This window comes from Balaenoptera musculus, chromosome 15, assembly GCF_009873245.2.
Source record: "Balaenoptera musculus isolate JJ_BM4_2016_0621 chromosome 15, mBalMus1.pri.v3, whole genome shotgun sequence".
NCBI lineage: Eukaryota > Metazoa > Chordata > Mammalia > Artiodactyla > Balaenopteridae > Balaenoptera > Balaenoptera musculus.
In genome coordinates this window covers 86,806,964-86,875,922 of record NC_045799.1, presented here as the reverse complement: position 1 = coordinate 86,875,922, position 68,959 = coordinate 86,806,964, and the positions used below count along the sequence as shown (strand labels likewise).

The following is a 68,959-nucleotide window of genomic DNA, read 5'->3' as shown; positions in this document are numbered from 1 at the left end:
GTCACCCTAGCACAGGGTGTCACAGCAGGCCTGTGCCTGCCACCGCGCACTGTGTGTTAGCGGCCCCCGTCAGCGCTCCCCGTTCCTGCATGTAGGGGCATCTAGAGGGCCTGCTTCCTTTCGTGTTTCTGCCTTGGAACCAGAGACTTGGGGGCGCAGTCTTTGAGGAAGTGGGGTCTCCACTTAGTTGAAAGTCTCTGTGTCTCTCTGGTGGTCTGGGCCATGGGGTTTGCGTGGCCTCAGTGGTTTTCTCTGTCAATGAGGAGGCACGTTTTTATTTACCTGAAATCTCTGGGGGCAGTGAAGTATCAGCGGTGCAAGGACATTCACGCTTCTTCTTCTTATTTTTTTTTTTTTAAATATATTTATTTATTTTTGTATGTGTTGGGTCTTAGTTTCTGTGCAAGGGCTTTCTCCAGTTGCGGCGAGCGGGGGCCACTCTTCATCGCGGTGCGCGGGCTTCTCACTGTCGCCGCCTCTCCCGTTGCGGAGCACAGGCTCCAGATGCGCAGGCTCAGTAGTTGTGGCTCATGGGCCCAGTTGCTCCGCGGCATGTGGGATCTTCCCAGACCAGGGCTCGAACTCGTGTCCCCTGCATTGGCAGGCAGACTCTCAACCACTGCGCCACCAGGGAAGCCCTTCTTATTATTTTTATGTTTACATTCTTGGGCAAAACGATGGCTTATAATTAAAAGTAAAACTGGGAATTAATTCTCAGTAAAATGCAAAAGTAAAGGTACTCTTCACAGATACGAACTCATGGATTGTTCGTTACAGCACTTTTTAGTGTAACTTTTGCAGTAGAGAGAATTGCCCTAATTCTTCTTTAATCCTCTTATATTTTTTGATTTGGTGCTTTCCCCCTTTAGCCCCTTAATGAATCTTCAGAAATCATGTAGCTGGATCCATCAGCCTAAAGTTTATTTTACTTGCCTTGTGGTTAAGAGTTTGAGTGGGGTTTCAGAGCTTGGGGACTGAATCTCGTGACCCCTGTGCGACGGTGGGTGGTATTATCAGCACCCCTCTCTCTCCTCACTGGCACAGTGTGTCTAGCAAAGCCCCCGAGTTGTTCTGGGGGCGGAGCCCATGGTAGTGAGCGCTCAGTGAGTGCTGGCTGCTACGAGTGTTCTTGGGGTACATGCGCCACCGCTGAGCTTTTACGCAGAGAATGAGGTCTCTTATTCTCTGCTCTCATCATTTCTTAGCCAGTCCTTGTAAGCATTTCATTTTCTTTGTTCTGCAGAGACTTCTCCTGGTCTCCCGGTGGTAACATAATAGCCTTTTGGGTGCCTGAAGATAAGGATATTCCAGCCAGGGTAACCCTGATGCAACTTCCTACCAGACAAGAGATCAGAGTTAGGAATCTATTTAATGTTGTGGATTGCAAGCTACATTGGCAGAAAAATGGAGATTACTTGTGTGTTAAAGTAGATAGGACTCCAAAAGGTACCCAGGTAAGTGGATGCCAGTGGGCAGGGGGCAGGGGTCATTCCTTCTACAGCTCAGTTCTGTTCAGGGGGTGTTAATGGATTTTTTGGTTCAAACTCATGACTTATTTTCACACCCACCTGACACCGAAAGTTAGCTGGTGTGTCATAACTAGAGGTGTTGTCGTATTCCAGCTGAGGAGTGTAATGTTTTTCTATAAAACTTTGAGTGGGTGATAACCTTCACATAGTTTAGAATTGACGTAGGTTAGCGTTCACAAGAGAACACAGGGAAGTCTCTAGGCACCCACCTTCCTTCTCTGAAGGAGTTAAAATGAGTAGGTTGTTTTCTTTTCCATTTTCTCTTTAAACACAGGGTAGCATGCTTGACAGAGTTCTGCAGCCAGACTTTCTGTTGGTTTGCATCAGTTAATATTTAACTTATCCAAAAAATTGCGTGATTTTTTTCCTTCTAATGGAAATATTTCTCTTCTTTTTACCAAAAGTTGTTTTAACTCTACAGTTACTGGACTTTATTGCATTCACACAGTTGTACAAGTTACCACTGTCTTAATTCCAGAACATTTCCATCACCCCCAAAAGGAACTCCACACCCATGAGCAGTCACCCCCATTCCTGACATCCTCTCATCTGCTGTCTTGCTTCCTGTCTCTCTGGATTTCCCTATTCTGGACATTTCATATGAATGGAGTCATACACTCTGTGGCCTTTTGTATCTGGCTTCCTTCACTGAACATTGGTTCAAGGCTCATCCAGGTTGTGCCGTGTCCCCGTCCCTCATTATATTTGCGGCTGAGCAGTGTTCATTGAATTGTATCATGTTTGTCCATTTAGCTGTTGATGGACACTTGGGTAGTTTCCACCTTTTGGCTGTTGTGAATAACACAGCACCCACTTTTTACGTGAGTGCATCTTGAAACGCGCTGCAGGATGCTCTGCTGTTTTGAAATAGTTGGATCAGTCCTAGTCAGTGGACCTTTATGGCACTACAACTGCAGTGTGTATTCTTGGACCTCTCTGTGCTTGAGATGACCTTTAGGGCAGGTCTTGAATAGAATCTGGGTTGGGGGCGGTGGGATCCATTTGTTCTCCAGAGACTGTACCAGTTTCTACCTCCATCAGCTTTTTTTTTTTTAATAAATTTATTTATTTATTTATTTAGGCTGCGTTGGGTCTTCATTGCTGCGCGCCGGCTTTCTCTAGTTGTGGCGAGCGGGGGCTACTCTTCGTTGCGGTGGCTTCTCGTTGCGGAGCACGGGCTCTAGACACGTGGGCTTCAGTAGTTGCAGCACGCGGGCTCAGTAGTTGTGGCTCACGGGTTCCAGAGCACAGGCTCAGTAGTTGTGGCGCACGGGCTTAGTTGCTCCGCGGCATGTGGGATCTTCCCGGACCAGGGCTCGAACCCGTGTCCCCTGCATTGGCAGGTGGATTCTTAACCACTGCGCCCCAGGGAAGTCCCCCTCCATCAGCTTTTGAGAGTTACTGTTTCATCATTTTAATCACTACAGATAGTCATATGTCTTTACCAGGTGTATGTGTTTAATCTTTCATTAAATTGTCCTTCTGTCTTCCTCATGCTTTCAGTTTCCAGAATGTTACCCCTTTCCTTTTCTTTTTTTTACACAGGGTGTTGTCACAAATTTTGAAATTTTCCGAATGAGAGAAAAACAGGTGCCTGTCGATGTGGTCGAAATGAAAGGCAAGTCCCATTGTCGTTGTCCTGTGGTTGAGTTCACCTGTGTGCTGTCACACGTACCCTTAAAGCTTCTGTGTGAATTCATGGCCCAGGCAGAATGGCCGAGACTCGGAACCCTAACTCACAGTGAACAGCGTCTGGCTCTAAGTTACAAAACATGCGTGTGTTTAGGGTGTTCTTTGTCCTTTCCAGCTTCAGTCTCGTAGCTTTTCCAGTTGCCAAGTGAAGCGATGCCTCCTGTTTTTCCACACCACGCGATCTGCTTATATAGCAGAGGAGCAGGGGTTCTCACCATTTTCCACACTTGGGAGAGAGTGTGAAAGGCAGGTTTTCATCACATGCCCAGTGACGGCAGCCGAAGGACTCGTGCTCTTACGTGTGAAAGTTCTCAGTTTAATAGAGGTGTTTTGTTTTTTTGGTGGGTTTCTTTGGACTCATGGAAACTTCAGGTGCTGTGTTTCTGTCTTTAGGTGGAAAATTTAGCCTGTATTTTCTGTTTTGCTGGGGAGAGGAGGAGGGGAAGGGGGTGAAGTGGCCGTGCTGCCTGGGTAGAGAGGCGCGTGAGCCCTTGTGTCCAGGGCCGCGGCGAGGAGGGTGAGGAGGGTTCGTCCACAGGCTGCACGGCACCTGGCCTGCCCCTCCCCGCCCCTGCGGCAGGACGTGGTGGGGGGTACGCAGGGTGGTGTCCCCGCTGGCCGGGGCGGCTCCACGCAGGGGCAGCGCGCTGCCTTTGTTTCTGTGCTGCTCTCTGGTCCTTTGAATGAATTTAAGAATTTGGGGCATTTCTCTGGTTGAATAACTTTAACTGGTCAGGAATGTTCTGTTCCTAAGTGACCAAAAGGAGCTCACCCTTCTTCCCCATCTTAGAAACCATCATAGCCTTCGCCTGGGAGCCGAACGGGAGTAAGTTTGCCGTGCTGCATGGGGAAGCTCCTCGGATATCGGTGTCTTTCTACCACGTGAAGAACAATGGCAAGATCGAGCTCATCAGTAAGTAGGCGGCTTGCGCCCAGACTCTCAGGACAGAGCTCGGTCGTCGCTCCGCGGAGAGCGCTCGGCGGGACAGGCACAGAGGGTCACGTGGGCTGGTGGCAGTGGTGATGGCCCCAGAGGGAGTTTGTCGCAAAGGACGGGCCTTCTCTGCGCTCCTGCGGGGGCCCTTGAACCTCACTGTTCCGAAGTCCTGTCCTGTCCTCTCGTGGCTGCAGCTGCCCGCTCTGGGCTTGGGGTCACGTGCCCGCCCTCGGTCTGCTCCGCCTGGAAGCCTCTGCCCTCCCTCAGGACAGGCTCCCCGCCCAGCCCAGGTGCCACCGGGCTCCCGCCGCTTGCTCTCCTGTCCTGCGGCCTCAGGGCCAAGCACGAGGCGGGTCCGCGTTTGTTGCGTCAGCATTTCTCTTTGTGAGGACTGAGGTGGGAGACCTCTTGCACCCACCTCAGGGGTGAGGCGCCCTCAGGCTCTGCTCGCCCCACGCTCCCCGAACCTCACACGGCTCCTTGCTGCAAAGGCAGGGGGGTCGTCCCAGTACCTGACAGGGACTCCTGTGCCCTGGGAAGAGCTTTTCCTGAGATATTTCTGTAAGAAATCAGGTTCACCTCCTGAAGTTTAGCAGTATTTGTGGTAGAATCATTTCGTGGTGTTACCAATTGGCTATCACAAAATTGACTGTGTTATTGATTCCCTTCCTTATGAAAGGAAGTAGGGGCAGCTGAAGACTTCATGGTTTCTCGTTACCAAGTAGGTTATAAAAGAGCAAGTACGCAAGCGCCTCTGCCTTTCGAGCGCCCCGCTCCCCTACCCTCCCGGGAAGGGTCCCTGTCGGGGTCGTCGCACGCATTTCCCGGCCTCCTCGTGGTGGGGACTGTAGAGCATGTCTGCCAGCGGCGTTCTCTTTCCTTTGTCTCGGTCCGAGAATCCTGCCGCCCCCGGTCAGGGTGATGCTGCCTTCACCAGTCTATCCCCCCTCCACGCTCTGCTCCCCCCTCTCGAGTGAAGAGACCCCCGGGGCGAGGACCTGCCTCTAGCCTTCAGGAAGGGAGTGGTTTGGAGAGATGACGGAGTTAAATAGTTTCTATTAGTTAAAAAGGTGTGTGAGTCACTAGAAGAGAGGATTTTTAGGCTTTTCGGGGTCGCACATCTCTCTGAGAATCTGATGAAAACTGTGGATTCCTCACCCTGGTGTTGAGTCCCTGTAGTAACACTAACCGTAAGCGGAGTCTTTTGTCCAGTTACGTTGTCAAGTACATTGTTTTGAACGTACGATGTTATTTAAAATAGTATTGCAGCTTCAGAATCTCCCCCTGCCCCCTCTTATTTTTTTTTTTAACTGGGTCATAATTTGAGGTGTACTTAAGGTGATTTTCTGACCTTGCTTTCACAGGTAGCAAACAGGTGTGGTACCTCCGTAGAGTCGTGGTGTGTACACCCGTGGGGGGCAGTGAGAGCCCCACTGCTGGTCCTTCCGTCTCTGCTGCAGGCTGACCTCTGACACTTTCTTTCCTTTCAGAGATGTTTGATAAACAGCAGGCCAACACCATCTTCTGGAGCCCCCAAGGACAGTTCGTCGTGCTGGCTGGTCTGCGGAGGTGGGTTTCCGTCTGATGCTGCGGGCTTTGGCTGTGGGCTGTGCAGAGACCCTGGCCCCCGGGCCCGCGCCCTGGCTCTGCGCAGATGTGGTGGACAGGTTCTCCCGCAGAAGGGTCGGCCCGGTTTGGGCGAAGCGTTGTGTGGCGTCTCCGTCCTGCTCCCGCGACGCAGGCCAAGACCAGGCAGATTAAAACAGCCTGCCCGCAGGCGCTTTCACCGCGGGCCTGGAGGACAGGTCTGCGTGGTTATGCAGGACCTCTTGCTGGCGATCCCGTTACCGTGTTGTAAGATCCGTGTCTCCTTGTAGGCAGGATGTTTAGTCAGGCCGTGAGCCCATCTTGTCCTCTGGTTGGTGTGACCACGAGGACCTGGGCGTTACCCTCCCTCGCTCCCCCTTAGTTGCTGTTCAGCAGGACGTGTGCAGTGCCCGCCTCTGAGCCAGCAGGACACCCCCGTCTCACCATAGGTGCTTCTTGCTGTGGCTTTGGAGGCTTGGCCTCAGATGGCCTTCCCTCTGAGAATAATCACAGCAGACACTACGGTGCTCGTGTGCCCTGTACGTCTTCAGTCACAACATCCTTACGAGGTCCTCGCTGTGATTATTTCCACGTCGGTGATGAGGTGGTGGTTGGGGGACCCCGGGCTCCCGAGTCTGGCCTGTACCCTCACCCTGGAGTCGGGGGCGGGCACACACACGGCTCCTGGAGAAGGCCCACCGTGCTGTCTGTTCCCCAGTATGAACGGCGCCTTGGCCTTCGTTGACACTTCGGACTGTACGGTCATGAATATCGCGGAGCACTACATGGCCTCCGACGTCGAGTGGGATCCGACCGGGCGCTATGTCATCACGTCCGTGTCCTGGTGGAGCCACAAGGTACGGGGGCCCGGGGAGCCTCGGTGCCACGTGGACCGGGCCGTGGGGGGCCCTCTTCGCCGTGGGGGAGTGCACCGAGTGTGGCATCGCATCACCTCCCCTCCTGCGTCTCTTCCCAGCGGGCGATGCGGTTGACCTGCTTGCTGAGCTCCCGGGCCCGGCCCAGGCCACCCAGAATCCCTCTCTCCAGAGCCCCCAGGGCAGCCAGCCTCCTCCACGAACAGGGCGGCGTTGCTTCATCTCTCTTCCTAAGTTAGAGCGCGTCTTAGTCGCTCCAGTCGGAGCCCGGGCCGCCCGCGTCTGCCGCCGCAGCCAGAGGGCTTGTAGAGTGGGAATCAGGTGGCACCGCTTCCCAACTCGGTTAGCACCCACCCACTGCGCTGCAGGGCTAAACCAGGCTGCTCAGTGGAGGGTGGGTCTCTTCTGCTTTGCACTTGTTTTCCCAGCACAGTATTTCCCTCTTGAGCGGTTCCTGGTTCGGACCGTCAGTACTTGGTCTCCCAGCCCGTTAGGTCCTCTGTGCAGCGGCCTCTGACGGCACAGCCTTTGGCTGTGCGCGTTTCCCGAGCCGAGGCCGCGCTGACCCCGAGCGCCCGTGCTCGCTCCCGCCTCGTGGCCTTTGCGTGCGTCCCCCCCTGCAGTGTCGTTCACGTGGGTGCTGTGCTTCCTGCCATTCAGGTGGCGTCAAGCGCGCGTCCGCAGAGGCTCCCCTCCCCACCTGCTCCCTGCGTCCTCTCACCCCGCTGTGTGTGTTCATGGTGCTCAACGATACACGCTCACCTTAGCCGTTGTTACGAGTTCCTTGTCCCCTTTTCCCGCTGGCATGGAACTTTGCAAGGACAAGGGCCTTTTCTCCTGTTCTGAGCTGTGTTCCCAGCATCGGAAACTGCTCAGCCTTCAGTCAGGATTTGCTATCTGAATTGGGCTGTGTGAAAACTTTTGCCGTTTCTGTTTTTAACTTCTTGAAAAGATCATCATCTCTGTCTTTAGCAAAAGATTTGCGGGTGTGTCAGCGGAAGTAGAAACAGGATTCTGTGATCGAAGGAGCAGGTGTGCACCGCCAGTGAGCAGGCTTCTCGGCCTGGGGCCTCCCTGGAAGGGCATGGAACTGTGTCTGCGCACAGGCACTTTGCTGGGGAGAGGGCCCATTTCCTCTGGGCTCTCAGGAGAGGTCCATAGCCTGAGGAATTTGTGGGGCTCAGAATTTGTGTCCGTACAAATCACGCTCTGTAGTGTCTTGTTCACAAGCTCAGTATTCTCACACTGGTGGTAAAACTTGCTGAGGACCCTACTTTGTCCTTATTGACTGTTTTTATTGATTGAGGTATGGACAGTTGAACCAGCTCATGCCTGTTTACAGACCCACTAGGGCAGTTCTGTTTAATGAAGTGATGAAGTTTTAGGAACGTGGGCTTTGCAGATGTCACTGGAAACAGTGTCTTGAGTAATAATCCTTGCGTTCGGAGCAGGATATGTTGACCATGCCCGTGTCTAGTTTATTCAGAGGTCACCTCAGTGAGGCCTACCCTGACTTTGCAATCCTTTTAGACGGCTGACCACGCGGTGTTAACTGCCCCCCGAGTGCTGGTCTGCAACGGGAGTTCACCAGAGCATAGATTGTGGCACTGCTTCCTTTATCCAGCTGAACCGTGTTTGGTGACATGGTTCATTTCTGCTCTGGCACACGTGCTTTGTTAGCCCTGTTCCTAGCTGCTGCACACGCTGCACTCTCCAGTCAGGTACATGATTCTAGGTGTCTCCCAAATACCAACGACGTTCTTTGGCAGATTATTGGCTCTCGAACAGCTGTTGAACGAGATGGTTAATTTTGTCACTCTGTCCACACTGCGGGCTCCAGGGCCTCTGCCTCCTGGTGTAACCTGGTGCGGGACAGCTCAGTGGGGCCTCTGCTCTCTTCCAGGTGGACAATGCCTATTGGCTGTGGACGTTCCAGGGCCGCCTCCTGCAGAAGAACAGCAAGGACCGCTTCTGCCAGCTGCTGTGGAGGCCTCGGCCCCCCACCCTCCTGAGCCAGGATCAGGTCAAGGTCTGGTCGTCGTCATCAGGTGTAGGGACGTGGGAGCAACTGACGCTGAAAGAAGCAGCTGCTTCTTCCTGTTACCGTTAGGCTGATGATGAGTGAGGAGTAGAAGCGGGACATTTATGGGGGACCCTGTGAAGAGACGCAAAACAATTCAAGAACCAAAAGGAAAAGAGTAGTTTCAGAGCGGAAACTTAGATTTTCAGGTTAAGGCCACGTCGGTACCGTTCCAGGGAGTTTGCACAAACTGTGGGGGGGGATGAAAAAGATGGCAGGGGCGACTAAAAAGTTCTGATGGGATTTACGTAGTTATGGAGAAACACGCTGATGGTATCAGGACGGAGCTGAGGGAGCGTGTAAATCCCAGGGAAGAAGGCAGGCCTCTGGCGTGCAGACGCTGCGTTTGAGCGCTCTCGGAGGCTGTGCTTTGCTCATCATTGAGGAAGTCGTTCCATGTTGGCAGCTCTGAGGGTTACATTTGTGGTTCTTGCTTCGAATGTGTAAATCCTGAGTGACTTGTCTTTGTTTCAGCAAATTAAAAAGGATCTGAAGAAATACTCCAAGATCTTTGAACAGAAGGATCGTTTGAGCCAATCCAAAGCCTCAAAGGTTAGCCTTGTCCCCAGGCCTGAGGGAGGTGCCAAGGACCGTCCTCTCATGGCAGAGAAGGCCAGCGCCAGGCCATGGGGACAGACTGGCGGGGGTGGCTCTGTGCCACTGGGGCCCGACTGTGGCCCTCGGGTGGCTGGCTTTTCAGACACGGAAGGCGGGTGGTACAGGCCACGTTAGAGGCAGAAGGCGGCGAGCAAAGAAAGGTCCCACCTTTCCTGCCCCAAGAGTCTCTGTAGAGTCCTTACGTCATCCCGTCAGGTGGGCCTACTGCTGACCGTGTTTTCATTTTCATCTGGGTTGAGCAGAATTATGACAGTGATGAGAGTTGTTAGTTCTGTAAGTTCTCCGCAACTCTACCCACAGGAATTAGTGGAGAGAAGACGAACCATGATGGAAGATTTCCGAAAATACCGGAAAATGGCTCAAGAACTCTATATGGAGCAGAAAAACGCACGGCTGGAATTGCGAGGAGGTAACTTTGTTAGCCAAAGATACACTCTTCAAAGCGTATAGTTAAAGTGTTTTTCCCTTTTTTCATCTTAATTTCCCAGAGTTTTCAGAAAACATCAAGTGTTGCCTAAAGATTCTTAAAAAGAATCTTTCAAAGAAGATTGTGGCTTGCAGTATCTTAGTTCCCTGCCCAGGGATGGAACCCAGGCCCTGGCAGTGAGAGCACCGAGTCCTGAACACTGGACGCCAGGGAATTCTCTCTTTAAAAGTATCTTAAAGGGAATCTTCAGAAGACTCTAGAAAAGAACTGAGGGTTTCTTGCTGCCTGCAGGTCAAGGCCATAGTCCTTTCTTCGCAGGGGACCTTGCTATGTTCACACTGGCCTCTTGGCGGGTGCGGGACGCGCGCGTGTGTGTGTGTGAGCGTGTTCCACGAGTTTTCACCCCACATCTGCACGCGGTGTGACACGCGCCCCCCGCCGCCCCTGCAGGTGTGGACACGGACGAGCTGGACAGCAACGTGGACGACTGGGAGGAGGAGACCATCGAGTTCTTCGTCACCGAAGAAATTATTCCGCTTGGAAGCCAGGAGTGATCCGAGAGCCCTGCGGTAAGACTGGGGACAGGGCGCACGCAGCGCCCTGTTGACTCTTCCTTCCTGCCCTGTTCTCCCGCACGTCAGAAGGCAGCTCGTGTAAGGGGACGAGTGAAACCCAACTTCCTGTACTCGGGGTTAGCCGCGTCCTTGCCTGTGAGCTGGGAGGGGTCCAGTGCAGACCCTGGGTGTCTGGAGCCTTTCGTCTGAGGGCTCTGGGCCTCAAGCTCCCGTAAAATCCAGCAGGGCTTGGCCATGGGTGAGAGGAGGGCTGGGCAGACACTGGTGGTTGATGCCGGTGGAAGAGGAGGGAGGCTTTGCTGGGAGAAGGCCTCGGGGTGTCCAGCAGAAAGGTGGGTCTCACCAGCCGCAGCACCCGTCCTGGTCTGTCCCTGGTTGGTCAGAGACAGGAGCCTCCAAAATCCCGTCAGGTGCAGCCAGAACGCAGGCTTCAATAACAGAACAGACGTGGCGGCTCTGGACCTCAGAGCGGACGTGTGTGCGGGGAGAGGAGGTCCGGGCTTTCGTGCGCCTCGGGCGTCCGGCCATGCCGCCTCCGTGCAGGGAGAGCAGGGCTGGCGGCTCCCGCGTCCCGGCTGCTGCTGCGCATCTGCAGGCGTCGGGCCGGCGTGGCCCCTCCTGCTTCCGAGGGGCTTGTGCCGTGCGCTCGCCACACGCGCTCGCCTGGGGCCCAGGCCGCTGCTGACCGACCTGATGTAGTTCCCTTGTTGCAGGACAGCGAGCGGACGGTGTCCCCTTGTTGCAGCGTCACCGTGTGTTGTGCTGGAACCGAGGTCATCCTTTTGCGGAAAGCCTGCCCACTCTTGACTTTTCACCTGCGCTTTCTCCCGCCCGGGCTGTGGCCGCGCCTGGGACTCGCCGTCTCCACACGTCGCTGTGCCTTTCAGCCACTGGTACCCAGGGTGGGGGAGGTTTGCCGGCGCTGCTCTCGGTTTTCTCTCGCTGGGTTTCCAATCGCACCGAAGACTGGGCCCTGCCTCACGCGGCCAGCGCCGTCCACAGCCGCGCGGGGTCCCTCCAGGGCTCCCTGGCCGCCAGCAGGGAAGCCGCTTGGGGCGCCAGCGCGTCCCCCGCCATTCAGGTTGTGACAGGTTCTCTCAACAGGCTGAACGTGGAAATAAAAGCAAACCTGTATGAAAAAGCTGTCTTTCTCCTGTCTTTGAACGTAGATAGCGGCCTTGACCTTCATGCTTCTCCCGTCTGCCACAGTAGCAGCCACCGCTGGGCTCAGTGCGTCCAGCGCTGCGCTCGAGAGGCAAGGAGGGGCTGTCAGCCTCCCTCGGGGTTTCCTTCTGCTTTGCAGCTGAGCTTTGAAAAGTGATGCATCAGCCCAAACACAGTTTCTTCTATTTCAATTTTTGTTTCCTGTGCTTGTCAGTTCACCTGATGAGAAAGAACCCTTTAGCCTTTTCCTCAGTTACACAGGTTTGAAGACTTAACATTGACAGTTGTCACTTTAGCCACTAGTATGTGGTCCTGTTTGAATATTTAACTCTTTCCCCCACGGAGGAGGGAGTGAGCAAATCCAGGTAACTCAGCTCGTTTTCACCTGCAGTGTCCTGCTGCCCTCGGTGCCTTGTGAAACGGCAGCTTCTTCCACCTTTGTCTCTTTCTCTCCTGGAACCTGAAGCTTAGTTTAAAAAGCAGCAAAGCACGGAAGAGGTACACTTGGAGCTCACAGCCGTGACCTCTGTGTACAGTGGACAGACCTAAGACGGCCTCGTGGGGCAGGAGACAGGCAGGTGTCTGCCCCGCAGCTCGGCCGGCTGGTGCGAAGCGGCCCCTGACCGGCAGCGTCCCCGCTACCTGGCCTCTCCCGTGGGAGCCGGGGCTTCGTGCTCTTCCTCTCTCCGGGGCCTGGGCTTTCTCTGCAGCCCCTCATCCTGCCGTGTAGCTCATCCTCGCGCCCCCCTCGGAGTCACAGCAATTCCTGTTTCCTTTCACGTTCCTTAAACTTCACTGTGTCGAGACCTAGTTTTTCTAATTTCATGGCAGTAAGAAGGAAAAGGCACATGGTTCTATCAGATTAACAGATTTTTAACAGAGCTATTGAAAGATTAACTTTTCACTGTTTTAAACTGGCTAGTTGTAACTTTTACATAGTTTGTGAATAAAAATTTCTTAAGCAATCGTGCTTGCGTTACCTCTCTTTTTCTGTGAACTGGTGGCCCAGGGCCGGCCCTTTGTAGAGGAATCTCCCCCCCCCCACCGTGTGGGGGAGGGCAGAGTGTCCCCAGTTCGGGCGTCGGTGTGGGCGTTGGGCTCCTGGCCACCCACGCGGGCCTGCTCTCCATCGTGTTCGGAGCAGGCAGGATGTGAGGGATCTGCCCTCATGTCGGAACCCGGTGACGTGGGCTCTCCAGCAAGTTCCTGGTGGGTCAGAGGCCGGGCCTTTGTGGGGGAGCATGGATGTTACAGGGGCACCCCTTCCCCGGCCTCGTTCGTGTGGCCAAGAAGTCCTGGAGCCCAGCGCTGACCTGGGCGCGACCAGCGCACTCCTGCCTGTGGACGACCAAGTGACCGGGTGTGACCGCTCCCTGCTGCTGGGCTGGCCAGACTGAGAGCCGTGGCTGGGGTGAATGGGCCTCTGGGTCCTCTGCAGCTCGAACCATGAAGTTGGGCTTCTCAGATCCGAACTTCATGGATCTGGTCTCTCTGTGATTTATATGAAAGTGCAGCAGCAGTTTACTGCACCTACACCCACGCTGGCTCCCGTGGGCGGGAACAGTGTTGCTGTCACCTGGCACGCTGGTGAGCTGCGTGACTGGGCAGGTGCAGCCTGCTTGGTTCACGGTGTAGTGACTTCCCTGGATTCTGCGATGGAAAAGTTGAGCGCAGCATTTAAGCAGTAAATACGCCTGATGGTTAATGGGAGTCGGGCCCTGGGTTGTGGTGCAGACTGGCAGCGTGGGTAAGGGGTTTAAAAACCATGTCCTAGAAGTCAAGAAAACCCGCGGGTCATTTCAAGTTTGCTTTAGAAATGTGTCTTTGGGGAGGAGTATTCCTAGGGGATTATTTCATCAAATGTTAGCTGGTGGCCTGTGTCCCCCTTTGGTGGGGACAAGCCTCCAGGGCCAAGCCTGGTGGGTGCAGATCTCGGGCAGGTGCACCTGCAGGCCAGGTGAGGCATGTAGGAACCCTGGGGTTGCCGTGGCGTTAGGCGAGGGGGCCCACCCGAACCACGTGGGCAGTCCCTGAGTTGCTGAGACACTTAAGGACCAGCTGGGCTCCTGGGGCCCTGCTGATGTCAGCGGGGCAGGGTGGGGCTGACAGGCAGACAGGTCTCTCTTGCCAGTATAGCAGGGAGCAAGGAGCTCGCGTCTCCAGCCAGCCAGCCCTCCCGCCCCACTGCCGGCCCCTCCCCGGCCCCGGGCAGCCCAGCCATGAGGGAGGTGGAGCCCAAGGACCAGCCGCTCACGGGGAGGGTCCTCCTCCGCGTGCCTGGCCAGCGCTCGGGCTGCGTGTCTCTGGGCTGCCTGACCCGCTGCCCCCGGTGCCTGCTTGTCACAGGTCAGGTCTCTGTCATCAGCCGGGGTCCCCGTCCAGGGCTCTGCCCCTGCTCTGCTTAGCCTTCCCTCAGGGGACCTGGCGACCCCCTGCTCCCCACCTCCAGATGTTCCTTCACCCCTGCCCTCTGAATCTCACTCCCAGGGAGCTCAGGGCCTGGGCCACAACCCCCAGATGAAGTGGTGTAGACACCCCCTACCCCGGCCCCATCAGGCCCCCCGAGGCCTGTCTCCTGGGTGACGTGGAAGCTCAGCCCATTAGACTGGGGTAAGCAGAGGCCAGGGACTTGCCCCTGACCTGTAGGCTGGTTACAGAGAGACCCTGTCGTGTCCCCGTCCCCGTTCAGGGAGAACTATAAGCTACCGTTTCTACCGGGAGGAACTTTCCCATCTTGCAGACGAGAAAGCAGAGGCCCAAGAGCATTGTGCTGGCTTGCTGGCGGCTCACAGCTCATAGAGACTAAGGAGGATTCGAGGCCCGGGTCGGCGCGATCCCTGAGGGCCTCCTGTGGGACTCCCTTAGAACTGGGCTGGAGGTGGGGCAGAGAATGATGGGAAGCAGAGCCCAGAGATTTTCTACTTAGAAAACCAACTTTTGCTCTGAAAGTGCTCACAGCCTGCGTGAAGGTTTGGGTCCCTCGGGTGGTGGGGTAAAGAAGCCGGGGTGAGGTGGTAGGACTCCTTAGCCGCTGTGTGACCTTGGGCAAGTTACTTCACCTCTCTGTGCCTCAGTCTCCCCAGTTCAGACTAAGGAGGGTGACCCGATCACAGAGCTCCTCTCAGCACCGTCGTGAGCTGTGAACTGGAAGTCAGCACCCGGTGGGGCCTGGGGGTTCAGCGGCCTTAACTGCTTCACCAGGAGTGGGAGGCTCCTGGGAGGTGAGCGGGAGGTTGGGCGGGGGTCTCCGTGCCCTGGGAGGACTGGGAGGCAGCTGCCGCGGTGTCCCGCCAGCAGGTGGCGCTTCGGACCCGCCCGCTCAGCGACGCAGAACGCGAGGAAGGGGTCTCCGTCATCGCCCACAAGGTGGGGACCGGGTGGGGCTGTGTCACCGGTCGCGGAGCTCGCCCGCGTGTGATCGCCTCCCTCCCTCCCTCCCTTGCGGAAAACTTATCATCAGTGCTCACAGTGGCCGGCACGTTCCAGACACTGGGGTGGAGCCGGGGGGAGGGGGGACTCAAGGGCGTGCCCCCCACGGCCCCAGCTCCCTTCCTGGTGGGGGTGGGGTGGAGTGTGGGCGTCGAGCAAGAGAGAAAGTATAACGTCGGGGAGCTGAGTGCACGGAGAAGAATGGAGCGGACAGAGGCGGTCACTGAGGACACGTTTGAGCGGCCTGGAGGCGGGGGGTGGGGGGAGGTCGGCGGTCTCTAGGGAGGGGCGGTCCGGAGGCCGCTCCGGGCCCTCGTGCGGGAGCGGGGGCGGGGGCGGGAGCGGGCGCGGGCGGGGCCGGGTGGGGAGCGTGAGCCGCGACAGGGCGGGAGGGGCGGGCGGCGCTTCAGCAGGTGGGGGCTAGGTGTGCAGCTGGGAGAGGGCCTCGCAGGACCGCGACGGCACGCCGCCACGTCGCCAAGGATTCCTGCTCCTTGGGAACCGGCTCAGAAGCTGAGCTCTCAGCGCAGAAGTGTCGGTGCCCGTGGTCGTCACTTGCCAGCATAAATGCCAAATTTGGGGTAAAAGAAAATTGAATTGCATTTCCCCATTTGTCACTAGAGAGGCAGCTTTACGCAGGATGTTCCCGGGATATGCGTTTGCACTCCAGGGCAAAGGACCCCGGGTCGGGGGATGGGGGCGCCAGGGGAGGAGCTCGGGGGTGACACTGCAGGGAGATGAGTGCACAGGACGTCTGGGGCGTGTAAACGTGCCGAGGGGGCTGGGCAAGGAGGCTGGTGTGGATTAGTGCTGAGTTCATGGCGACCTAAGCGAGTAAAACCCGTTAGGACGGTTGTTATATTGAGGGGAACAAAGTTTTGCAGGAAGGGATTTGGCTGAGCTTTGAAGAGCGTTTACATAGATAGTCTTAACGTGGAGACGGCGTGGCTCTAACTAAATTTATGACGTGACTGCACTGGGAGGCGGGACGTAGGGGCCCGTGTTCTGTACAGACAGGGCGGTGACAGCCCGAATGCCAGCCACAAGAGTCGGGGCAGCAGGGGCGGGGCAGGAGCTGTTGTCCCACAGGCTGACAAGTCTTGAAACTGTGTGCACCTCACTCATTAAAACGACACAAGTTAGAGGAAGCAGGCAGTGCCCCTGGAATAACTGTTAAGGCAAATAATTGGCTGGAATCCATAGCGGCTCTCAGAGTCATCTCATCAGTCCCCAAATCTTGGCACGTCGCCCATCGTGTGTGGGGGGGGCTGACCTCCTCCCAGGGAGCTCTGGCAGCCCTGGGTGAAATGGGCGGGTGGCCAGGTGGTGGGGCTCTTGCTCGGCCCAGCCCTGCCCCTAAGACTGCCTGGCGCACCCCAGGCCCCGCACCAGAGTGAACAGCTCGACTGGTCTCCAGCTGCCCTGTCCCTGCCCCCTGGGAAAGGCTCTTCTGAACGTCCCGGTCCCCAGAGGCGCTCATACACCTTACTGTATAATTACATATTTATGTGAGAAAGGAGAGACCCAAGGTGCTCAGAGAGACAGCGCGGAGCTGCAGAGCTGGATGGGTCCTGCCCCCTCCAGGCACCTGCGGCCCCCCTCCTCCGTTCTCCCCTTTCCTTTGGGTGGCGCGGCCCCCTGAGCAAGAGGTAGTCGGGTGGGGAAGGCATATCCCTAGGGCTGCGTGCAGACATCGCGGTAGCAAGGCCTCTGGCTAGGTGCTTGACTATCCGCAAAGCCCCTTGCCCACCTGCAGGTGCTGCTCAGGGCGCTGTGGCTGGCGGGGCTCTTCGCCGAGCCCTCAGCGCCCAGGCCGGCTGCTCATGGGCGTCTGGGCTGCCGTCCAGGCGGGGCCCGAGGGATTCGGCATTGGTTGGGCGCTGGTATGTTAGGACTGGGAGCAGAGCCCAGCAGGCCTGGGGGCTCACAGTCATGGCTTCGGGGTGCAGCAGCCAGGAGATGCTGCACCCTCAGATGGAAGTGGAGAGGCTGCCTGGGGGTGAGCGCAGAGGCCTGCAGCCCTTCCCGGATCCGGGCCGAGCCCCTGGATGCCACTGAGGGTAGAGGCCAGGCCTGGGGTCCTCCCTCCGCCCTGATTCTGTGAGCGGCCCCTCCTCCGGCCCCTGCCTCTCACTGCTCCTAGATGGTGGCGCTCATGGACCCCGGCAAGGACCCTGAGGACACACTGCACACACACCGGTCCCGGGAGAAGACCTTCATCTTCGACATTGTGTTCGACCAGCACACCTCCCAGGTGCCCGGCCCTACCCACCACCCCACGGCCCCGCTGGGCCAGGCCCGCCAAGGCTGTCCTCATGTGGGAGGACTTGGCGGCCAGGTGACCTCATCCGTGATGTCTCATGGGGTCTCCCCGATGCACGAGGAAGTTGGTGCTCTGGGTCACTGCAGGGACAAGTAGCAGGCCCCTTCCATGGGTGCCGGGGGCCGCCAGGTGCCCGGGCTTTACACGCATTCTCATTTATTCCTCCGTGTGTCCATGTCTGTCCACCCACCCATCCATCCAACAAAGCTGTGTGCTGTCCGCCACGGGGCTAGAACACACTGCCTGCCCACAGGGGCTCACACCCCAGCCAGGGAAACAGGCCCAGCTCTCTGGGCAGACAGGTTTCTTCTATTGCCGAGATCTTAATGGCGTCGGAAGTAGAAGGACCAGGTCATTGTCAGTTATTGAGCAGCTATTGCATGCCAAGTGCTGTGCTTAAGTGCTTGACACGCCTTGTCTTCCAAGCGTCACAGCAACTCTGTAAAATACACGGTGATATTATCCCCACTTTACAGGTGAGGTGCTGGCTTAAGGAGGTCAGCAACTGGCCTGAGGTCACACAGCTAGAGAGCTGCAGAACCAGGACAAGGTCCCAGACAGTGTAAGTCCAAGGCTGGAGGAAAGCAGCACCAGCTTTGGAGTCTGTCCAACCAGGGCTCAGATGCTTCTGACTCGTGTCACCAGCCAGGGCTGTTGGGACAGTTAAGTGAGATGAAGAGCAGGCCCAGAGGGGGTTCAGAGAAGGCAGAGGAAGGGGGACCGTCCTTTCTATCCAGTCCAGCCAAACGCCCACGCCCTCAGACACCAGCCCTGGAGGTGTCCTTCCTTGAATACCCCTGTGGACAGGGAGCTCACTATCCACACGCTCCTACCGCTACGTACTGCTGCCCTAAATTAAATTCCACCAGCCCAAAACTTTCACTCCGTGGTCCTAGTTTTGTCCCATAAGAGGAGTCACAATGCCCTTCCCGGATTTCCCAACCCTGTCAGTACTTTCCAGTCCTTTGCATTCTTTTTGATTTCTCTCAATGCATGCAGAAGCCCTGGAAAGGACTCATACCTGTTTGGTACCAAACCTGTCAGGCCTCATGGTGGGAGTTATCACTTACATTCTCGTGCGATCCTCCCTCACCGTGGTCTCACCGTGGGGCTCGGCGTGGTCCAGGCGGCTGCAGGACTGGGGTGGGGCTCGCGCCGTGGCTGGGCTGGCTGCTACTGTGGAGGTCCCTGTCCGTGTCCAGGGGGAGCAGGGCGTTTGCAGGCATCACACACCTGTCCTCTCCAGACAGCCAGGTGCCCGACTCTGGTCGGAGTGTGCATTTGCCTGTCTTCCTTCCGTCTGTCCGCAGCAAGATGTGTACTTGCCACCCCCCAGCACTTAGTGGAAGGCGTCATTTCTGGATACAACGCGACGGTGTTTGCCCACGGCCCCTCAGGTGCTGCCAAAGGCCGGTGTCCCCCGGAGGGAATGAGGTTGGTGGCAGCGGAGCTCTTCCTAACAGCACAAAGCACCTCGTATGTGCTGGCCTTGCGCTGGTCCCTCTGCATCCGTTGGCTCCTTTGGTTCTTTCAACAGCCCTGAAAGGCAGGTAGAACGATCCCCCTGTCACAGATGAGAAAACTGAGCCTCAGAGGGGTAAAGGGACTTCCCCAAGGTTACACAGCTGGTAGGAGTGAGTGTGGAGCTCAACCCAAGCCTACACTTTTCTGCCCATGAGAACCACAGATTTCTCCTCTGCAGTTACAAGTTGGGGTCGGCAAACACTCGCGAAGCTAAGCTACCTCTCCGCCTGAAAACTAGAATCACAGAGGGTCAGAGCTGGATGGGCCTTAATCCCCTCCCTATGCAGGTGGGGAAACTGAGGCCCTGAGAAACCTGGTCCGAAGTCACAGCTTGTTTATGGCATTCATTCATTCATTCTTTCATTCAACAAACATTAGGGAGCACCTGCTATGTGCTATGCTCTAGCAAAGGAAGAGGGCCATCTGGTCCTTCGTACAGGGCGAACGGGTAAGGAGGAGGCGAGGATCCCATGAAGAGGGACCGCTTAGAAAGTTTAACACGTACGTTAATTCTCCTATTATGAGAACAACACAAACACCTTAAAGCGAATTTGGAGAGAAGTACAGACATCTCTTGGGCCTCCCTCCTCTGATACTGTCTGCATCTTTGCTTTGTATCTCCCGCTTTCGCTGCCCAGGTTTTCTTCCCCAGAGTAGCCATCAGGCTGTTCAGACAGGGTTTTTTTCGTTCTTGTTTCCAAAATGGAAACTGAGCATGTCAGAGCAGCCAGGGCGGTTTGCACAGTACAGGCGGCAGGTGTGACCAGGCTCCGGGGGGGGGCCCGAGCCCAGATCAGGAGCCCTGCCTTGGTGGGCATCCCATGCCTCCCGCAGGTGCCAGCAAGACCCACACGATGCTGCGCATGGACGCGGGGCCCGGCATCTACCTGCAGATGCTCACTGACCTCTTCCAGGCCGTCGAGGAGACCCGTGAGAGCACGGACTGCAGCGTGTCCATGTCTTGCCTCGAGGTGAGCCGCCCACCCCCTTGGCTGCCCTGTCTGCAAAACGGGCCTGATCATGAGTGCAAAACCCCACGTGTTACCCCAAGGGCCCCCCAGCCTGTGGGAAACCTCAGGGCATCCCAGACTTCTCTGGAGATGCAAAGCCCCAGTGATAGGTAAGCCCCTGTGCTTCTTTTGCATCAGACCTACTGCTTCCAGCGTTTCTGTCTCATCCCAGATTTATAACGAAGTGATCTGGGACCTCCTGAAGCCGTCCTCGGGGTTTCTGGACCTGCGGGAAGATTCTAGGGGCAGCATCCAGATCGCAGGCATCGCGGAGGTCTCCGCCTCAAACACCCAGGAGCTCAGGGTCACGGGGGCCCACGGAGGGACATGTGGCTCCTCCACGTCAGCCACGCTCACCAGCGCTCACAGAGCAGAGCCAGACACACAGCTCCAAAGCTGCTTTCGAGCTAAGGGAACAGCAAACTTCTGCATCACGTCCCCGCTCTCCTCACCTGTGCTCAGGGCAGACATCACCAATGGATCACGCACTCTTCCCTCTGCGTCCAGATGCATGTGGGGATTCATTTTTTGCAGCACTCCAGGCAGTCGAAGTCAGAGTGGACTTCAGGTCTGAAATCTGTTTGCCATCTTGATCCTAAGTATGGCTCCCATAACGAGGGCGAGCTGTAAACATTTCTACAGCCCTCTGTCTTTCTCTCTCCCTCCAGTCTCTCTCTGTGCAGCCCTTGGGGTGGGCCTCCCGTCTGCTCAGAACATTTCAAAGGTTCCTGATTGCCTCTGAACAGCATGGACTTCTCGGCCCCCAGGCCCTGGATGACCGTGTGCTCTAGCCATGCTGGCGTAGGCATGAGGCCACCTGCCCTTAGCACCGTCCCTCATGGGTTCCAGGTGCAGGAGGGGAGACTTCTTGCCTATTCTTTAATAACAACAACCATATGAGTCTCTCTCCACAATGCTCTGTGGTCTTAGCAGGCCTGGCACACAGTAGGTGCCCAGCAGAGGCTCACTGGCTTGATTTCCACAGCTGCTTGCGCACAAGTGGGTTTCAGGCCACTCGCCAACTCCAGCAAATCTGTACAACTGCCTGGAGTTCCATATGGAAAAGGGCTCGGTGGGGAAGAGATGGGTAATCCATTGGTGATGTCTGCCGTGGGTAGAGGAGGCAGAGGTGGTGATACAAGTGTCAGCAATCTGCCATTCCTGCTGGATTAGTTGACTCGATTAATTAATCTCTTCATGCCACAAACCAGAAATTGCTTCCACTGGCTGCAGTTCTGCCATCAGCATCCCAGCCGGGGAAGAGCTGCCCGAAGGAGCTCGGGAGGGCACATCTCCTTCTCTTGTTCTGCAGGGAGCGTGTGGCTACTCAGGGACCCTTGACCATCTGCCCGCTTCTGCTTCTGTCCTCAGACCACGCAGCTCCTCACCAAAGGCAACTGGCAGTGCACACAGGAGTCCACCGCCACCAGCAAGATGTCGTCCCGCTCCCACGCCGTGCTGCAGGTCACCGTGCACCAGCGCAGCCACGGCACAGACATGGCAGAGGAAGTGCACATTGGGAGGCTCTCCATGGTGGACCTGGCGGGCTCGGAGCTGGCGCCTCAGGTTCCTGTCCTCTTCATCTCCGTTACTCGCCTTGTGTCCATCTGCCCTTTAGTCTGGGAGCAGGACCCTGTCCGTCCTTGTTGAACACTGTCTCCAGCACCTAGGACAGCACCCGGTCGAAGGGAGGTGCCCGCTACACGTTTGCTGAGTGAATGAATTCTCAGCAGGTATTGGGGGTCACTCCCGCGGAGCCAGTATTTATGGAGGGCTTCCCGTGTGGCAGGCTCTCCCGGGCACCAGAGACGTGAAGATGAGCAACCCCCAGACCCTCGCCCGCGGGGAGCTCTGAGCCTCTGGGGGCGGGCGGGAGACAGATGTGTAGCTGGTAATTACAGCACGGGGAGGCCTGCGCCTTGAGATTCGGGGTCACACAGAGGCTGTGGAGCCCAGAGGAGGGTGGGGCCTCAGGGCTGAGCCTGAAAGGTCATCAGGAGTTCGGTGGGTGGAGGGAGCAGCGTGTGCGGGGTGGCTGTCGGGATGCCCTCCGAGGACCTGCCTGCTGCGCCCGTGCCCCTGGCTCGCTGTTCTTCTTGGCACCTGTTGCTGGGAGGGAGGGTTGTGTGCACCGTTGCCCCAGGGGCCGGAGCAGTCTTTGAGGACAGGACCCAGCCTAGCGCCAGGAACAGAGAAGGTGCCTGATGGAGGCCAGGTCAGAACGACAGTAATATTATCAACAAGGGACGTTCTCATGTCCCCCTAATGCACCAGGCACTTAGCGTTCATCACCCACCTAAACCCCCGACGCCCGTAGGGTAGGCAGCCTCATGCCTGGCTTACAAATGCACGGCTGAGACTCGGGGTGGTGTGACTTCGCCTGCACAAAGGTATCAGGTGGATCCAGCCTTTGGACCTGGAGGGATCTGGCCCAAATCTGTGCCTTTCACTGATGATATTTGTCCTCCAGTTTGCAGGCTATGCTCTGAGTCCTTGGGGTTTGTCAGTCATTGCGTTGCTTCATTCAGTCATTCATTCGTTCACCTGCCCTGCACCTGGCCCTGCCCTTGGTGCCTGGGCTGCTGAAAGGAGCAGAGCCTGGCCAGCTGGCCCAGAGGCCGACAGGTTCAATGTATTGTATTAATGTGGTATGAAATTTGAGGTACAGTAAGGCCAACAGATCAGGAGATGACTGCCATTGAAGAAATGGTTTGCTACTCACAGCTCCCAAGAGGAGGGGGCAGGAGAAGCCGGGCCGGGCCACACGGGGAAGCACCAGGGTTGGTCTGGAGGCAGAGGGAACAAGGGGAAAACATGGGCCAGAGCCTCTCTCGTGACTTCCATGGGAAGGCAGGCTGAGCACTGGCCAGTTTGAACAATGCCAGCAGGCTGTGGGGCACAGAGGATGTCTTTGGTTGTCTGGTACCTGCCCTGGGTGATGAGGGCAGGTAGACAGTGGCCCAGAGTGTGGGAGCCCCAAGGAGGAGGGGGTGGGGTGAGGGCTCTGGGTTGGCTGGTTTGCTTTTGAAAGGTGTGCTCACGGGTGACTTGTTTGTTATCAGAAGGAACTGGCAACCCTGGGAGGGGCAGCAGGGCCCCAAGATGACAAAACATTAGGATACAGAAAATAAAAGACGTGGTTCATACACAGACAGATGTGGGCACAGACAGTTTCATGTAGACCAAGCCGAGTGTGATGGAACCTTGGGAGTCTGCCCATGCCAGCTGGACTTGGCCATGTGCTCAGGGTGCAAGGTGGAGACCAGCCTCCTCAGATCTTAGCTCTTGGAGAGGCCATTGGACAGGGGCTCAGGCCCTAGGTTCTTGTTCTCCCTCTGCTGCAAATAGCTGTGTGCCTTTGGTCAGGCCCCTGTCCCTCTCTGGGCCTTGGTTTTTAAGCTGTATGCTCAGGTGGCCTAGTGGGCTGTCTTCAGGTCTGGTTGCCTATCACAGTCTGTCATTTCTTCATAGAAAATCACTCACAAAAGAGTTTGTTCCAGGGCACAAGGCCTCTGAGCAAAACCCCGAATTCTGTGGCACAGACACGTGACACGTGAGCAGCCGCCGTGGCCTGGGTCATGCTGGCAGCTCCCACTCAGTGAAAGTAGCAGCTCATGTTTACTGCTCGCTTCTGTGGGCCCATCTCTGAGCTGGCCTTGCCTGTCAAATCCTCACCATGACCAGAGCAACTGCCTCTTATGACAAATAAGGAGACTGAGACAGGCTGGGAGACTTGTCTGAGATGTCATTTAAGCCGTTCTCAAGCCGTGCTCCAAACTGGCTCTAAAACCCATGTCCCTTAAAGAGAAAACGTTATTTTCCTTTCTGATTTCAAATGTAACCAAATCAGTGCAGAAAATATGGAAAATATGGTTAAGCCAAAGGAAGAAAATTAAAGTCCCCACAATGGCTGCACTGAGAGGCAATCATCCCGGTGGCAGTTTGGCGTGTGTCCTCCTAAGGCCCCTTCAGGCATCTTTATACATTTGTTCAGTGCTCAGACATCCAGCCACACTGTGGGCCAGACGCCTGCCGGTGTCCAGGCTCTGGGGACAGATGGCCAACCAAGGTGACAGCTCCATCATGGAACTCATGTTCTGTGGGGAGCAGTTAGGGAAATAACAAACGCATAAAAGAGCGAGATAATTGCCGAGAGAGAGAGCCAAGCAATGTGAAGGAAACATACAGGGTGGCGTGGTCCCCCCGTGGAGTGAGGGGGGTGGGCACTCCCGCAGGAGGACCACTAGGCTGAGACTGGGAGGGCGAGGAAGCTTCGGCGTGGGGGGGCTTTCTCGCGAAAACACACGCATTCGTATTTTTATCATAAAAAGGGGACTGTTCTGCCCAGGCATCCCTCTGAGCCCTTTTTAATCTCATTTCACAGAGAGCATCTTTTCAACATTGGTAAACACTCTACCTTACCCCCTTGCCTGGCTGTGTGGTATTCCACCGCAGAATCTGGTGTCGTTTCTCTCTCCAGTCCCTGGGCTGTGGGAGTGTAGTCAGTGCATCCACCCTGAGCCTCCCAGGGTGGGGCGGGGTTATCGCATCCTCTGGACCTCAGTCCCCTCCCCCCGGGGCCTGGGGTGGGGAGATGGCGGGGTCGGGGGTGGGGGAGGACCACCTCCCCGCCAGCTGGCTTCTTCTCACTCAGACCCGGAACCGAGGCAAGAGGATGAAGGAGGGCGTCCCCATCAACCGCTCCCTGCCGGCGCTGGGCAACGGCATCAACGCGCTCAGCGAGAAGGGCGGCAGCCAGGCGCAGTACGTGAACTTCCGGGACGCAAACTCACGCGCGCCTGCTGCAGGTATGAGCCCCAGGCCAGGGACAGGCGTGGCTGCAGCATCTGACTGCATCTTTCAGGATTTACCTGGGCCTGAGGGCCCTTCCAGGAACCCCTGAAAGCAGGAAAATCTCTGCTTTATCTGGAGAAATCATCTCTAGTCACTGCTCGAATCCCCCCCTCCATCCCTCTGAGTGTGTTCCAGCCCATGCTTGTACACTCCTAGGGACAGGGAGCTCACTACCTCACCAAGGCTGTCTGTCTCATCACAGACGGTCTGAGAAAATTCCTCTTCATACTGAGCTGAATGCTGTCACCTCTATTCTACAGCAAGGCAGGGTGTAGGTAAACAGATAGGAAAGCAACAAATCAATGGCTCTGTAAGTTTGGCCTCTTGGTCTAATCTACCTGCATCAGAGTGGAAGTCAGATGGGGCGGGCCTGCAGCAGGTCCATCTCATCCTGAGAGTCACCTCCCTGAGCACTGACCCCTTGGTCCAGCCTCAGCTGCCCTTCTCAGGGTTTGGAGCAGGAACCCCAGATGGGCTGGTCCAGAGGAGCCCGGGACGGGTAGGGGAGGGATGGCGCCCCCGGGCAGGTGGGAACCCCGGTTCCCACCACCCCCAGCTGGCGCCTTCCACTGAGCAGGATGCCCTGGGAGGGAACAGCCGGATGGTGATGATTGCCCACATCAGCCCAGCCAGCACGCACTTCGAGGAGTCGCGGACCACCCTGCTGTACGCGTACCGAGCCAGGAACATCAAGAGGAGGGTGGGCCGCTCCCTCCCACCTTCCCTCACCCGCTCCCTGTGTTTTACTCTCCTGCCTGCTCACTGAGTTCTACAGCTCTCCCTCCAGAGGCTCTAGGGGAGGGTCCCTTCCAGCTCCCATGGCTGCTGGCGCTTGGCTTGTGGCCACATCCCTCCAGTCTCTGCTCCGCCTTTACGGGGCCTTCTCCTCCTCCCTTTGCTTCTCTCCTTCTCCTCTTTTATGAGGGCAGTTGGCATTGATTTTAGGGCCCTCCCTAATCCGGGATGATCTCATCTCAAATCCTTAATTACATCTGCAAAGACTCTTTTTTCCAAATAAGGCCACATTCACAGGGTTCAGGGAAGGGACTTATCTCTGTGCCTGGCATCGCTGTAAGCTCTCAGTGTGATCTGATTTACTTAATTCTCAACAACCCGCTCCCTAGGAGGTAGGCCCTATTATGATCCCATCTTACGGAGTGGGCAGCTGAAGCACAGAGAGATAAAGCAACTTCTCTAACCTACCACAGCTGGGGCAGAGCTGGTGTTGGGGCCCCGGGAGCCTGGCTCTGGAGTCCATGCCTCACACTGCTGTGCTGTTCTGTCTACACTGCTGTACTCAGTGTAAAGGATTCATCTCTTAAGGCTGTGTGACAGTCAATGAGATAATGCACATTAGCGACTTAGCACAGGAGTGAGTAGTGGCCAACATATGATAGGTGTTATTTTACTATCATTATTACCATGTGTCGACAGACGAGGGATGAGCCCTTCCCAATGTCCAGCTCTGAGCGAGGCGCCACCATAAAACCATCATCGGCATCAGCACCAACATCATCAGAGCTTCTGCTCCCACACGAACCCTGAGCTTAGCAGAGGAGAAGGCAGCTATGAGACAAGAACCCACACAGATGAGTGTTTCATTGCCAACTGTGGCAAGTGCTCTAAACGAAAGCCACAGGGCGCCGCAAGGAAGAACCACAGAGAAGGCCGAGTTTAGAGGGGTCTTCCACCAAGGGGGACTGACTCCGGCAAGGGAGCTGAGCCCCGAGCGCTAAAGAGAGTGTGTCTGTGCAGACTGAGGGCCAGTGTGCACATCTGGTGGAACTTCAAGTGCGTGTGCCCTGCGGCCAGCAATGTCACCTTCCGCATCTACCAAAGAGAAACTCAGACCCACGTGCTCAGGGAAGTTGTGTCACAGGAAAGCCCCAAAGTGCCCGCTGAAGAGGAGGGGACAGGTGCCTGCTGTGTCCCTGTTCCGGCCCGCTCTGCAGCTGTTACAGAGAATGGGGTAGACCCATCTGTGCAGACGGACAGCCTCTAAGACACATCATTAGACCAGAAAAGCAAGTTAAAGAACAGCAGCTACAGTCTGATATAATTTACGTAAACCCCCCAAAGCTGAACCCACACCCCCAAAACTCCCCATGTGTATCTCTCTAGATACATGTATATGTATAAAACCGCACAGAGAACGATTCGGAAGGGCACACACCAAAATGGTAGCAGTGGTTACCCAAGGGGAGAGTTTTCAAAAACCTCTCCATGGATTGTTTGAATTTTGTTTTTTTTGTGGCAAAATATACATAACATAAAATTCACCCCTTGAACCATTTTAAACGACCCAGTTCGGTGCCATTAAGCACATTCACATTGTTGTGCGACCATCCCCACTGTCCGTCTCCAGAACTTTCATCTTCCCAAACTGAGACTCTGCCCAGATTAAACACCGACTCCCTCCCCTCCCCGACTCCTGGCCCCTACCCCCTACTTTCTGTCTCTGTGACCCTGACTCTTCCAGGGACCACACACGTGGATCATACGGTGTTTGTCCTTCTGCATCTGGCTTATTTCATTTTTCATCATGTCCATCCATGTTGCAGCAGGTGTCAGAATCTCCTTCCCTTTTAAGACAGAATAGTACTGATTTAAATTTTCCTGACAAAACGTGCTTGCGTCTTTCTGGCATAAATCCATTGGGTGACAGGTGTCCTTCGTGGGGCAGCCAGCTGGCCCTGACCTTGGCCACGTCCCGCCACCAGGTCAAGCGCAACCTGCTGAACGTGTCCTACCACATCGCACAGTACGCGGACGTCATCTCCGACCTGGGCAGGCAGATCAAGCACCCCAAGGCCAAGGTGGAGAAGCAGGAGAAGGAGAAGAGAAGCATCCCGGAGGCCGACACGCTCCAGGTAGGGCCGTACACACACCCAGTGCCTCCTGCTGCTGGGCCGTCCGGGACACCAGAGGCCCACTGCGTCCTCCTGCCCTTCCTGGAGCGGTGTCTGCACTGAGCGCCCCACACGGGGTGACCGCCAAGCCCGGCCTGGCCTTTTTTTAAAAAATATTTTATTTATTTATTTATTTTTTGGCTGCGTCGGGTCTTAGTTGCCGCATGCGGGATCTTTCATGGTAGCACGCAGGCTTCTCTCTAGTAGTAGAGTGCAGGCTCAGTAGATATGGCGTGCGGGTTTAGTTGCCCCGTGGGATGTGGGATCCTAGTTCCCCGACCAGGGATCGAACCTGAGTCCCCTGCATTGGAAGGTGGATTCTTAACCACTGGCCACCAGGGAAGTCCCCCGCGGCCTCAGGGAGCAGGCTTCTCTCTGCTCTCTTCTAATCTCTTCCTTCTTATCTTTCTTCAGCTTTTCTTCTTGCTGCCTATTTTTTTTTTCCTCCCAAATCAGTTTTTTTTTTTTAATCTTTTCATTTTGTAATAATTTTAAATTTACAAAAAATTTGCAAAGATACTACAGAGTCCCCAGCTTCCCCTAATGTTAGTGTCTAGGGCCTTCCAAAAAAGTGCATGGAGGCAGAACTCACACAACATAAAATTCACCATCTTAAAGCAAACACTTCATTCAGCACATCCACCGTGTTGGGCAGCCGCTGTTTCTGTCTCGTTCTGAAACGTTTCCACCCCAAAGTGAAACCCGTACCCGCTAGGCAGCTTCTCTCCATCCCTCCCTTCTCCCCAAATCGGCTTGATCTAGGCCTCCTTTTGGGGTAGAGCACACCATAGTTTTACCCTAAAATTAATCAGTAAGTTTAAAAGGTGCCCATAAAAAATACCTGTAACGAAGTCAAGTAAACGTATGTACACACACACACACACACACACACACGCGCGTTCTTTTGGCTTATTAAGATAAGTTTTGGCATAGTAAATAAAGGATTTTTGAAAATCAATAAGAAAGAACCAACAGCCCAATTAAAAAATGAGGGTGAGGAAATGAATAGGCAATTCAGAGAGTTTCTAGTGGCCATATACATAGGAAAAGATTCTCAATTGCATTAGGAAACAGAGATACAAATTGAAACAATTTTCACTTATTGGACTGGCTAAAATTAAAATGTCAAGTAGTATTAAATGGATAATATAAAATAAAGTGTGGAAGGCAGCCTTAACCACTATTACTGGGAGTCTAAATTAACACTTCTCTTTGGAGGCTGTTTTAGCTGCATCTTTTCAAACTTTAAGTGTATGTGTTCCGTGCCCAGCAACTTCCCCCAAATCTACCAGGAGACGCATGCGCTCACATGCCCATCAAAGGGGATGGGACAAGCTAGCTTGTGGGTGCCTCCTATGGGTCACCCTGCAGGTGCTACAGAGAATGGGGCAGACCCATCTGTGCAGACGGACAGCCTCCAAGACCGTTGCTAGATGAGAAAAGCAAGTTAAAGAATAACAGCCATAGCCTGATATAATTGACCCACCAGAAAACCTGTATATCTCATTAGATACAGATATATGTACAAAACTGCACAGAAAAAGATCCGGAAGGGCACATATCAAAATGATAGCAGTGGTTTCCTGTGGGTGGGGGACTGGGGTTGGGGGGAGGGCAATCAGGTAGATGATCAAGCCTTGATGTATTATTCGAATTTTTATCACAAAAACGTGTTCCTGTATTAGATGTGTAAATACATCATATTTAAAACGTTTCCTGATTGTTATAGTAATATGTGTTTATCATTCAAATCTTGGAGTATGCTGCAAAGTGTAAGAAGAAAATAGAACTCACTCATAATCCCACAATTTGCAGATACCACTGTTAGATTTAGCTATTTCCTTCCAGTCTCTTACATAAATCCGTACACACATACACAGCAAAATTGGGAGTTGGGGGGACATCCCTGGTGGCACAGTGGTTAAGAATCCACCCGCCAATGCAGGGGACACGGGTTCGAGCCCTGATCCAGGAGGATCCCACATGCCGCGGAGCAACTAAGCCCATGCATCGCAACTACTGAGCCTGCACTGCAGAGCCCACGAGCCACAACTACTGAGCCCACGCACCACAAGTACTGAAGCCCATGCGCCTAGAGCCCGTGCTCCGCAACAAGAGAAGCCACCGCAATGAGAAGCCCGCGCACCGCAATGAAGAGTAGCCCCCGCTCTCCACAACTAGAGAAAGCCTGCACGCAGCAACGAAGACCCAACAAAGCCAAAAATAAATTTAAAAAAAAAAGCTGGGAGTTGGGATCAGGCAATGTCACACATTTAATGAGTACCTACTATGTAACAGGTGCATATCAGTGTTGGGGATGCAGGGAGGGAACGAGCCATACACAGACCTGGTTCAGAGTCGTCCAGCAGAGGAGCTGCACGTGCAAAGGCCCTGGGGTGGGAGTGGCTTTGATGAGTTCAGGGGGCAGAGGGCCGCCCACGTGGCTGGCACCTGAGGAGCGGTGCGTGGTGGGAGCTGAGGCTAGAAAACGTCGAACGGGGGCCTGGGTTTATCCTGACTGTAACGGGAAGCCAAGGAGACCTTGAGCAGGACAGCAATGTGCCAGGAGCCCCCCTTGAGCTGTATATTCGAGAAGTGGAAGTGAGACTACTCACAGGGCAGGTGGGGGATTCTCCACGGCTGGGGTTTTGTCTGGAGACCATGACAGGAGTTGAGGAGGAGGCCAGGAGTGACCACAGTGGTCAACTGTGAACACCACGTCGAGGAGGGAAGTAGAAAGTGCTCACACTTTTGTTATGAGGATTTTCCAGTACTCACAGAAGGAGAAAGAACAGTAAAGCGAGCCCTCGTTACCCACTCTCCCGGTCTGTTTTCTTCCCACACACTTCCCTCAGCCTATTATCTTGAAGCAAATTTCAGTCATCATATCATTTCATTCATTAATATTTCAGCCTATAATCCCTAAAAAATAAAGGCTCTTTACAAACACATAACTACAGTATCATTTCCACACCTTAAAAAATATTAACAGTAATGTGTTTGTATCACCAGAGAGCCAATAGGTGTTCAACTTTCCAACAATCTCAGCGGCATCCTAAATCTCTTTTGTTTTTGAACTAGGATCCCGAGAAAGTCCACATCTTGAATTTGGTTGATACATCTTAATCTTTTAAGTCTCTTTTATTCTATGTGCTTTCCTGCTCCACTTCTTTGGGTTTTTCTTTTGATTGTTGTTGAAGAAACTGGGTCGTTTGTCCCGCGGAGTTTCTTACAGTCTGGTTTTGCCAATAGCATGTTCCTCTGTGCTTCCTATATGTTGTTGTCTAAAGGCTTGAAAGAGGAAGTTTAGAGAACTTTTCTAAAAAACAGAATTGAGAGCACATTGTTTTTGCAATGGGGGCGATAGCTCAAACACAGCAAAGTGGATGGACCGGAGAGTTCTGGGTCTGGCGGGGCTGACAGAGCCTGGGGGGCTGCAGCTGTGCCTACAGGTGGGAGATTCGGGTCAGTGGAGGGTGAGATCTCCGGAGGAGAGGAGGCCAAGGAATGCAGGCCCTTGGGTGGCGACTAGATAGTCTCTGAGGACTTTGTTGTCATCAGGAGTGATGAGCAAGAAGCGGTGAGGAGAAAGTCAGAGAGACGGATGAGAAAATTTTCCGTGGAGAAGGGCGTGTGGCCACGGCATTGAGTAGGCACTGGTGATGGGGTGATAACACGCCCTTCAAAGGAGTTGGAGAAAAACACTCGGAGGGAATACATGTCCAGAAGGAGCAGGAGAACGCCTACTTCAGCTCCAGCCCCAGTGGTCAGAGGGGGACAGGAGAAAACACAGCCTCCCTGGGAGGGCTGCTTGGAGATAGACACGCCATCATTTTCGTCCAGCTTTATTGAGATATAATTGACACATAACAGTGTGTGAGTTTAAGGTGTACACGATGATGCCTTGTTACCATATATTTCGCATTTATTGCCACGGTAAGGTCAGTAACACTTCCTTCTCTTCACACAATTACTATTATTTTGTTGAGGCTGTGAGAACATTTAAGATCTATTCTCAGAAACTTCCAAGTAAACAATATTGTTAACTAGTAGTCACCATGCTGGAATTAGATCCCCAGAACTTAGTCATCTGATAACTGGAACTTTGTACCCTTTGACCAGTGTCTCCCCATCTTCCCCACCCCCACCTCTGGCAATCACCCACCTGTTCTCTGTTTCTATGAGTTCAGCTTTTTTTTTTAATGTATATTTTTTAAACTTATTTATTTAATTAATTTATTTTTGGCTGCATTGGGTCTTCGTTGCTGCACACAGGCTTTCTCTAGTTGCAGCGAGCAGGGGCTACTCTTCATTGCAGTGCGCAGGCTTCTTGTTGCAGTGGCTTCTCTTGTTGTGGAGCATGGGCTCTAGGCGGGTGGGTTTCAGTAGTTGTGGCACGTGGGCTCAGTAGTTGAGGCACGTGGGCTCAGTAGTTGTGGTGCACGGGCTTAGTTGCTCCGTGGCATGTGGGATCTTCCCAGACCAGGGCTTGAACCCGTGTCCCCTGCCTTGGCAGATGGATTCTTAACCACTGTGCCACCAGGGAAGTCCCCATACTGTTTTGATTACTATAGCTTCATAAGATAGTTTGAAATCAGGATGTCTGTTGCTGTGTGCTTTGTTCATTTTTTTCTCAGGATTGCTTTTTCTACTTGGGGTCTTTTGGGTTTTTTTTTTTCTACTTCTATGAAAAATGCCATTGGAATTTTGATAGGCATTGCACTGAATCTACAGGTGGCTTTGATTAGTATGGATGTTTTAACTATATTAATTCTTGTGATCCATGAACAAAGGATATCTTCCAATTTATTTGTGTCTTCTTCAATTTCTCTCATTGGGATCTTACAGTTTTCACTGTATAGCTCTTTCACCTCCCTGGTTAAATTTATTCTTAAGAGTTTTATTATTTTTGATTCAGTTGTATATGGTATTGTTTTCTTTATTTCTTTTTCAGATAGTTCATTGTTAGTGTATAGAAATGCAACTTATTTTTGTATGTTGATTTTGTAACCTGCAACTTTACTGAATTCATTTATCAGTTCTAATGGTTTTTTCATGGTGTCTCTAGGGTTTTCTATATAAAATCATGTCATCTGCAAACAGACAGTTTTACTTCTTCCTGTCTGATTTGGATGACTCTTTTTTTTTCTTTTCTGATTGCTCTGGTTAGGACTTCTAGTACTATATTAAATATGAGTGGTGAGAGTGGGCACCCTTGTCTTGTTCCTGATCTCAGAGAAAAAGCTTTCAACCTTTCACCATTCAGTATGTTATGTTAGCTGTGGGCTTGTCATAGATGGCCTTTATTATGTTGAGGTGCAGTCCTATACCTATATTGTTGACAGTTTTTATCATGAAAGATGTTGGATTTTGTCAAATACTTTTCCTGTATTATTGAAATGATCATATGATTTTTGTCTTTCATAATATTAATATGGTGTACCACAATTACTGATTTGCATATGTGGAACCATCTTTGCATCCCAGAGGTAAATTCCACTTGATCATGGTGTATGAGCTTTCAATGTGCCATGGATTTTGGGTTGCTAGTATTTTAATGAGAATATTTTCATCTATGTTCAACAGGGATATTGACCTGTAGTTTTCTTTTCTTATAGTGTCCTTGTCTGGCTTTGGTATCAGGGTAGTGCTGGCCTCATGAAACGAGTTTGGGAGTGTTCCCTTCTCTTCAATTTTTTGGAAGAGTCTGAGGATTGGTGTTAATTCTTCTTTGAATGTTTGGTGGAATTCACCCCTGTGCTTTTCTTTGTTGGGAGGGCTTCGATTACTGATTTAATCACGTTACTCATTATTGGTCTGCTTAGATTTTCTGTTTCTTCATGATAAAGGCTTGGTAGGTTGTATGTTTCTAGTAATTTACCCACTTCTTCTAGATTAACCAATTTGTTGGCATATAATTGATCATACTAATCTTATGAGCCTTTGTATTTCTGTGGTACCAGTTGTAATGTCTCCTCTGTCATTTATAATTTTATTTATTTGCATCTTCTCTCTTTTTTTTTTTCTTGGCAAGTCTAGCTAAAGGTTTGTCAATTTTGTTTATCTTTTCAAAAAAACAGCCCTTAATTTTGTTGATCTTAATTGTGTTGATCTTTCCTGTTGTTTTCATGGATTTCTGCTCTCATCTTTGTTATCACCTTCCTTCTGCTAACTTTGGGTTTAGTGTGTTCTTCTTTTTCTAGTTCCTTGAGGTCACTGCTATCATTTTGAAGTATTCCTTCTTGGATCTTTTTCTGCGCAGTGCTGTAGACATAAATGTATCCAGAGAGGTATGTGGTGTGTGTGTATGTGTATGGGGGAGTGGCCTTGGGTTTTTGTATAAGTGACTTGAGACTTTAGCTGTTATTCTTTAACTTGTTTTTCTCAGCCATTGATGTGTCTTGGAGGCCGTCCAGCTGCAGAGACGGGGCTCCCTCATCTCTGTAACAGCTGCAGAATGTTCCATAGGATGTCCATACTGCAGTCTGCTTATCCTGTCCCCTCTGATGGCCACTTTGGGGCTTTCCAGTCACATAGCCTCCTTGCGCACATGGGTGCCTATTTCTCTTTGGTAGATCTGGGGCTCAGGTTTCTGCTGGAGCAAGAGGGTGAAGGAAAATTTCAAAGAAGAGTGGTTGTTGGTGATGACACACTGAGTCCCATGGGGCCAGCAGAGGACTTCAGGGGCTGGTGGGGGTGGAAGATGGCGTTGTTGTAGAGCATCTATAAAGCTAGGTGATGACCAGGAAGCTTGGGCTTCTTTGGGGTCAGGGGTCAACAGGGATGCATGCCATAATGGCTCTCATCCTGCTGGCCTATTAGTTATTGGGACTGGCCTTGGTGGTCTGAGGAGGTGGGCAGCGTCATGGAGGGGATGAGGGTCTCATGGTGAGCCCTGAGGGCATGAGGGGCTTCCCTTGGGTCCTGCTATGGAGAGCCTAGGGCAGCAGTGGGCAGCTTGTGTCCATGGCTCTGCCAGGATCATTCCTTTATGAGCATTTCCTAGGATATCATGTGTTCCCCAAAAGCTTTATTTTAATGACTGCAATGATTTGGCCATCTGGATGCATCATAATTTATTTAACCAATCCCAGATGGCTTGATGTTTAGGGAAAAGGAATCCCTTGACCACTGCCCTCAAAGTCAGGGGAACCAGCTGCATGTGACCAGAGTGGAGATATCTACTGGGACAGGCAGGGAAAACCATTGATTAATCACTGGCTAGCTGTTAGGTAGGAACTGATCAAGGGAAACAAAAAGACAAACTAGTTTAGTTCCGTGGAACTTATATTCCAGCAGGAAAGGCAGGTGTTGAACATTTACCACAAAATGTTACCAAATTATCGATATGCAGAAGACTGCCAAGGAGAAGGTAGGATGTTTTCAGAGCAAGTGGCAGATGGACCCAGATTGAGAGTCTAGGAATGTTCCCCTGAGGAAGTGAGGTCAGAGCTGAGACAGCTAGCCCAGCCCCATTCTTCCTTGGATTCCTGAGACTCAAATCCATGCAACCCAACCGCAAAACAGGCAAACAGAGAGTCTAAATCCCTCTAAATGAACCATCCGAGTATCCCCCCATCCACCCATCCATCCATCCATCATCCACCCATCCATCCATCCATTCACCTGCCCATCCAGCCTTCCACCCACCCATCCATCCATCCTCCATCCATTATCCACCCATCCATACACTGTATATAAAGCCTGTCCTTGGACCTGATCCTGTGCGGCCAGGCAAGCATGGATTCAACCCTGCCCTAGGTGGCACTGCTCCCGGTGCAGCTGGCTCTCTTCCTGCCCCCAGCCGCCATCCCTCCACCCGACACAGAGGAGGACAGCCGCCTGCAGATGAAGGAGATCCGGGTGCAGCTCATCGGGGGCTTCAAGGAGCAGCTGGAGATGCGACGCAGCCCGGTGGAGCTGGAGAGCACCAGCCTCGAGCTGCACGTGGACGTGTCCCACTACCTGCCGACCATGGCAGAGTGAGCGCGCCCACCCTCCCAGGGATGGGCCGGGGAGGCCAGCAGGACCGGGGGCCCTGGGGTGGGGAGCTCCTTTTTCTGCTACTGTCCAGCCTCCCCCTACTGCCGGTGGGTCCCCAGGGGGACTTCAGCCAAGGGCACCCTCGCTGCCCTGCTCTCCTGGCCTGTGGCTAATCTGGGCCAATGGGAGAGGCTCCCAGGCCCCTTCGACCTCCTTCTACAGGTGGAGTCCAGGGCCAGCCCTGGCAGGTTAGGGTCAACCCCATTTCACAGCGAGGATGTTGAGGTCAGAGGGGATGTGGGTTTGCCCGAGGTTGTGCGTCCACTCGGCCAGGGTCTTTCTACCATTCCACACGCACTCGCGGTTCACACCTACTGTGAGTGACTGACTGCCTGGAGAGGGACTGGTCGTGCACTTTGTCGTCCAGACCAGGAACACCAGAGGGTGGGGAGGCGCTATTAACAATCATGCTGGGATCACAGTGGGCAACCTAGGACACGTGTCCTCTCCGCTTACAGGCCCCAGCGCTGTGACTTGAGTCCATTTCTTCACCAGTCCTCCCCCATTTCTCCTCCTCCTCCTTCCTTCCTGTTTATTTTCTTAATCACGCAAACAGCAGGGCACCTGCACTAGAGGAATTCTGATAAAGGAAGCGCTCCCTCCATCCCATCCGCTGCTCCCAGCCCTCGCTCCCTCTGGGGCCTCCTTCCTTGCAGTTTCCACATGACCCTCGTTGTAGTTTAGGTTCGGTCGGGCGCCCTGCGTGCACCTTTGGAGGCGTCGCCCTGAGCTGGGTCCTCACACTCCGTCCTCATGCAGCCCCGGGTGTGCTGCTGTCTCCAAGGTTTACAGCTGAGGGAACCGAGGAGCGTTTACGCGGCAGGCGGCCCACGTCACCCAGACGGTCCTGGGTGGGTCTGGGATTGGAGGCAGGGTGGACACATTGTCACGCGGCCATCCTGCCACAGATGTTTACCAATTCTTTACTTCCTTCCAGTTTTGCTCATGACCTCTTGTTCTTCATAAGCATAGAAGGCATCAGATAGCAGCCCCAATTCTGCCCCGTTTTCACGCCCACGCCTGCCAGTAGACCAGCTGGGACCAATAGGAACTCTGAGACAGGAGATGCCAGGGCTCACCAGGCTCCCCGGGCGTGGCCTGCGCTCTGACCCCTGACCCCTCTGTTGAGGCTGCAGCTGGGAGCGGGAGAAGACCCGCCACCTCACGCACAGGGACAGGCCCCCTGAGAGGGACAAGGAGCCAGGGGAGGCCGACGGGGGTGGGGACTCGGGCGGGTCCGCGGAGCCGCACGAGGTGGCCCTGGCCAGAGGGGAGGTCCACATGCTTCTGGCCGAGCGGTGGAAAACCGAGGCCCTCAAGGTGCGGGAGGGACCAGGCTCGCCACAGTCACAGCAGCGCTGCTGAGAGCTGCTAACGCTTTCTGACGGCAGCCGGCGCGCCAGGGCCTCCTACAGTAGTCCCCCGGAGCAGGGCCGATCACGACCATTCTACAGATGTGAAAACTGAGGCTCAGAGATGAGAGAAATTGTCCCCAGTCCCCAGAGAGCAGGACCCGACCTGAGCCTGACTCCAAAGTCCATGCCCCTTTGAGTTAGACTTATGGCTACACTGGGGGGGCACAGGGGGCCGCGGAAATGGGGCACGAGTGGTGGCGTGGGGTCTACCGAGACCCCCTGCCTGTCTGTGGGCGCCTGCAGTGGCCGCCGTGTGGGGAGCACTTTAGCCCCGCACGGCTCTCCATCGGCGTCCCCTCAGTCTCCCCGAGTCTGGTCTCAGGCGCATGGCACAGGAACAAGGAGCACGGTCAGAGGAAGCCCAGACTCCAGGCTCCTCTCTGGAGAAAGAGCTCTTCTCACATTCCTGTCTTCTGAGAAGAGCTGGCTATTTATATGAGCTATTTATATAATAGCTGGTTATCTAATAGTCTCACTTCAGAAAAATGACAGAACTGGCGCTTGATGGAGCCTTTGGGGAAAATGCCAGTGAAGCTGGCTACTATTTCAGCCCATTAGTTAAATGTTAGCAGGTGTATTTTCAGGCAAGTGGAGAAAACATCTGATGATGTCATGTTGCTAAAACAGGCAGTGTTTATTTCACTTAAAGGCTATTTGCCAAACCAAGAATCTCTTAATATTATTGCATCTGCCTGCAGCAATTTGGAGATTACATGATCTCACTGCAAAAGTCTTCCAACATTTAAAATTAAGAAAAACGCCTTTTTCTTAAAGAGATAATGTGCATCGGCAGAGAATATGGCCTTCGAGAGCCAAGTATAGATATTGAGCTGTAGCATGTAAATGTGAGTCTATTAATGAATTAATTAGATGATCAATCAGTCAATAACAAATCAATGTTTTAAGTGTCCAGCTCAGTGCCAGGCCCTGAGGACATAAAGATGAACAAGATACTCTCTAAGACTTAAGCTGTCAATCTACTGGGAAGAGACACAAACAACTATGTACAACCCAGTATGACAGCAGGATAATAGACATAGCAACAGGGTGCTGGGCAGCTGGCGGAGGGGGCTGTTGATTCAGCCGGGGGGTCTGGGAGGACCTCAGGGAGGAGAGGAGGATCTTGCTAGGGGAGCTGAGCCAGCTCCGCCCAAAGTGGTCCCCTCTCGGTCCCAGAGGATGAAGACGCAAAAGGCTGGAGCACGTCCTCTTGGGCTGCACTGGGGGCTGTTATCCGACCTGCTTCCAGGGACCGTGATTTGGGGGAAGGGATGTCGGCAGCTGCAGCCCCAGGCGTTACTATCTGGGGGCCTAGATGGAGTTACATGGTGTGGTGGCGATTTTAGGTGTCAGCTTGGCCAGGCCATTGTACCCAGTGATTCCATGAAATGCTAATCTAGGTGCCGCTGTGAAGGTATTTGGTAGGTGAGGTGAACATCTACAATCAGTTGACTGTAAGTAAAGATTATCCGGGATAGCGTGGCTGGGCCTCATCCAATCAGTTGAAAGACCTTACCAGCAAAAACTCAGGTTTCCCAGAGAAGAGAAAATTCTGCCTCAAGACTGTGGCATCAGCTCCTGCCTGAGTTTCCAGCCTGCTGGCCTGCCTGACGAATTTTAGACTCACCAGCCGCGATTCTTTAAAATAAATCTGTGTGTGAGTGTATGTATATGTGTGTGCATATATATATGTATATATACATATACATGCAAACATATACATACATGTGTATATATGTATTTATATACACATAAACATATATAAACACATATGTACATAAACATGGATAAATAGATATATGTATGTGTTTCTCTCTCCTATTGGTTCTGTTTCTCCAGAGCCCTGACTGACCCACAGAGTAAGGTAAAGGGTCCCAGGCAGACCTCACAGGCCCCCCCAGCCGGTTTTCTGCAGGAGGGAAGCCGTTCCCAGTGGCTGCAGTGGACAAGCTGTGCCTCCTGTCTCCCTGCTCCTTCTCATGTCCTGCTTTGGCTCAGGAGAACCAGGGCCTCCTTTGCAGACAGGAGGCCTGCAGTATGGTGGCTGTAGAAGGCACCCCTTCAGAGAGTACTCTGTGAGGGCCAGGAACAGCTCACGAAGTCTTCATGGTGTGAAAACGGGCAGCCTTGGCGTCCCATAGCAGACACAGTGGCGAGGGGCGAGCCCTGGGTCTGTGTTCTTGAATAGAAAAGGCAAGGTACAGTGAGGCCAACAGATCAGGAGATGACTGCCTTGGAAAGATCGTTTGTTACTCACAGTTCCCAAGAGGAGGGAGCACGTGATGCCAGGCAGGGCCACACGGGGAAGCACCAGGTGTCAGAGGGAGGGGCAGTGTGATGTCTGTTGAAGGAGTGGACAAGGCAGGTGGGCAGGCTGAGGGCTGGCTGGTCTGGATCATTCCAGCGGGCTCTGGGGCACAGGGCCCATCCCTGGTTGTCTGGTACCTGCCCTGGGTGATGAGGGCAGGGGGACAGGGGCCCAGAGTGGGGGAGCCCCATGGAGGAGGGGGTGGGGGTGGGCTCTGGGCTGGCTGGTTTGCACTGGAAGGTGTGCCTGAGGGAGAGTGGCTCACTCTCTGTAGGACTTGGCCATCCTGGGAGGGGCAGTCCCTCCAGGGTCAGCAGGGTCCCCAGATGTGACAGCATCAGAACAGAAAGTAAAGGACACGGTTAATGCAGGGTGGCGGCCGCACAGCCTCAGAGTCAATCCCGAGTATTTTCATGAGCACAGTTCGCAAAGCTGAGCCCGTAAGAACGAGCAGACATGGGAGCAGAGACCCACGTCTGCCCTGAGCCCTTGGTCTCTCTGCCAGGCTGGGCTGGAGCAGCGTCTGGCCAAAGCCAAGAAGAAGGCCTCGCCGATGGAGCAGCTGCCGCCCACGCAGGTCGTCAGCAAGGACAGCGGGAGGCGCTGCGACTGCTTGCAGGGCCCGCGAGCTGGAGGTGGAGGACACGGCACTGCAGGCCAACAGCCTGTGCAGGAAGAACCTGCTGTGCCAGAAGGACTTTGTGATCCAGTGCTGCCAGCAGCACCGGCGGCTCTGCGAGCAGATCATCCAGGACCAGCGGCAGCTGATTCAGGGTGAGGCCAGCCGCCCAGCCCACCCCGAGGCTCTGATCTCTATTAGCGTTACTTTCTGGAAAGAGGAGGCAGTGCACATGGTCCAAAAACAAGTCACATCCCACATGGCAGTCCAGTAGACACCAGTGTCCCCGCCCACTGCTCCCGGTCACCTGCATGTCCCCCAGGCAGGGTCTGTGCAGGGCATGTGTGTGTAAACAGATTTCTTACACCAACAGGAGTGTACCATGCACGCCATGCTGTGCTTTTCCTCACTTACTCGCCCATCCTAGAAATTGTGTTATGAGTGAAATCTGCCTCATCTGCAGAAATGTGCATGATTTATTTAACCATCTCTGTTGACAAATATTGAGATTTTTTGCAGCCTTATGTTGCTACGACCCTCCCCTCCTCCACCCCCTCTTTAGTGTTCAGACCCCATGTATAATGGACAACCCTGCTCCAGGTCAGCACCTGTGCAGGTGGCAACCCCCCTACCTGTCCTATTGCCTCTTAGCTCTGCCCCATCATCACCATCACCATCATCACCATCATCATCGTCATCACCATCACCACCGTCACCATCATCACCATCATCATCACCATCATCACCATCATCATCATCACCACCATCACCACCATCACCATCACCATCACCATCACCAGGATCATCATCATCATCATGTTTTTATAGTCAACACTGATTTAGGCTGAATCACGAGTCTCCTTTTGGGGAGGCATCTCACAGTTCCTCTTATAATGGGGAAAAGGCACTTAAAAAAACCCCAATGACACGGCTTCCCTGGTGGCACAGTGGTTGAGAATCTGCCTGCTAATGCAGGGGACACGGGTTCGAGCCCTGGTCTGGGAGGATCCCACATGCTGCGGAGCAACTAGGCCTGTGAGCCACAATTACTGAGCCTGCGCGTCTGGAGCCTGTGCTCCGCAACAAGAGAAGCCACGATAGTGAGAGGCCCGCGCACCGCGATGAAGAGTGGCCCCCGCTTGCCGCAGCTAGAGAAAGCCCTCGCACAGAAACGAAGACCCAACACAGCCAAAAATAAATAAATAAGTTAATTAATTAATTAAAAAAAAAAAACCAATGACAACATTAACGAATGTTCTGGAAAAGAAATCAGGTTTACTTATAACCTAACCCCTTACCAGTCCCTGCCTGTGAGCAGTCAAATTTTGTCAGAGCCATAATTATGCTGTCTTTTAATTTCTTACTTTTTTTTGAGGTAAAATTTACATAACATAAAATTCACCATTTTAACCATTATAAAGTGTGCGACTCAGTGGCATTTAGTACGTCTACAATGTTGTGCAGCCCTCACCTCTAGTTCCAAAGCATTTCCACGAGTCCCTAGAGAACCCAGTCCCGTCAGCAGTCACTCCATCCCCTCGCCCCCCAGCACCGGGCAACCATTCACCTACTTTCTGTTTCTGGGGATTCACCTCTTTAGGACATTTCCTATAAATGGAATCCTAGAATATGTGGCCTTCAGTGTCTGGCTTCTTTGGCTTAGCATAATGTTTTTGAGGTTCATTCACATTTTAGCAGGTGTTAGTGCTTCTCTCCTTTTAGTGGCTGAATAATATTCCATTGATATATCGCATTTTGTTTCTCTGTCATCAGTGGATGGAGACCTGGGTTGTTTCCACCCTCTGGCTATTGTGAACAGTGCTGCTGTGACCATTCATGTACAAGTTTGTACATGTTTGAACACCTGTTTTCAATTCTTTTGAGTATACACCTAGGAGTGGTTCTTTAACTCTTTTTTTTTGGCCTCACCCCGCAGCTTGCAGATTCCCCAGCCAGGGATTGAATTCAGGCGAAAGCACCGAATCCTAACCACTAGACCACCAGGGAACTCCCATTCTTTAACTTTTAAATTAAATTTTATTTATCCTTTAGAATTGTTAATAATATTTTTTTATGATTAGAAGGCAATACATGAACATAACAGAAAACTTTAACAATAGAAACATAAAGAAGACGATCTACAGGAACCCCACCTTCTAGAAAAATCTTTTATCAGGTTGGAGCATTTGCCTTTGAGCTTCCAAAAAAGATATTGTCTTTTTAACAAATGGCAGATGTTTCGCCCCATCTCTGCTTCCCGGACTCCCACAGACGGCGGCCTCGTGCGGTGCCGGAAGCCCTGGAGCAGCGGTACGGCCTACACTCCCGGGAGCTGGGTGTAGACACGCTGAACGGCCTGCTGCGGCTGCACTCCGTGATGTCCAGCGCCCTGCCCGTGAGTCCGCCTCAGGCTCAGGCTCGTGCTCGGCGCCGTCCCCTCCTGCCCCGCCTGTGCGCTAGCCCTGGGGTCAGGAGGGACACCGGCCCTTGTAAAGGGGAGAGGAAACTTGGAAACCCCATGAATCAGGCTGCCTGGAGCCAGAGGTAATTGGGGATGGATGGGGCCGTGCCACGGGCCGGGGTCCAGGCAGGTTTCTGGTGAGGCATCCCTGGTGGGGCAGTGGGAATGCACTGTGTGCTGCTCTCACGGCAGGTCTGTGCGCTTGGCTGCCGTAAGGATCCCTCGTGGTGGACGAAAGCCGATGGGAAGGAAGCCTGAGTGCAGGTGGACCTTGTTACTCCGCGATCCAGGAGAGGTGTCTTCCTGGGAACCTCAGAAGGATTCTTAGGGCTTTCCTTGGGCTTGTTGATTCCCCAGGGGGTGCCTCCAGGCTCCTGCGTGAGGATGATTCTGGGCACTCACTAGGGAAGAAGGCTGGGGGTGCGGGGCTCTGCATTCATTATTTAGACAAATGCTGCTATCAAAGCCCTACCCGTGCCCTCAACCAGGCCTGGTGCCCCCCGCCGTCCACCCTCTCGGGAGAACAAAGGAGAAACTCCCAGGCTTTGGCCAGAGTGGGTGAGGGCAGCTGCCTAGAAGTGTGGCGTGAGGGAGGGGTCCACGGATCCGACAGCATCTAAAGCCACCGCCACCCCCAGTTACCGAGGACCAGGTGCCGACAGTGTCTGGAACTTTGGACGCGGAGCTGAGTGGATCTGGGTAGTTCTCAGCCGCTGCCGCCGTGTGGCTGCCTTTCCCGGGTGGGCTGGTGTAGTCACCACTGACACGTCTGGTGTCCTGCTTGCAGAATGTTCTTGCTGTGTGATGTGCTCTCCCGTTCTTCCCACACGCGTGTCTATTTTAAAACAATCCTTTCCTATGGTACGTGTAGGGGTCCCCAAGACCACCCTCAGGCTCAGTTCGCTAGAAGGACTCACAGAATTCAGAAAGGCAGTTGTACCAACTGCGACTCTGTCCCCATTACACACTAACTGCCCCTCCCCCTCCCCCAGCCCCTCGCCCCACCCCCTACTTTCTGTCTCTGTGACCCCGGCTCCTCCAGGGACCCCACAGGAGTGGAATCACAGTATCTGTCTTTTTGTGTCTGGCTTATCTCACTGAGCATCATGTCCTCAAGGTCCATCCACGTTGTAGCAGGTGTCCGAGTTTCCTCCCTTTTGAAGGCTGAGTGATATTCCATTGTGTGGATGGACCACATTGTGTTCATCCGTCATCCGTCGATGGACACTTGGGTGGCTTCCACACTTTTGGCTGCTGTGAGTAATGCTGCCGTGAACGTGGGTGTACACGTATCTGTTTGTGCCCTGCTTTCAATTCTTCCGGTTACATCCCTGGGAGTGGGATTGCTGGATCCTATGGCGATTCTGTGTTTGACTTTTCGACGCCCTGCCAGCTTTCAAGGGGGCCCTGACAACACGCATCTCCTTCATGCATCACTTTGCTCAGGTCAAGGCCGCGCCCAGTGGTCCCTGGGCTCTAGCCCTTGCACAGAGCCTCCTTTCTGTCCACGATGGGAGGTGTAGTGGAAGAGCTCACGATTCCTTCCAGTGGTGGCGGTCCCTCAGGGGCTCTGCTTGACGACACAGCTCACCTGAGTCTGTGGTCCCTGCCGCCTCACTCCGCCCTCTGTCTGGCCCCAGGACGGCTCTGTTCTGCACATCTCTCCCCCGCCGGAGGAGCCCAGCCGAGACCAGTGGGACGACAGGGAGGACCTCCCGTGGGGGGCCCAGTGTGAGCTGCCGCCCATGCTGCTGGATCCAGACAGGTAAGGGGCTCCTTGCTCTTGGCCGAGGGCACCACCTAGGTTCCCAGAGTGAGGTGGAGCCAGATGGGGAGTTGGAAGCTGGCAGGTGACCCCGGGCGCGTCTTGTGAAGTGCAGCTAATGTCCCGGTCCTTGCAGGGTTGTTTAAGGAGAATAAATACATCCTAGGAGTTGCTCGCCCCACGGAGCAATTGTGAGGTTTGGGAGTTTGATGCTACAAAGACCGGCTTCACTTCACATGTGGTTTCTGTTCACCGTCTGCCACCTACTCCCAACCTCAGTGCTTTTCTCCCCTTTTCTCTTCTTCTCACTTTTCCTTTGGTGTTTTGAACATGCTCAGACTTAGACTAGTAAGCTGCACCCACTGACTCATCACCTAGATTTAATAGCTAACATTGTCCCAATTTGTGGCACTATCTTAGCTGGGGCTGCTATAACGAAGTACCACAGACCAGGTGATGTAAACAACAGAGATTATTTTCTCACAGCCCTGGAGGCTTGACGTCTGAAATCGAGGTGCCAGCAGGTGGTCTGTTCAAACCAGGGTGAGGTGAAGGCCTGGACGCGGCATGTGGCCGCAGTGCCCAGGCCTGATCCATGCCCTTTAGGGTAATGAAAACACCAGGGCTCCGGGCAGACGGAAGGCTGATTCCCTTAGTGCATTCATGCATGTGTATGTGTTTGTGTGCACATGTGTGTTTGTGTGTACGAGTGTGTGCACATGCATATGTGTGCATGTGTGCACGTGCATGTATGCGTGCATGTTTTCATGTGTGCATGTGCGCACGCATGTGTTCATGTGTTTTTACATGGATGTGTGTGCATGTTTGTGCACGTGTGCTTGTGTGTGCACGTGTGTGTCTATAAACAAAGTGTCCCCATCTCCTTTGATCCAGACCAGATGCCTCTCCCACCTAGTCCTGCCCTGCTGCCTTCCTGCTCTAGGTGATGAGCCCCAGGCCACTTGGCAGGGAGCCTGGGTTTGATGCCTGATGCTTTGTTCTTACACAGTCACTATGACCTGACTTGAAGGAAGGCTGCTAGAAATGCCCTGTTCTTTTTACGATACAGTAGTAGGACCGTGGGTCCCTGCCCCAGGGCCTTTGCCTGTGCTGCACCTGCTCCTCCCACCGCTATGCTCTTCCTCCAGCACCTGACAGGGCTCTTTCACTCTCATTCTTTGGGTCTCGGCTCAGATGTTCCCTCCTGTTCTGTTTCCACCACAACTGGTGTAACACCACCTGGTAGGGTGCAATTCAGTTCTGGCACCAACCCCCCAGAGTTGACGTCAGATGCCACCAGTTAAGGGCTCCATTCTCCATGGAGACACGAGGGCATCCTCGCCTCCGTGCCATGTCAGATGCCAGCTGCAAGTGGGGTCCCCAGGCCACCTGTGCTTCTGTCCAGCAGGTTACAGCTCTGGGGGTTCCTATGACCCCATCTTATTTGATTATTCACTAGAGTGACTCACAGAGCTCACTGAAACCCCGTAGTTAGGATTACAGTTTTACTATAAAGTGTACACGTTGGACAAAGTCTGGAGGGGTTCAGCATGCGAAGTGTCCACCTCTCTCCCCGTGGAATCAGGGCACATCAGCCTCATGGCGCAGCCCATGTTCACTGGCAGGCAGCTCCACCGAGGCTCGGTGTCCGGAGTTTTTATGGGGTTTCATTACGTGGCATGATTGATTACGTCATGGGCCACGTGACTGACCCGAAAGTTCCCGCCCTCAAGCCACGAGCCACTGGGTTGGTCTTTACGGGGAGCAGCCCCCATCCTGACATCTAGGGAAACTCATCAGCAAAACAAAGGTACTCCTGTCCCTCGGGAAATTCCAAGGGTACTTCAAGGTCGGTGCCAGGACTGGGAACAAAGACTGTGAGGTCTGCCCTGGCCGCCTGCCCGTCTAAGGAGGTCTGCTGCTCACCTCTCCTTCTTCGAGTGTCCCCACTTGCCCCATTGTCCACATGTCTGCTGGCTTATTTGGAGTGTCCCTCCCCTCAGAACGCAGTGTGGTCAGGGCAGGGCCGCATCTGCTGTGAACTGGCGCAGACCTGGCTGTGGGTTCCGGGTGGCCCATGGCAGGTGACCGGCGTGTATGCGTTGCATGCGTGAGGGGGCGGATGAATGAGCCGGCCTGGCCCCAGACCACAGCAGCGTGACCTGCCGTGTGGGCCGCAGCTCTGGTCTCCCCCTGGCTGTGACGAAGGACCCAGGGGGCCCCGGCGGCTGCTCTGCTGAGACCTCTGTGTTTTATCTGCAGTGATGGTTACGAGTCATCGAAAGCCACGCCATCGAAAAAGCTGGGGAAGCAAGACTCTCTTCTCCCCCCGTCATCCCTCCGCCTCCTGCTGACCCCCCAAGTTCGCGAGGTTGGTGTGTGCGGCGCTAACCAGGACCCCGGGCTCTAGTGAGGCCTCCCCTGCCAACAGGGTCGTGGGGCCCCTTCAGAGCTGTGCTGGGCCAGGGTCGAGCATGAGAGAAGCTTCTGGAAGGAGGACTCTCCTTAAGCAGCCGTCACAACAGTGGTGAGCACGTACTGAGGCCGGCTAGTGGGACCACGTTAGAGTCCAGGGGCAGCTGGGCTGAAGCACTACAGACCAGGCGGCTTAGAGCTCAGACATTCATTCCCTCCCAGTTCTGGGGGCCAGAAGTCTGAGATCAGGTGTCCCAGGGCCGCGCTCCCTCCAAAGGCTCCGGGGGAGGGTCCCTCCTGCCTCTTCCAGCTCCTGGGGGCCCCGGGCTCCTGGGCTGCATCCTCCACCTCTGCTCTGCCTTCACAGGCCTCCTCCCTGTGGGGCTCTGTGTCACCCTTCTTGTAAGGACACCCATCATGGGATTCAGGGCCCACCCTCCATCCAAAGGTCACACTTGGAGGTCCCAGGTGGACTTGGATTTGGGGACACCATTCACCCCACTACAAACACTCCCCCAGCCACGCATGGGCAGGGGTGCTTGTTACCCTCGATTTATAAACAGGAAATGAGACTCATAGAAGCCAGGTGGTCGCACCGTGACCCCTGCAGCTGGGTCCGCTTCTGGGGCCCAACCTGGGGCCGCAGGGGTGGCCCGGGGACATCTGACCGTCCGCTGCTGCCACTTTCCCACAGAAGCCGAGCTCCCTGAGTGTGAAGAATCTGGTCCCCCAGCTGTGCTCCCCGGCCGGCCTGGAGCTGGGCACCCACACTGAGGATGGCAGCAGAGGCCGGGCTGAGAGCCCAGGCCCTCAAGGAGCACCGAGAGCATTGCCCTCACTGCGGCCACCCGGTGCTCCAAGGCTGGGACCGCGAGGGCAGCAGCGGCCACTCTTCCCCCCACCCTCTGGGGGACATGGCCCCGGACTTCAGGGACCCCAAGCCCAGCGTCACCCCGGAGGCCAGCCCAGCAGACAGGAGGTGGCCGCACGCCAGCCCCGGCAAGGACCGCTCCGTGGAGAGGAAGGCCAGGGGGAAGCGGTCACCCTCCCTCACCTGGGGCGTCCAGCTGGTGGGTGCTCTGGTCCCAGGGGTCCAGCCAGAGCAGCAGAGGGGGAAGTTCCGGGACTGGCCTCAACAAAGTTATGGTGGGTGTGGGAGGACCCAGGATGCAAGGGAGAGAGAAGAGAGCCAGGGCCCCCACCTGCACCTTCACTGTGACCATTTCCCCCGCCTTCTGACCTGAAGCCACGTGTGTACATATTGTGTGTGGTCATCATCCCAGGGGAAATGCAGTTTTGTGATCTGGGTCTTTTCCCGTAACATTATTTCATAAATATTCATGCACCTACATAGTATTTGCATTTTAACTTCAAAAAAGGCACATTACTTGATTCTGAAACACATCAGCTAAATTATAGTTGTGTGAGAGGTGAGTTGTTAAGCGCTGACAACCACGAGAGGTGCCTTTCCTCCCCATGTCTGGCACTGGGCCCTCCATCATATATGCAGAGGGATGACCCGACACACGCAATTCCATTCGTGGCCACTTTGTGGGTTTCTGTTCCCCGTTAAATGGCCACATAGGTTATCTTTCATTTTTGACTGTCACACACGATGCTCACGCATCTCTGTGGGAACGGTTTTCATTCTGAGTTACTTTCTTGGGATATTAGACAGTGTCGACCTGTGGAAAAGTCTCAACAAAATAGGATTACGCAAAAGCAGAGAGCAGGGCTTCCCTGGTGGCACAGGGGTTGAGAATCTGCCTGCTAACGCAGGGGACACAGGTTCGAGCCCTGGTCTGGGAAGATCCCACATGCCGCGGAGCAACTGGGCCCTTGAGCCACAACTACTGAGCCTGCGCGTCTGGAGCCTGTGCTCCGCAACAAGAGAGGCCACGATAGTGAGAGGCCCACGCGCCGCGATGAAGAGTGGCCCCCGCTTGCCGCAACTAGAGAAAGCCCTCGCCCAGAAACGAAGACCCAACACAGCCATAAATAAATAAATAAATAAACATTAAAAAAAAAAATTACTGTTACTACAGGTCCCCTTACCTGAGAAGGCTATTACTGAAGAGCAAGTGTTCTAAGAAAACGTGACCACTGACCACAGGTCTCCTCACTTGAGGAGTCTGTGACAGTGTGCACATTCACCCCAGACCTCATAGATATAAACGGCGTCTTCACCTGAGGAGGCTGTCGCTGCATGCCCCTTTCCCTCAGATACGACCGATACCACAGCTCTCCTCACCTGAGGAGGCTATCACTGAATTGCACGTGTTCCTCACACGTGACCAATCACCACATGTGTCCTCACTTGAGCATGCTGAGAGAGCTTGCACATTTACCTCAGAACTGACTGAGACCACAGGCCCCTTTACCTGAGGAATGCACATTGACCTCAGACCTGGCAAATCACCACATGTCTCCTCACTTAAGGAGGCTCTGGCAGCAGGCACCTACACCTCAGATCTGACCGATAGGAAAGGCTTTTCACCTGAGGAGGCAGTCAGAGCAGTGCACGTATCCCTCAAATGTGCCCACTCGCCACAGGTCCCCTTACCTGAGGAGGTTACTACTGAGTCCTCACCCGTAATCAGTCACCTCGTGTCTCCTCACTTGAGGAGACTGAGAGAGCTCGTACATTTACCTTAGACGGACAGATACCACAGGTTCCCTCACCTGAGGAGGCTGTGAACAACATGCACATTTACCTCAGAAGTGACCGGTATCAAAAGCTTCCTCACCTGATGAGACTGTTACATCATTGCACACGATTCTCAGACACAACCAGTGAACATATGTCTCCTCACCTGAGGAGGCTGTGACAGCATCGCCTGTGCAGATAACACGTGACGAGTCACCAGTGTCTCCTCACTGAACGAGGCTGTGGCAGCAGGCACTTTTACCTCAGACCTGACCGATATAGAAGGCTTTTCACCTGAGACGGCTGTGAGAGCCGTGCACATATCCCTCAAATGTGCCCAGTCACCAGGTGTCTCCTCATCTGAGGAGGCTGTGACAGCGTGCACATTTACCTCAGATAGGAACTACACCACAGGGCCACTCACCTGTTAATGAACGGGATGTGTTCCTCAAACGGGACCAGTCACTAGGTGTCTCCTCACTTGAGGAGGGTATGACAGCAGGCATGGGTACCTCAGACGTGACCGATATCAAAAGCTTCTTCACCTGACGAAGCTGTTGCCACGTTGCACGTGACTCTCAGACGTGACCAGTCACCATACGTCTCCTCACCTGACACGGCTGTTATGGTATTGCAGGACTAGCTCACACGTGACGAGTCAGCTGTGTCTCCTACTTAAGGAGGCTGTGACAGTGTGCACGTTTACTCCAGACGTGACGTATATAAACGGCGTCTTCACCTGGGGTGTCTGTCACAGCAGGCACCTTCACCTCAGATACGACCGACACCACAGGTCTCCTCACTTGAGGAGACTGAGAGAGCTCATACATTTACCTTAAGACGGACGGATACCACAGGTTCCCTCACCTGAGGAGGCTGTGAACAACATGGACATTTACCTCAAATGTGACCGATATCAAAAGCTTCCTCACTTGAGGAGGCTGTTACATCATTGCACATGGGTCTCAGACACGACCAGTGAACATAAGTCTCCTCGCCTGAGGAGTCTGTGACAGCATCGCCTGTGTAGGTCACACGTGACGAGTAACCAGTGTCTCCTCACAGGAGGATCTGAGACAGCACGCACATTTACCTCAGATACGACCGTTACCACAGTTTCCCTCATCTGAGGCTATTACTGAAATGCACGTGTTCCTCATATGTGACCAGTCACCAGGTGTCTCCTCACTTCTACAAGCTGAGAGAGCCTGCACTTTACAAATACCACAGGTCCCATAACTTGAGGAGGCTGTTACTGAATGGGACGTGTTCCTGAAACGTGACTAGTCACCACGTTCTCCTCACCTAAGGAGACTGTGACGGATTTGTGCACGTTCTTCACACATGACCAGCCACCACGTTGGCCCTCACTTGAGGAATCTGAGAGAGTGTGTACATTTATCTCAGATGGACCGATACCGAAGACCCCTCACCTGAGGAGGCTGTGACAGCGCACACATTTACCTCAGACGCGACCTTTACGAAAAGCTTCCTCACTTGACGAGGTTGTTGCAGCATTGCACGTGACTCTCAGACACGACCAGTCACCATACGTCTCCTCACCTGACATGGCTGTCACAGTATTGCAGGAGTAGCTCACACTCGATGAGTCACATTGTGTCTCCTACTCGAGATTGTCACAGCACGGACACATATGACAAGGCACCGCTTGTCTCCTCCCTTAAGGAGGATGTGGCAGCAATATGCACATTTACCTCATACCTAACTGATATAAAAGGCTTTTCACCTGAGGAGGCTGTGAGAATAGCGCACATATCCCTCAAAGGTGCCCAGTCAGAACAGGACTCCTCACCTGAGAAGTCTGTGACAGCACGCACAGTTACCTCAGAACTGACCGATCACCACACTCCTCCTCACCTCTGGATTCTGTGACAGCGTGCATATTTACCTCAAACACTACTGTTACTACAGGTCCCCTCACCTGAGAAGGCTATTGCTGAAGAGCAAGTGTTCTAAGAAAACGTGACCGGTTACCACAGGTCTCCTCACTTGAGGAGGCTGTGACAGTGTGCACATTCACCCCAGACCTCATAGATATAAACGGCGTCTTCACCTGAGGGGTGTGTCGCTGCATGCCCCTTTCCCTCAGATACGACCGACACCACAGCTCTCCTCACCTGAGGAGGCTATCACTGAATTGCACGTGTTCCTCACACGTGACCAGTCACCATGTGTCTCCTCCCCTGAAGAGGCTGTGAACAGCACGCACATTTACCTCAGAATCGTCTGATCCCGCACTTCCCTCAAACTGCGAGTCTGCGATACCGGTGTACGTGTCCCTTCGTCACGACCAGTCACCACGTGTCCCCTCCTTTGTGGAGGCTGCAGAGTATGCCCGTGGGCCTCACAGGTAACTGCTCACCACGCTCCTGTCAACGGCGGAGCTGTGACCGCAGCGCACGCGTACTTGAGACATGACAGCTCGCCACACGTCTCCTCACCTGAGCTGGCGTACGGCACGCACCTGTAACTCGGAGTCGAGCGATACCACACGCCCTTCCGCTGAGGGGGCTGGGACAGCAGTCCCCGTGTCTCTCAGACATGAGCGCTCGTCGCACATCCCCTCGTCTGTCACGGGAAGGCCGCAGCGCATGGACCTCCCACGTGACTTCGCTTTTGCCTCCGTAGCCTTTTTGGCCGCTGACTGCTTCCGTGGACAGCACAGGTCTAGAACCTGATGAAAGTCAGGCACCCTTGTTCTTTCACTCAGAAGCAGGTTTGCTTGTTTTATTTAACTCCTAGCTAAACCTCTTCCCAGCAGATTTGTAATGTTCCGAATTTGCTAGCCCTATCAGGAAATTACGAGTGTACCATAATATTGGGTGTCCTGCGTGTTAACCTTAAAACACAAGACGTGTTTGTCCCTGTGCCGATGGCCCTCCATTTCTTCCTCTTCCCCCTTTTTTTATTGTCTTGTTTTTGTATCTTGAAGCAAGAACACCCATGTGTCTGGGTATCTGATCAATCCCAGCGATGGCTTAAGTCACATTAGCACCCACGTTCATGTCCTCCTCGCCCCAGCTTATGAGGCCCGCGTTGCCTGAATACTTTCTGGGAATAGGAAACTCCCTCTGACATCGTGGCACCATTTTCTCACTACTGACCCAACATACAACCAAGCTGTCCGTAAGGATGTGTATAAATCAGCATTCGGCTTAAAGACCACCAGGAATTGCTGGCCCTATGCGGGAAGTTCTTCCTTATGTCTAACCCTCGTCCCTCTTGCTGTACCTTTAAGCCATTCTTTTAAGTTACTGTTTCAGAAAAGGTTAAGAGTCTCCCATTTTATGCCCTTCTCTTTAAGTGTTCTTGGGGAAACGGTGTCAAAGATGTTTACAAGGGTTGTGGCCAGAAGCTCCCAGACCAGAGTAGGGTGAGTAACAGCCAACTGTGCATAGTTGATTTAAACAATTGTTTCTTTAAATGTGAGCGATGGGAAATATTCCACAAGGATTCCCTCGTCCTAATGGCATGTGTTCACCATAGTGGAGACCTTGGCTGAAGGGGTCCTGGGGGACAGGCCTGGTGTTAGGAGAGGAGCAAAGGCCAGGACAGACTCAGCAGCAAGGCCCCAGGTCGGGGAGGTGAAGTCCCACGGGGCCCAGAAGGTTGCCGGGGCGTGGGCAGGGCTGGAAAGGGCAGGAGTCCACACCGGTCTTGAACTGAGTCTGGCAGGAGACTGAGGCCGAGGCCCGGGCGTCCACCCCAGGCGGGGACCAGCCAGCCACCCTAGCTGGGACTCTGGCTTTGCTCTAAGGTCTTCCCATCCCCCCCGGGGTCTACAGACAGCGGAGGCCGACGTCACAGCCCACTGCCCCCCAGCCACCCCCGCAAGCACCGGGGCGGCAGCGCCACGAGGCCAAGAAGACCAATGTAAAGCCGGCGGCAGGCAGAGCAGTCAGACAGGGGCGAGCAGGCTGGAGAGAATAATCTCGGGTACCAGGGTCTCTCTGCCCCGAAGTTGGGATTTGAGAGACAGGGGCTCTGGCAGGGACGCTTCGGGGGCAGCCCGCCCCGTGCCCAGCCTCCTGCGGCCCTCTGCACCAGATCCGGCGGCTGCCTCGTAACCGTCTCACCACCCACCTTCAGCAGAGGGAGCCCTTCCCAAAGGCCTCAGGCCTTCCTTGGGGCCATTCCCGATCATGGGCGCTCTTCCCAGGATCACCCCACGCCATGGTTTCTGCTCTGGGAGCACATTCTCTACGGGCTGAGACACCAGGGTATCGCCCCGCAGGTCAGGCTCAGGCTGCGGAAGCCACTGGGGTTACCGGCATGTCTGCTGGTGAGAGGCAAGGAAGACTGTCCCAACTCCCAGGTAATAGCTGAGGTTCTCCAGAGAAAGAGAACCAAAGGTGTGTGTGTGTGTGTGTGTGTGTGTGTGTGTGTGTGGACACAAAACAGGGAGGGAAAGAGAGAGAGAGAGAGACTGAGATGCACCTGAGGAAACCGGCTCACGTGGCTGTAGGAGGAGGCAGGTCTGAAATCTGCAGGGCTGGCGGGAGACCCAGGGGAGACCTGACGCTGCAGCCTGGAGTACAGGCCAGCTGCAGCAGAGTTCCCTCTTCAGGGGCTCCCCCAGGGGACCTCGGGCTTTTTCCTTTTTCCACATTCAGCTGATTGCATGAGGCCCACCCACATCATGGAGGGTCATCTGCTGCCCTCAAAGTCTACTGATTTAAGGGCTTCCCTGGTGGCGCAGTGGTTGAGAGTCTGCCTGCTAATGCAGGGGACACGGGTTCGAGCCCTGGTCTGGGAAGATCCCACATGCCGCGGAGAGACTGGGCCCGTGAGCCACAACTACTGAGCCTGCGCGTCTGGAGCCTGTGCTCTGCAACAAGAGAGGCCACGATAGTGAGAGGCCCGCGCACCGCGATGAAGAGTGGCCCCCGCTTGCCGCAACTAGAGAGAGCCCTCGCACAGAAACTAAGACCCAACACAGCCAAAAAAATGAATAAATAAAATGTTCATTTAAAAAAAAAAAAAAAGTCTACTGATTTAAAAGTTAATCTCATCTACAAAATACCTTCCCAGCAACATCTAGACTGGCGTCTGACCAAACATCTGGATACCGAGGGCCTGGCCGGGTTGATGCACACAATGAACGCTCTTGCTTCACAAGCCCTGGCCAGCCTGAAGAGGGACACTGGTCACTGCACACAGGGGCTCCCAGGGAAACACCAGAATGCTCTCCCGTTCCCATGGCCTACCCATCCCCCACTGCGATCTCAGGTCCCTCTCAACACCCCAGAAATGCAGAGAGGAAAATGTTGCTAGTTGTCGGGAACAAGATAGAATTGTCAGGGTACATGAAACCAGCCATGTAAATGGGGAACCCAAAAGTAGAGGTTCCATTTGCATTAGGATTGAATAAGCTTCAGTCATTTTTTCAAGACAGAAAAAAAAAAAATCAAAACACAAAACCAGAAAAACTCTGAGCGCCGTCCTGCGTGGGCTGGCTCATCACCTTCTTTGGTTGTGCTTTTGGCACTCGAGGCAGTTTTCAAACTGGTGGCCTCATCCCTCACTTTCGGGGGCCGCCTTGTTTGGAGGTCGTGGGGATCAGCAACACCCCCTGGTGGCAGGAGCCACCCTGGGCAGAGCACGTCACAGAAGGGAGGTGGCGGCCTTCATGTCTCATGGCCCTAGCGGGAGGTGGGGCGTCTTTGCCCTTGTGTGTGCCTGGCACGTGGCAGGCACCCCACGAGTGTGTGAACTGCACCCAGAAGGCTGTGGCCTGGCCACCTCCTCGTAATGCCTGCTGTCAAGGAAGACATGTTAGGGGCTTCCTCGAAGCCATGTTTTCCTCTCTGGAGGAGTGTGTGGAGGTGGAAACGTGGGTCCCATTTATCTTCAGGGCCTCTGCCGGCTGCTTTCTGCAGATCTGCTGTGTGGGCACCGTCCACTGCCCACTTCCCTCACCTGGAGGGAAGTGCCGAGGCCACAGTGGGGTGGGACGCCTTCTGCTTTCCTGTCCTGGCCCCAGAGCCTGGGAAGGGCAGAAATTGCTGATTGCTCCCTTTTATCTGCTCTCTTTCTTCCGTGATAATAGAACCCCAACTTTTAGCTGGCCACAGCTCCCAAAATACTCTGTTTCCCAGCTTCCTTTGCAGCTGTGTATGGCCCCATGACTAAGTTCTGATCAACGGGATATAAACCAGAAGTGGCTGCTTCCAGGACTCCTTATCATAAAGGATAATTAGTATGTTCCTCTTACCTCTTTTCTTCTTCACTTCCTCAATCCTGCTGCCTGGAATTTGAATGTGATGGTTGGAACTCTAGCCACCATCTTGGGGCCATGAGGGCAAAGGCCACACCCTACAGAGGATGGAGTGGGAAGTTGGAAGGAGACTGGGTCCTCAGGGAGCAGAGATGTCTCTCAGCATTGTTATTACATCCTACCACCAGACTTTAACCTGAGAGAGAAATAAACATCCATCCAAAGCCACTGTGGTTGGTGCCCCTCACCCCAAGTGACACATAAGGGGAAGCTCAGGCAGTTGGCAAGTCATGGCTGGAGAAGGTCCTGGTGCTTTTGTGGAGTGACCGCGGGCGATTAGAGATGGCAGCGTGGTGGCGCAAGGCCGGTCTTTCTACACTCTGTCTTGAGTCAGGTGAGAAAGTTGGCCAAGAAAGAGAGCTGGTGGATCTCGGGGGTAGGGTCTTCACTGTGAGGCTGTGGAGTGGCCCACGCATTAGAAGTTGCAAACTGATCTTTCCCCAATTACCAACACGTGCAAACCTGGGCCCACCGTGCCATGCACGCATTTTGGAGCTGTTAGTTCTCTTGACCAAATTTGTGGCATCAAATTGCCTTCGATGGCCCCACCCAGAGCCTCCTCCTCCCTCGTCCAGCGCACGATGGGTGCCTGGATGGGCAGCCTCCTTGGCGTGGCCGCCCCGCTCTGCGCTGGGGGCTGTGTCCACGGCTGCAGCTCTGGAGCCCCTCGCACTGCTCTCTGAGTTTCAGTTTTTTTCAGCTGTACAATGGGGACGTGGTTGAGACCGAGCCCTGCAACGTGGCAGAGCTGCATTCCATGCTTGCCTTACATGTAGGACAAAGTCAGGGGGGCTCGACATTACCCTTGAAAACCTCTCACATCACCTACGTGGCGCCGCACTCATTTTGCTTGAAAGGCCGGCCCTTTAAGGTAATGCAGCAGACGTGACTCAGGAAGGCAGCAAAGGAGGTGTGGGTGTTCCAGCAACTTTAAGAGAACTAGCAGGTGCTATCGGGGACTGGTGCTTTGATGGAGGACGTGTGATGACCTCTGAACTGCCCCCCACGCCTGTGGCGTGGACCCTATCCTGGGACCTCACCCAGGTCCTGGCATCTTGTACAGGGTAGAGGCTGAACGTGCAAACGAGGTGACTCCACTGGGAACGTCCTGTGATTATCACTGTGGTTGTTCTGAGGCTTCGTTGCAAGAGGAGAGAGATGGGCAAGGAAGTAGAGCCCTTTGGCAAATGGTGGAGAGGACTAGCCGAGTTTTCCCGGGGAGGAGAGGCAGAAGGTCTGGGTGGCCCAAGTGTAGGGAGTGAGCGCCCCAACTTGGAGGTGTGCCAGCAGGATGAGCCCCCTCGTTAAGAGCATCTTGTTGGTGACAGAAGCCACCAGGTGGCAGGAGGTTTAACATCTCCGGGGCTCCTTCCTGAGAACAGCTCATTCTAATTCTGCGACGAGGCTCGTCCTTTCTGGTTTTGCGTAGCTCATCCTGTGTGTGGATCATCCAGACTCAGCCAGTGGCTTCCTCTCCAGGGGTCCCCAGGCTTCCTGCCTGTACCCCCAGGGTAGCCTTGAGCACCTCGATTTGGGGGGCTGGGTTTTGCTCTTCCAGCTTCTCAAGCCAGACCAGGGTCCCCTCTCCCTTCCCTTTGGGGGCTCTTGCTGCCCCCAGAACGAAATGTAGCTTCTGTGGCATCTGGGCCCTACTGGCCATTCCAGCGGCCAGGAGGGTAAAGCAGAAGGTGGCAGAGAGAGTTTGCCAGGATTGGGAGGTGGGGGGAGGTGCAGGGACCTGGTGTGGTGGACCCCTGGGGTGAGGGTACCCACTTACAGCACCTCTGACGCTCACACCTCCAGCCTGCACCCCTTTCCCTGAATTCCAGATGCAAACATCCAACTGTTGCCCTGATGGGTGTGCTGTCACTCTGCACGCAGAATACCAAGTTCACAAAATTCGCTCCCCAAACTGTTCTCCTCCGGGTATAGTGGCACCACCACCCACTCAAATGCCCACCTAGAAATCGGGCATCACCCTCGACCCCTCCCTCCCCTTCTCCCTCCATCAGCCTACCCTCTCCATTCTGTCCCCCCTTTCCCAAATCTCTCTCGATCATCCTTTTCCCCCCATCTCCTTTCCTACCACCATCTGAACCTAAGGCACCATCATCCACATCAGGACCACTGCAGTGCTTCCCAGCCGGTCTCCCAGCAGAAATGCTGTTAGGGGCCAGCACTCCGCACACACCTTTCCTCTCATTATGCGTAAACACTGTGGGAAACGGGGTCATTATTTCACGCCTTATACAGATAAGGGAACTGAAGCTCGGGGAGGCTGGGAGACCTGCCACGTCCACAGTGCTGCGTTGTAATCGCCTTAGCATCCGGGGTGTGTTCCGACCACTTCTGCATTACTCCATACCACCCACAAGACGTCTGAAACAGAAACACGGCAGTGAGGCTGGGATTGGGCTGAGGGTGCATGAGCTCAGATTCATCAGGAAGGTTCATCCGTCCGTTCTCCTGGATTATCTTATCACCTGCATAGAAGGTGAGTGGAATTTGCACTTCTCATACCTCTTCTTCTACTACTTCTTCTTCTTCTTTCCCTTACCCTGTTGATGTTCACAAGGATTCAGCGCCCACAAGTAATCAGAATCTCCTAGCTGCCCCTAACAGGGGCAGCTGACATTTCCTGGCCCAAGCCACAGTTACGTCTATCTTTTTCCGTTGCAACACTGCTTATGAAAGCAGAAATAGTTGTAGTCGGTACGGGACATCATGATAAACTAAATCATGGAGACTGGGCCAGGCTGTGGTCAGCCCTTGGGAGGCGGTTGCCTTTGCAAAGGGGCCCAGGGGTCCTGAAGGTGGGCCGCAGTCAACGACGCTGCTGTGGGGAAAGATGGCCAGCTGGGGTCCACCAGCTTGAAGCAGCTCAGGGACTGGAAGAGGGGAGACGAAAGTCACAGTGGACGGGAGCTGGTCTGCTCACAAATCCCTCATAGCAGGTGCCCTTTCGTCAAGGAGGTCACTGGGGTGCAGTGGAGCTCTGGCTCTGGAGCCCCAAATTTGCCTTCCAGCCCCAACTCTGTCACTACGCAGCTGTGTGTCTTTGGCTAGTTGGTGAACTTCACTGAGCCTCTGATACCCCTTAGGTAAATGAGGTAATATGTAGCTATTTCAGAGAGGGTAAGTAAAAATGTGGGTTGTTAATGTAACAACTGGTTTTTCTTTTAATTGAGGTGAAATTGACTTAAGATAAAACCAACCCTTTTAAAGTGAACACTTTGGTGGCATTTAGTACGTTTGCAGTGTTGTGCAACCACCAACTCTATCTGGTTCTAAAACATTTCATCACCCCAAAAGGGGGCCTGGCCCCATTCTGAACTTGCTCCGCCTCCCTTCTCCCCACTCCCAGGGAAGGGTGGTATTTATCTCAGCTCCAGGTTCAGTCAGCTGAGACCCTCACCCGGCTTCCTGACCCTGAGTCCTGGCACACACCCAAACAACCTTGGTGCTCTGTTCACTTTCCCAAGAAGGCTTCTGCAGTGTGAGATTCTGGCTCCTGGGCACCTAAACATCTACTTAATTCAAAGAAGCCTTTACCAACACCCCCAGGGGCTGGGCCTGGGGAATTCACGGGGAAATTCATTACAATTCACAACATGTTTTATCCTGGCAAAGGGTCTGAGAAGTCTGGCTGCAATTAAACGTTTAAAACTTTATTTCCTGTGCCCTGCTCTTATTTGACCAGAGAACCCTTTCATCTTATCAAGGGGGCACCCAGAACCTTCTCTGCAGGCCCCCATTTCAGGGGATATGTTGGGAATTGCTGGCCTAGTGGAAACATTAATTGAGCGCCTCTGAATGCAGTCCTCTGGGTAAATGAGTTCATCTTCATTATGCACCACTTCATAATTAGCAAAATCTTGGCTGGAGGAAATTACATTTTAAAAGTTTTTTTTTAATGGAGGTATAATTTATATATAAGCAAAATGCATCCTTTTGAGTGTAGAGTTTAGGGAGTTTTGACAAACGTATACAGTCATGTAACCACCACCAACACCACAATCAAGATACAGAACAGTTCAGTCACAACTGAAATTTCCTCATGGCCCTTGTTAGCTTTCCCTCAGAAGGCAGCCCACCCACTGGGAAGAACCATGAACAACTTCACTGACAGAAAAAGTTCTGCGGACAAACAGTGGAAACGGCTGCACAAAATGTGAATGTACTTAATGCCCCTCGGCACACTTAAAATGGTTAAGATGGCAATATGTTATGGGTATTTTACAATTTAAAAAATCAGTAAGAACCACGATGGGAGTGCCGACGATGCATCAGGCATCTTGCTCAGCGCTTTACACGCACCCTCTCATCTGGTGTCACTAGCTCCCTGCAGGCTGAAGTCACGACCCTACTGATGGACTTGGACACAACCTCAGAGAGGTTCAGTCACTTGCCCAAGGCCACACAGGGCCCGGCAGCAGGATCCTCAGCAGTCAGTCGGCGCTCGCGAACGGGTCCTGTAGACAGCAGGTTTTGCCTAAGTGCTTGCCCGCCGGACCCGAGAGTCTGCAACGCCTCGCTGGCCTCGGGCGCTGGGCAGCAAGGGATTGGCCGCAGGGAGGGGGCGGGGCTCCCCGCAGCCGGGGGCGGGGCCGCTCCCGGCCGTAAATACGGCGCCACATGGCACTGGTTGGGGAGGCCCCGGGCCGTGCGGAGGGCGCAGGCGCACTGAAGGGGTGATCCTCGGCCTCCGTGGCCTCTCCGTGGGCCGCGATTTCTCGCGAGAAGAGGGGCGGGGGGCGGGGCCGGTGGGGGGGGCGGCCTCGAGAGGGTCCGCCGTTCGTGAGGCGGTGGAGGCGCGAGCGGCGGCGCGAGGTGAGGTGAGAAGAGGTGAGGCGAGGGGCGCGCGAGGTGAGGCGAGGGACGCGGGGCGAGATGAGGGGCGCAGGGTGAGGTAAGGTGAGGCGAGGGGCGCGGGGCGGGGGTCCCGGCAGCGCGGCGGGTCTTGCCCCCTCAGCTGCCTGGGCGGGTCCGGCGCGGCTCCGGGCCGAGTCCCCGCGCCATCGCTGTGTGACCTTGGCCGGGCTCGCACCGTCTCTGAGCCCCGGTCCTGTGGGGATGAGGGAGACCTGGACGGGGCGTGGGGCGCCCGGCGCGCCGCCCATCCGCGGTGGGGCTCGCGGCTGTGGTCAGCTGCCGCCGTCGGGGCTGGTCCCCGCCCGTTTCTGGCCACCCGGCATCGGCCCTGCAGGGGGGGCGGCGGGGGGGGGGGGAAGTCCTCCTTGCACGCTTGTCAGCTTCCCCCTTGGGCTGGTCGGGAGTGTGGAGGGAGGAGCAGGCACGCGGGGTTCCAGGGAGCCCTTGGGGGGTCTCCGTGCGCGGGGACCGAGAGTGGACGCCCCGGGCGCACGGGTCCCTCCACCAGCCTCGTGCAGGGGGGGAGCCCCCGCCCCGGTGCCTTGGCTCGCCCGAGGCCGTGGGCACTTCCCCGTCCCGCTGACCGCGGACCTGTGACTGCAGACCCAGCGGATGCGGGCGCGTCCTGGAAGAGTACCACTCAGATGACCCTTTGCTCCAGAAGCAGCGAAAGGAAGCCATGTATTAGTCGCTAACAGTAGGACTTATATCTTCCATTCGGGCTCCTAGCCACCAAGACATGTCCCGCAAGCCGTTGGCTGGAGCCGAGGTTCCGTCTGGCGCGGAGCACAACAAGCTGTAGTGTTCCCGTGATTATTGAATTATTTATGTTATAATTCGACGCCGGAGAGACTCAGGAGACCCGGGATGAATGACAATGTGGGTTGGGGGCAGAGCGGATGCAAGCTTGCATCTTTGATGGTGCTGTCCCCACACGTGTGGGTCCGGGCAGGGGGCAGCTGGGAACCAGCTCAGCTGGTCCTCACCTGCCCCCAAACCAGGGCACAGTTTAGCCCTTCTTTGTGAACACCTGGCTTTGGGAAGGTGACTCAGGGCTGGTGTCAGTGTGAAAAAGGAGATATTAGGAAAACTTTTTTTTTTTTTTTTAGTGGTTTGAGAGGCGGCAGTTTTATTTGTTTATTTATTTATTTATTTGTCTGCCTCGGGTCTTCGTTACTGCGCGCGGGCTTACTCAAGCTGCAGCGAGCACTCTTCATTGCGGTGCGCGGGCTTCTCATTGCGGTGGCTTCTCTAGTTGCAGAGCACGGGCTCTAGGCGTGCAGGCTTCAGTAGTTGTGGCGCATGGGCTTCAGTAGTTGTGGCGCGTGGGCTTCGGTAGTTGTGCCGTGTGGGCTTCAGTAGTTGTGGCGCGTGGGCTTCAGTAGTTGTGGCACGTGGGCTTCAGTAGTTGTGCCGTGTGGGCTTCAGTAGTTGTGGCGCATGGGCTTCAGTAGTTGTGGCACGTGGGCTCAGTAGTTGTGGCTCGCGGGCTCTAGAGCGCAGGCTCAGTAGTTGTGGTGCACGGGCTTAGTTGCTCTGCAGCATGTGGGATCTTCCCGGACCAGGGCTCGAACCCGTGTCCCCTGCATCGGCAGGGGGATTCTTAACCACTGTGCCACCAGGGAAGTCCGGGAAAACTTTTAAAAATTGAAGTATAATTGATTAACGTTGTATAAGTTTAAGATGTGCAAAGTGTTGATTTGATACACATATATTGCAACATGATTACCACCAAAGTGTGACACCAAGGAAAGTGTTACCTGAAGGTAGCCCTACTGAGAACTTAGAGAGTGCCTGTATGGACATGCATGGATGTTCATTTTTCTTGCCAGATGGTTTATAAGACTTTGGGCTGTTATTTTCAGGCCAGCAGTACTGTTCACTGTTACTCACTCAGTGTGCACCTACTTCATTATCTGAGCAAACATTGAGCCTCTCATCATCTGTAAGATGCCAGGTTGGGCTAGATGCTGGTAATATGGTTAGCCTGACTGTAATACCATGTGATTAGTGCTGTCATCTAGGTGTTTACAAAGTGTGAAGAAAGAGGGAGCAGCTAAACTTGTTTCTTGGTGTTGTAGAAGTTTTCCATAGTGGAGATGACATATGAGTTGGACCTTGAGAGATGAGTGAAGTTTGGGGAGAACATTCCAAGTGGAGGCAGCAGGGTATGTGGAGGCGTGGAAGTGAATGGGACGTTTGGGGGGAGGGAGCAGTGAGTCCCTATGTTCATTGTGGGATTTGAGGTTCATTGTGGGGTTTGAGGATTGAAATGGAGGCTAAGGCCAGAAAGAGGTTTCTGACCAAAGGGCCTTGAATGCTGTGCCGGGGAGTTTGGACTTTTATCCTTTTGGTGAGGAGTAGTCAAGGTTTTGGGTGGGATGTGAGAGATGCGTTTTAGAAGAGTAACACTAGTGAGAACAGAGGATAGATCCAGGGTATCAGGAGATGGAGACTGAGTTGGGTACATTTGAAGAGGGTGTGGGTCAGGACAGTGGCTGAGAGTTGAGAAGGGCGTCAGCTTGAAACAAGCAGGAGAATCCACAGTGCGATGGCACTCTGTGGGATGTGGTGAAAGGGAAAGGAAAAAGGCAAAAGTGACCAAGGTTTCTCACTTGGGTGCTGAGGACGGGGCTGGTACCTGAGATAAGGAATACTGGAGCAGGTTCGGAGAAGGAAGGGGCTAAAATGCATTTGATTTTTAGACTTGTAGAATTTGCAGTATTTGTGGGCCTTCCTGGATGAGATGTGCTCTTGGAGAGAAAGAATGTGTCCGGGGATGGAATCCTGGGGAATCCAGCCGGAAAGGGACAGATGGCAGAAGAGAAGCATGTTGGATGGCTGACGGTGGAAATGCAGTTTACTGTCATTACCATACAGTCACCAAGGCTAGTGGGTGATTCTATTCTAGAAAGGTCTCAAGGCTGAAGTGCCATTCCTGGATAAGAGACTGGTTATTGATAATACTGAAACAAATGCTGCTAGTTTATAATTTTTTTTAAACTTAAGTCTTTAGTTTCAATTTTTAGATTGTTTCTTTATCTTTTTCTTCAGAAAGTAGTGGTTAGTTTCACGCTTACTTAGTGGGTCTGTGGCTGCAGCCAGGGCTGATGGTTCTCCAGTCATTTGCTAACACATGTGCTTAATGATAACTGACTCAGTAACTCAATACTTCCTGTAGTTAACCAAGGTGGTGGTTTCTGTAACTGTTTAGAGAACTTTAAAAGTATTTCAGAGAGGAATAGGAAGCAGTGGTTGCAGTTGAGTTCGGCAGAGGGGCTGGACTGCTGTACTGAACCCAAGAGGATGAAGCGAATGGAACCTGCTTGGCTCCCAGAACACTATCAGTTGGTACTTTTCCTTCCAGGCAGGAGAATGGAAGAGTCTTTGGGGAAAGTGAGTAGCCTGAGAAAGGACCTAAAAATAGTGACATCAGGGGGTCCACAGTAAGGAGGCCCAGTTGGATCACTCACTAATGAAGCTCATAATTAATAACCCCTTTCTAGGGTCCAGAGCTCCCAAGTTCTTTTAATCCCCTACCCCTTAAATAGGAATAGATAACCAAAGACAAGTGAAGAAACCTCTGATTTGGAAGATAGTGATCATAACACACACTTGGAAGCAATAGAGAGTGTGCAGGAAGCACACTTAAAAAGCATACTGTCACTAATACACACATGGAGATAGAAAATATTGCATGCAAGAGACAAGAACAGGATGCTCTTTTTTTTTTTTTAAAGGAGCATTCAGAAATCCAAAAAGATAACTCATGGATATAAAAAATACAGTGGAAGAAATAAAAAACTCAGTAGGTGAAAAGGTTGAGAACTCAGGAAATACAACAGAAAAACAAAGAGATGGAAAATGAGAGAAAAAAAAATTAAAGCATCAGATTAGGCAATTGACAGCTGAATAATAACAGTTTCAGCAAGAAATAAAATGGGATAAAATCATCCACAAAATGATAAGGTAAATCCTAGAACCAAAACTTTCTGCATTGAAGGGGCCCACTGAGTGACCAGCACCATGGATGAAAATGCAGGTATCCTTCACTCACCTGTCTATTCACTTCCCAATTTGGATATTCAGAGTGTGGGCAGCAAGTTTGTATAGGGAGGGATACCGAGTTTCTGATAGTGACTAGTAAGAGTTTGGGAAGCAGGTTTATTTGGAAGCGCATCTGAAGCTGTTTCAGAATTTGAATGGTGAGAGTTCACATGGCGAGAGAGACGTGCACACTCACTCCAAGACACGTTGTGGTGAAATTTCAGAACTCTGGACAAAGAAGATCATGCTAGCTTCTGAGAAAGAATAAAGACAGGCCACCAACAGGTCATCACGGGATGAAGCAGAATGACTCCGAACCCATCTACAGGAACATTGGAAGCTGGGAGACAAGAGACCATTACTTTCAAAATTCTGAAGGAAAATATTTTCCACCTTGAATTCTAAACTCAGGCAAAGGAGGATATAATAAAGATATTTTCACAAATGCTCCAAAAATTTGTCTCATGTATTTTAAAGAAGTGACTGGCAGGCATACTCTCCCAGAATGAGGTGATGAATCTGGAAAGACAGGCTAGAGGAGACAGGGTCATCCTCAGAGGAGAGGTGAAAAGAATCTGCTGGGTGAGATGGAGAGGCTAGGATGCCAGCCAGGCCAGGCACCAGGCATGAGAGCAGGTATCTTGTGACCTGAGCCTCGAAGTTTCCTCAAAGAGATTTTTTGGGGACTGTGAAATTGATGGGGCACCTGATGCTTGGAACATCTGGAGAGGAGATTTAGACAGTTGGCAGAGTTGGGGCTGTATTAGAGATTAAGTACATAGAAAGCAAAGCAAGCGAAAACACAAGACTGTTAACTAGTTCCAGGGAAAATAAGCCGTTGTGCAGGAAAGATAATTACGGTGTACTGCAAGGCTCAGCTGTGAATAGCCTTTGCGCAATGATAATAATTTATGTAAACATAGAATATTGCTCTAATTAAAATGATGATATGCCTGTCTGGAGGAGGCGTGGAGATGAGAAGGGCATGGTTGTTCGGAGGGCCCAGGGAGGAACGAGAGACTACCTTTCTGCCAGCTGCCTGCCACCATTTGGGGAAGTCAGTACATGATGCTCAGGCTGAACCATCGGTTATCACCCAGGGCTGTTGCTTAGAGGCAGGTGGTGACACCAAAAGATTCAGCTAATAAGAATGAGACAGAAAGATGGAGGTGGGTAATGAGAAAGAAAGGGACTGGGGACTGTGTGTGTAGTAAACTCCTGGGACAATTTAATCCTTTAGCATACATGCATAATGTTGATCAAAATAAAGGCAAAGCAGTAAGCTTCCAACTCTGATGAAAGAAGAGGCCAGACTCTTGCCTGTTTTGTGTGCAGCTAGGTCACTCACCAGGCTGTCTTTCTTATCAGGGAGTTTACTTGTTCTTATTTCCTCTCCATTATTGTCATTGTTCTCTGTATCCTGTCTCTTGCCTGTGGTCACATATCGGAGATTTGGTGCTTTCTTTAGCTTTTTTCTTTTCTTTTAACTTGTTATAAAGGAATTGTAAAACATATCCAAAAGTAGAGATAATAGGGACTTCTCTGGTGGCGCAGTGGTTAAGAATCTGCCTGCCAATGCAGGGGACACGGGTTTGAGCCCTGGTCTGGGAAGATCCCACATGCCACGGAGCAACTAAGCCCGTGTGCCACGGCTACTGAGCCTGCGCTCTAGAGCCCGAGAACCACAACTACTGAAGCCTGCGCGCCTACAGCCCGTGCTCCGCAAGGAGAGAAGCCACTGCAGTGAGAAGCCCACACAGCGCGACAGAGTAGCCCCTGCTTGCCGCAACTAGAGAAAGCTCTCACGCAGCAACAAAGACCCAACACAGCCAAAAATAAATAAATAAATAATATATTTTTAAAAAGTAGAGATAATAGTTTTATGAACTCTTCTTTACCTGTCACCCAGTTTCAGAAATTATGAAATCAGGGTCAGTCATGTTCATCTGTTTTTGTTAGCATAACAACTCTTTATTGAGTACCTACTGTATGCCAAGCACTATTCATAGCCTTGAGGCTACAACTATGACAAACTTTGAAGGGTCAAGTACCTCCCTTCTAAAGTTTATATTCTAGTGCAGATAGACCATAAGCAAATAAACCAGTGAATATATAATATTGGAGGTAATGACAAGTGACATGGAGAAAAAGCAGGTACGGAGGATGGGGCATGCAGGGTGGGGAGTGATCAGGGAAGCCCTCACTGATGAGGTGAGCTTCAGGCGGAGATCAGAAGGAGGTGCCAGGTTGAGCCACAGGATTCCCTGGGTGTGTGCAGGCTAGGCAGTGGGAGCCTGCTTGGTGTAGCTGATGAGCAGCAAGGAGGCCATTGTGGCTAGAGTGGGGCCAGTGACGGGGAGTAAAGGGGATGAGAGTGTGGGATCCCAGTCATATAGGGCTTGTCATGGGCCATTGTAAGGACTGGAAATGGGAAGCTGTTGGACTCCAAAGATTGGAGGGTTTTGAGCAGGGCCATGACATGATCTGACTTTTAGCAGAATAACCGTGGCTGCTGGGTTTAAAGAGGATAGTATGGGCAGGAGAGCGGAGGTGAGAGAACAAGTCGGACGCTATTGCAGTAACACAGGTGAGAGCTGGTGGTGGCCTGGGGGGCGGGGTGCACAGAGGAGGTAGGGCAGTAGAGGGGTTAGGGTCTGCATATATTTGAAGGTAAAGCCCTAATCAGGTTCTTAAGCGAATCATAGTGAAATTTATTATCTATTTTCCCTTGAAATAATTTCTTTGAATTGACTTAACTCTGGGAAATGAGTTATTTGGATTCCAGAGTCAAATACCATGCAACAAATATTTGAGTGTTGAGAGGAATATAGAAGATATAGTAGACATGATCCCTGTCTCCTAAGAACTTGAAATCTAGTTTGGGAATATGGGACTGGTGTGCCTACACTAATACCCTGCCTACTTGTGAGGTACCGACGGGGCTTAGAGACCAGGGACGAAGACACCAATGTGAGCAGATAGCCAAGTGTGCTGTGGGCCACCTCTGTGGGAAGTTACTTTATTTCAAAGGCCAAGTTTGGGCTCAGTTTTCATTCAGGTCTTCTGGGACGAACATCAACCTTTCATTCTCATCAATGTGCCCATTTATTACTTATTTTTATTTGGATACACTGTCAGATTTAGTTCTCAGGGTTAACCGAATACAAGTGAAGTAATTTTATAAGCAAATAAACCCCCAGTGCTGGTGGCACGGAAGTGAAAATACACCTTACAATGGGGGTTTTAATCCAACACCAAAGCATCAGTTGCAGGGCTGGGCCATACAGGGTGCAGAGAGTAAATGTTGAGACCACTAACAAACTTTCCAAATTTCTGTTGACTACAGTCATGAGAACCTTAGTGAATTATTTGCCTTTGCAAAGCTGGAAAAGAAGTAGGTAGTTTCTGGTCTCTTTACCAGTAGCATAAATGAATAAAACTTGAAACATTCTTGGACTTCTTTATTTTTTTTCCCTAACTTTAAATTTATTTATTTATTTTTGGCTGTGTTGGGTCTTCGTTTCTGTGCGAGGGCTTTCTCCAGTTGCGGAGAGCGGGGGCCACTCTTCATCGCGGTGCGCGGGCCTCTCCCGTTGCAGAGCACAGGCTCCAGACGCGCAGGCTCAGTAGTTGTGGCTCACGGGCTTAGTTGCTCCGCGGCATGTGGGATCTTCCCAGACCAGGGCTCAAACCCGTGTCCCCTGCGTTGGCAGGCAGATTCTCAACCGCTGCGCCACCAGGGAAACCTCCTGGACTTCTTAGTGAAGGTCATGTCACTTGATTTAATGCTCAGAAGTTGGTTATTTGGACAAGGAAAAGCAAATTTTCTCAGAAATAAAGGTAATAAAAATTTGAGTGTCTAGAAAAACCAACCAATTCTGCATTAAATGTTTACTGTAGAGGCTGGTAGACTGTAGTGGTTGGGAAGGTAGGCTCTCAAATCAGTTGTTCAAATGCCAGCTCTGAACAGTTGTAGCTGTGTACACACTTGGGTAAGTTGCCTGGCTGTTTTGCCCTAACTTTATCACAATTACTGTGAGGATTAAATAAGTTAAGATATGCAAGGCCTATAATAGCACTTTGGAAAACATATTAGCTATTGTTATTATTATAAAATTAATTGAAATCATAGCATTCTTCTTTGACTGCTGATAACTGGCTATTGGTAGAAAGCATGAGTAATAATAAAAATAATGTTATATTTATATGATACAAATATTTGAGGGCCAGATGAAATAGAAAGATAAATAAGGCCAGTGGTATAGTCTAAAGAACATGCTTTACTATTTTACAAACACTTAGCTGTTATGTTCTCATTTTCGTCCTCTCAGTAGCTCCGGTTAGCAGAAAGACCTTGATTGTTCTTGTTTTATAGGTGAAGAATTGAAACTCACACTTGAAGAGATATCCCAGGCCACTCAGCAGAGACTGGACTTGGCCTCAGAATTCCTTTCCTTTTCTTCCCGATCTCCAAATGTCTGTGTAGGGCTTCAGTGCTGGTGTTTTTATCCTGTGTTGTAGCAATCAGTGACAGCT

At 53.1% G+C, this 68,959-nt stretch overlaps 3 protein-coding genes across 26 annotated transcripts in view; all 3 read left to right on the top strand.

Annotated features, from left to right (window-relative positions):
• Positions 1-11,461, top strand: part of EIF3B (eukaryotic translation initiation factor 3 subunit B) — a 21,902-nt gene extending 10,441 nt beyond the window's left edge. The window contains exons 10-19 of one of the 2 annotated variants that reach the window (XM_036825226.1): positions 1,244-1,454; positions 3,075-3,147; positions 4,012-4,134; positions 5,649-5,727; positions 6,464-6,602; positions 8,524-8,649; positions 9,175-9,252; positions 9,619-9,727; positions 10,196-10,314; positions 11,039-11,461. In XM_036825226.1, the coding sequence (XP_036681121.1) occupies positions 1,244-1,454; positions 3,075-3,147; positions 4,012-4,134; positions 5,649-5,727; positions 6,464-6,602; positions 8,524-8,649; positions 9,175-9,252; positions 9,619-9,727; positions 10,196-10,299 (1,042 nt within the window). In that variant the 3' untranslated portion in view covers positions 10,300-10,314; positions 11,039-11,461. Of the gene's footprint in view, positions 1-1,243; positions 1,455-3,074; positions 3,148-4,011; positions 4,135-5,648; positions 5,728-6,463; positions 6,603-8,523; positions 8,650-9,174; positions 9,253-9,618; positions 9,728-10,195; positions 10,315-11,033 lie in introns of both variants that reach the window. The other variant, XM_036825225.1, reaches the window with a different exon arrangement.
• A 3,836-nt stretch (positions 11,462-15,297) lies between these two features.
• Positions 15,298-47,861, top strand: LOC118881463 (kinesin-like protein KIF19). 16 transcript variants are annotated; one of them, XR_005016532.1, is made up of 15 exons: positions 15,298-15,494; positions 17,057-17,167; positions 18,547-18,782; positions 19,595-19,731; positions 19,943-20,283; positions 21,083-21,336; positions 24,425-24,578; positions 27,290-27,494; positions 35,295-35,515; positions 39,805-40,073; positions 42,153-42,313; positions 43,497-43,635; positions 44,020-44,144; positions 46,407-46,671; positions 47,254-47,861. XR_005016532.1 is itself a non-coding variant. In XM_036826416.1 (12 exons), exons 1-12 carry the CDS (start codon positions 15,481-15,483, stop codon positions 43,545-43,547), a joined length of 2,154 nt encoding a protein of 717 aa, XP_036682311.1. In that variant the 5' UTR covers positions 15,298-15,480; the 3' UTR covers positions 43,548-43,668. The 16 variants fall into 16 exon arrangements, 14 of the variants coding, with proteins under 14 accessions (XP_036682311.1, XP_036682314.1, XP_036682322.1 ...); XM_036826416.1 differs by lacking the exons at positions 44,020-44,144; positions 46,407-46,671; positions 47,254-47,861 and having other exon boundaries at positions 43,497-43,668; XM_036826419.1 differs by lacking the exons at positions 35,295-35,515; positions 44,020-44,144; positions 46,407-46,671; positions 47,254-47,861 and having other exon boundaries at positions 43,497-43,638.
• A 12,415-nt stretch (positions 47,862-60,276) lies between these two features.
• The window catches only part of CHST12 (carbohydrate sulfotransferase 12), an 18,528-nt gene continuing 9,845 nt past the window's right edge, over positions 60,277-68,959 (top strand). For 2 of the 8 annotated variants that reach the window (XM_036824175.1, XM_036824171.1), the window contains exon 1: positions 60,284-60,334. The gene's annotated coding sequence lies outside the window, so the exon portion shown is untranslated. Of the gene's footprint in view, positions 60,350-68,959 lie in introns of all 8 variants that reach the window. The other 6 variants (XM_036824173.1, XM_036824169.1, XM_036824170.1 and 3 more) reach the window with 6 other exon arrangements.

Bases quoted from the DNA above. Each gene is read 5' to 3' on its own strand.
- LOC118881463 (XM_036826416.1), top strand. The intron at 18,783-19,594 runs GCAGGTAGAACG...TGCCTCCCGCAG, and splicing joins TCTTTCAACAGCCCTGAAAG to GTGCCAGCAAGACCCACACG. The intron at 42,314-43,496 runs GTGAGTCCGCCT...CATGTCCTCAAG, and splicing joins TGATGTCCAGCGCCCTGCCC to GTCCATCCACGTTGTAGCAG.